The sequence below is a fragment of the Lepisma saccharinum genome, chromosome 3 (genome assembly GCF_977018435.1).
Source record: "Lepisma saccharinum chromosome 3, izLepSacc3.1, whole genome shotgun sequence".
NCBI classification, from domain to species: domain Eukaryota; kingdom Metazoa; phylum Arthropoda; class Insecta; order Zygentoma; family Lepismatidae; genus Lepisma; species Lepisma saccharinum.
The window spans coordinates 107,260,946-107,333,034 of NC_139231.1; the positions used below are offsets into that span (position 1 = coordinate 107,260,946).

A 72,089-nucleotide genomic window follows, 5' to 3' on the forward strand; every position below is an offset into this window, starting at 1 on the left:
TTGGACCTTTCTAACCCTCAGAGACGAGAAACGCCCACGGCTACGAGGACGAACCCAGGTATTTCGACCACCAGCAATAACGAGGACCCTTTGCCTGAATTGAAAAGTTATCAATGAGCTAGCGGTAAATGAGAGTTTCCCCGGTTTACCCACTCGACTAGCGACCACCAGCAGCGAAGGTCATTATTCGGCATCCACAATTGCGAGAACAGCTATTTTTCCTCTTGAATATAAAACCCATTTCAAAAGATTCAACGGGGCTGATCGGGTTTTACCGTCTGCATTTTTGGAGGGATTTGAAACTACCTCAGAGGAGCTGTCCTTAGGGGATAATGAAAGGATCCTGGTTTTGCGAGGCTTAATGGAAGACCGAGGGCCACAGTTCATCAGCAGTGTCTGGAAAGATACTCTTGAAGCTTACGGTGTGAAACCCGGGTGGCCAGATCCGGATCCTGGCGGATCCGAAATCCGGATCCGGTTGGTTCCGGATCCTTAGGACCCGGATCCTAAAATTTTTCGGATCCGGATCTGCGGATCCGGAATTTTCAGATCCGGATCCAGAACTTTCGGATCCGGATTCAGAACTTTCGGATCCGGATCCAGAATTTTCGGATCCGGATCCAAAACTTTCGGATCCGGTACTTTCAGATCCGGATCAGGTACTTTCGGATCCGGATCCGGTACTTTTGGATCCGGATCCGGAATTTTCGGATCCGGATCCGTTTTGCCATCCCACATGCGCTTCTTTGGAAAGTAAGAATGTGCTTATAACATATTGTTACCTGCTAATATACATATATATATAATATACATACACACACATATATATATATATATATAGTGTGTGTGCTCGCGTGCGCGATTTGTAATTAATTAATACACTTACTTACTAGGGAGGTCTAAGTCTCACCCTCCGATTTCCATGAAACTTGGCAGGTGTATAGAGCCCCCCCCTCAAATGTCAAGATGAGGAGAAATTGAAGTGGGGATCTGTCCCCGAAACCACGTAAATATGGCATAGGAAGAAACAGGGGGCATACGGCCTCTCTATACACCTGTCAAATTTCATGGGAATCGGAGGGGGACACAGGGGTCAGATGATTCCCACGGCAATTTGTCCTAATCTTGACATTTGAGGCGGGTTTTGCCCCCTAAAACAGTATTTTAGCCGAAACAAAAAAACACGTATTTCTTCCTTTGGGCCCCTCTATACACCTGCGAAGTTTCATGAAAATCGGAGGGGAACACAGGGGTCAGATCCTTACTTCAATTTGTCCTCATCTTGACATTTGAGGGGATTTTGCCCCCTGAAACAGTTTTTAGCTCAAACAAAAAAACACGTAATTCTTCCTTCGGGCCCCTCTATACACCTGCCACGTTTCGTGGAAATCGGAGGGGAACTCAGGGGTCAGATCCCCACTTCAATTTGTCCTCATCTTGACATTTGAGAGGAGGTTGCCCCCTAGAACAATTTTTTTTCCGAAACAAAAAAACACATATTTCTTCATTTGGGCCCGTTTATACACACACTTGCCAAGTTTCATGGAAATCTGAGGGGGACACAGGGGTCAGATCCCCACTTCAATTTGTCCTCATCTTGACAATTCAGTGGGTTTCGCCCTGTAAAACCGTTTTTTAGCTGAAAAAAAAAAAACAACAACATGTATTTCTTCCTTTGGGCCCCACTATACACCTGCCAAGTTTCATGGAAATCGGAGGGGGACACACAAATCAAATGCCCACTTAAATTTGTCCTCATATTGACATTTGAGTGGGGGTTGCCCCCTAAAATCGTTTTTTAGCCGAAACAAAAAAAACACGTATTTCTTCCATTGGGCCCCACTATACACCTGCCAAGTTTCATGGAAATCGGAAAGACACAGGGGTCAGATCCTCACTTCAATTTGTCCTCATCTTGACATTTGAGGGGGTTTTGCCCCCTAAAACCGTTTTTTAGCTGAAACAAAAAAAAACACGTATTTCTTCATTTGGGCCCGTTTGTACACACACCTGCCAAGTATCATGGAAATCGGAGGGGGACACAGGGTCAGATCCCCACTTCAATTTGTCCTCATCTTGACATTTGAGGGGGTTTTGCCCCCTAAAACCGTTTTTTATCTGAAACAAAAAAACACGTATTTCTTCCATTGGGCCCCACGATACTGCCAAGTTTCATGGAAATCGGAGGGGGACCTTTAGATAACCTCCCTTGTTAGTCTTACACTTTGTAATTATTTAACACTGCATATATTATAATGTTTTATTTTAATTTGTAAAACTGTAACTGTAGAACAATTGTATAATTTTTGTATAACATTTCTATCTTGTTATATGTGTTAAAGGTTTCATCCTGGAATGGAATGTCTCACATTTATGTGTGTTTTCATTTCCAATACATTCGAATGAATACATATTCGTTTCAATGGCATTTACAAAATCACTTCGGACATTTGTGCACGAGTGTGTTAGCCGATGCGTAGCAAAGTATTTTAGGAACAACACTTGAAAAAAATTCTTGTAGGACTAGGTGTGGTAATATTATAATGGGATTGAGATACGAAATTCTCGGATCCGGATCCGGATTTTCGGATCCGGATCCAGATCCGAAACTTTCAGACCCGGATCCGGATCCGCGGATCCGGAACTCTCGGATCCGGATCCAGATCCGAAACTTTCAGATCCGGATCCGGAATTTTCGGATCCGGATCCAGATCCGTAACTTTTGGATCCGGATCCGGATCCGAATGGATCCGGATTTTTCGGATCCGGATCCGTTTGGCCATCCCTACTCTGGACACCGTCTTACAGGCCGCAGGCGAACCAGGTAGAGCAGATGCACTGCGAGATGAACCGACTGCTGCGAGTGTTCTGCCACGGTAACCACCAGGAATGGAGCAAGCATGTCACTTCTGTTGTACTTTTACTCAACACCACGGAGTCCGACAGGTTAGGATTTACACCCGCGAAGCTTCACTTCGGAAGTGTCCAACGAAGAGATGTGATACGTCACTTCGGGTTACAGGAGGATGACCGCGACCCGAAGGTCAGTGACAAAATCATGATGGCCGTAGAGCGTGCCAAGAGCGCCAGGAGAAAGGCGAATGAAAAGGCGACGCGAGCCGGCGCCGAGATCAAGCAAGGAGATCTCGTGCTTGTAAAGAACCACGGCCTGAGCTCGCAGGTCGAAGGAAAAATAAAGAAATTATTTTTCATGTACGATGGACCATATTTCTGTAAGGGCAAACCTGCAACGAACATCTTGGATCTTGATGATTGCGTAACAGGAAAACAACTCGCGCCGCAGCACGTGGAGAATTGCAAACGATGGAACTGCTCTGAAGAGAAACGGGAAGTTTGGATGAAAAGGAATCGCGAAATCTGCAATTTGCCATTGGGCACTTAAGAGACATTGTGAAGGAAAGGTACAATTTGATTTGTTTTGTGTTTTTATTTATATGTCACTTATTTCTATATTATTAACATCATTGCTATTTTTCATTATGTATTTTTGTATTATGTATTATTGAGCCCTGTTTACTTGTGTATTATTATTGTGAATAATAAAAAAAAATGTGTGAAATTTTATATACAGGGTGCTCACATAAAAAGTATTCATATACAGGGTGTTTCAAAAAAGTATTCATATACAGGGTGTTTTGAAAAAATATGTAACCTTCAAAAATCTCCCCAGCCGAGAACGATTTTCAAGCCTACATTTTTTTTGAAGTTAGGGGGGGGCGAGATATGACAATCAGTTTTGTCACCTACTTTTTTATCCTAAGTTTTCGTTATTTTATATGTTTCTGTAACTTCGTATCCGCTTGAAGCTTCGGTAGAAAAACCACGTTTCTGAACCTTTTGTGTTTTTCTGCTTTTGTCGACTTTTCCCCCTTTCGGTCGTAGGAGCTCGGAACCAACAATGTGCTGTGATAAATCTTTCACTGTTTTTGAGCGACTTTTGTGCATTTGGCGACGGAAAGTCAACTTGGGAGGCCAATTACTGAAGGAACATGTTACGTACCGGATGAGGGTAGAACTATTCTTTTCACCCCATTCTAACGCAACACGTGTGCCCCAAGAAGCTGGACCAGGCAAAAAATGGACGCTTGACCACCAACGTCGTAACTTCGGATTCCCGCGCATAAAAGTCAGTCCGTTGTATTCGAAGTTTCAAGCTGTCTTTATATAGTGGCAGAACGAACAAACAAGTACAGTCTACCGCCAGTTTTCGAACCGACAACACCTCCGCGACAGTCGGAGTAAAGATTCGGGACTTTGTCTTTTTTCTACCGCGCCGTGTATTTTATCCTGCGTGAGTGAGTGACAGTGACTAGTTGTACGAATACGCAGTGTTAATTAGTGACCTGTGCACTGGATTCGCATTATTCGTTTTGTGACGAGGAACATTAATACCACTATGGCGGGCTAATCACGAGAGAAGGAGGGCCTTGGGTCTTCCTAGCCTGCATGAAGCCGACAACGCAGCAGATCATCGCTCAGCGTCGCGACGCCACACCACTAAAACGCCGCCACGAAAGCCACAAATGACGCCCACAGCCCGATTAGAAGCCATGAAATGATACCGCCGAAAGCCGCCAGTCGAGACGCCGACGCCCGACGAGAATTCTACGGAGAGAGAAAGAGAGAGAGAGAGAGAGAAATTGGAAGATGAAGCGACACCAGCCCACACTTAGATCTACCGTCTAGAAGAGAAGATTGAGATAATGAAGCGACACCTACTGCGTCTTGAGACGACGCCGACGTCCCGCGTGAGATTAGCAGCGAGAATCCACGAGTACCCCCGGTAAGGAAACTCCGCCCGTTTTTTCGCCGTCCCCCCAGAAAGAGAGAGAGAGACGATGCGAAGCAATTAATCGCTCCATTACGAGGCCTACAAGATGATCGCCGTGATGTTGAAGCGTGAAGGAAGGTGTGTCCAAGAAGATTGCGAAGTGCCGCTACAAAGAAGTAGCGTGGGGAAGTGTTAGTGTCGCAAAGAGGACCGCGGGTTAACGTCACGCCACCGTTTAGAGGACTATAAACGTCGCTGAAACGTCTAGAACGCCGAGATGGTATAGTATACTACTGTTAATTTTCTATATGTGTGAGTGATCATCTACCCAAGCCTCCAAAGATCGGCCGTTGGACGAAAAGATACCTGTATTTAAAGTTAAAAGTCGCAAAGGTATTGATTAAATTATTTCTTGCCAACATCATCTAAATTTCACGACAATTGCTAATTCGGAAGATATATTCACAGCATACTGTTGTTTTTCCACGCTCTGCGCCGAACTGTTGAGTAATAATGTTTATTTATGTCACCTTATATGCTTTACTCAGTAAATATTTGTTTAAAACGGCATAAATCGTGTATCTCTTGCAGAGATCACCTCTCAAGTTTGCTAAGGGAGGAAGTAAGTTAACTTCGTGCTATTTTTAATATATATTCATACATAAGTGTCTTCACTTTCCAGTCTGTAAACATGTGTGTCTTGCAGTTGATATCTAAGCCTAATGTTATTGAAGTTCCAAGGCGCATTAGTGATAATTCTACAACAATTATTTAAATGTCTAAATAAATTGCAAGAATAAAAAGTTTACGTGTCATGCCCGTTGGCAGAATGTAATGAGCACGCGCAGATGAAAGTTTAGTATCTTTAATTCTAAGCACATTAACGTCTTCGGGCGCAGTTTAATATTCCTAAGAAAAACTAAATATTGCATGGTGTCTAAAAAAGGGCCAATGTATTTATCTTAATGTAATTTTTCCCCTGCGGTATGAGAGAGTGTGTGAATGCTTGAATGATAGTGAGGGGTTGTGTAATGTGTCTATTTTTGTGTGTTATATAATATACATTATTGTTATATATGATTTGACTATGATTTGTGTTTAAACATATAGTATACTTATCCTCATAACTGGTGGTATTTATATTTTAGTTCAACGTTAAGTCAGCAAAGCATTTCTGCTGGCTAACATCAATTATTATTATTCAACGTCACTTTATGCACGAGTCGGCTATTCGTCGGGGGTAAAAACCGATCCGGTCACACGTACCCTGGAATCAAAACCGTTAGCTGGGCCCGACACCTAGGAAGGGGACTTCGGTCTCCGGACTAAGTGTCCAAACATAGGTCATGTACAAAAGGTCCGGTGAGAATGTTTTGCACATCTGTTAAACTTACCTTATCATGTAAGACTGACAAGAAACATTACGTGTGGATCAGGCTTCAAAATGTCTCATCAGGCCAACATCTACTGGCGGAGTCGATGTGTTCAATGAGTGCGCGTCAAATCTCCTGCATATGACCTTGAACGGCTGCGGCGTTGCTAATTTCAGAACCTGTTTCACCTCTGTACTAAATCGTGTACCTGGCGCTCGGACATGGCACCGCTGCAGTGCGCTGCTATTGGCTATCGCCATATGCAGGAGATTTGACGCGCACTCTAGAACTATTCCATTCTCTTTTGCAAACAGAATAGCGTCAAGAGTGCAATGGCTGTCATGGTTATTCATTAGCAAAGAAATTCTGCACATTTTGCTACATCTAGTATGTTTCTTAACATGCTCAAGAAATTTAAACGAAGCTCGTGTCATTCATGAACTACATGGACTGTTCGCGATTTAAAATCACTTGAAATGCTTTAGTTAATATTTTATGATGAACACATTTTGAATTTTGATCACGATTCAAATTTGCCCTAAGAGTGCTGTTCAAATGTGTCCCGTAGAACTATGGCGGAAAAAGCCGCGCTTCATAGGGACAAGCTAATAGATACATGCGTATATTACGTTTCACAATAAGAGTGCACAGACCTATTGAAGGTTGCACTACGTGGAAGTTAGGTTGACATTTGTGTGTCACTTCCCAGTGGTGCAAGAGTTTCCCTTTATAGCAAATTGGGTAAAATGTATAGTCAGACCCCCATTATTGAGCGAATTACAAAAAAAAAACCTTACGATTTTTATTGTATTCATCAATGGGTAGGTAAAAATATAACACTATTATTATTTCATACATTCAATTTTTCTTGAATTTAAATTGTTTTGAATTCTCTTTTGATTTCTTTTTAGTGTTGTCCACGGGACGAGACGGGACAGGCTTTTAAAAATTCGAGACGAGACGAGATTGACCATGTGTCATGAGACAAACTAATATTTTCGAGACGAGACAGCATTTCCACGAGACGAGACAGGCCAAAGTCTCGTCTCGTGGGCAACACTATTTCCTTTAGCGTAAAATTCAAACGTACTGGGGAAACTTCAGGGAAAAGTTATGAAAATCGATTTATAGGAGCCTCCCTTAATGTATTCACTTCTGCAGCGGGAAGAGTATAAATCCGATATCGCTACCACTGTTTTTATGTTAATATTTTCGACCTGTAGTCAATACGTCTCTGATTCGATTTTCAAGGCTAATCCTTTTCTCTGTATATGCAAAAGGTTTTTATTGAAGGATGCTGCTCTTTGTTGTTCAGATTTTTCTGTTGGGATCTAACGATATAATTACATATTGCACCCCCCCCCCAACCCACCACGTAAAATCCGCCAATGGCAGCAGATGAAGGCTCTGGTTTAGAGTAAATGATTTGTTTCGCACCACAGTCACGAGGGAACCTTAATGTAAAGAGGATAAAAATTTCACTTTAAGAATTTTGATTAAGGAATCGTTCTTTTTTTTAAGGAATTCCTATATATTTGTCGAGTATCAACAAATGTTTTGATCAATATAATAATACACTTATAACCATGCTCACAGTATTTTGCAAAATGTATCTGTAGTGGTGCGATTGATGTTTTTATTTTACATCGCGTTTTTTTCAGTTTTGGCTAATCACAAAAACACATGGACAGCACACAACTCAAGTCCCATAAAGGATTATACTGTTAATGGATCCAGACGCCACAACCTCGTTAGTCTGATAAATGCAGTCCACCTGCCTGGGCACTTGCTTGATTATTCTTGTCGTTTTCATCTATTTCATCTGAAAATCATTCATCCTTATCGTTGGGAGTGACTTGAAATAAGGGAAATATCCCCTCCATAAAATTCGTATTTTTTGACAACCAGCAAATAAGATCACTTTACATCCAAATCACGTCTTCAAACCGACAAGTGTCCCCCCTCAGTTATTTGTTATTCATATTTATTTTTGATGTGTCAGTTGTATTTGAATATTTCGCAGTTGCAGGGGGCGGGGGGTGCTACATACGTACAGTCGGGAACAAGCGCTCGGTTTTTCTGGAATTTTTGGGGGTTGAAGAACGAAACAAACACAAATTTTAGGTTATTTTTTTTTTACAGCGCTGGTACACATCTGAAGTTCTCAATTTGTGCTACACAGTGCTAATTTCAGTTGGCAACGGTAATAAACCTTTTAAAAATATTGCTTATTTAGGTGAGAGCAAAATTCCATATACATATTCAACTAAGAAAATTCCTTTAATTTTTCGAACTGACGTATTTAGAGCAGCTTCGTAGATATACAAGAACTGGTTTGGTATTTGGTATCAGCACATCTCTGCAAATTTCGCTTCAAAATTTCCAGATAATGTACCTTGTTCATCATCGTGTTTACTACAAAGTCAGGTTCCCTTAAACTGTTGCTATGCATCACCAAATCGTCACATTGTCACCACCCTTACACACATCTTTTAGTTGTTTATACACACAGAAACACACATATTGTGTGTGTGTGTGTGTGTGTAAATCTCCTATACTGATATTCTCAAATTCCTGCCATGTGTTGCCTATGGCAATGAGCAACTTTTTAATGGGGAGTTGTGCAGATTGCAGGGAAGCGGGTGTAGCCCACTTTTATTGCAGATGTCTGTACACATACTATTCCACCACTTTGACATGAGCATACATGTTGTTAAAATAATAATAATAACGATAATAATAATAATAATAATTTTGAAATATCGTGAAGAAATTCAGAAAATGTGTCGTGTGGAACTCTCTCTGTGTGTCAACGGACCAGCTAGATCCCTCCTCGAGACGCCAATTCAATTATCAGAGTACTTTCTGTGAAGATGTTGCATCATTAGCAAGGTACGAATTTCCCGTAGGGTACATTTGCTGCACGGTCTAAATGTGATCTGCATATATCTATAAAATTTGCAGGAATTTCCGAAACTATTAGCAAATTTCAGAAAGAGGACGACACATATGTGAATAGAATCATTCGCTGCCCTGCTCTGTGCGATCAACAGACCGGGGCGACACGACGCACGCTGTTGAGAAAACGGCCCAGTCCGAATGGCAGTCAATCGATGGCATTTACTCCTGCAGAATCGTTTCAAAGTGACACTTGTCGCAGTGAAGTACAACAAATCGAAATAAATATATACAGTACGTGCACAAGACGCTAAGACTGGGATCTCTGGTTTGAATCCGGCCTGGGAATGGGTGTTTTTTGCGAGTGTCCTTTATTCTCTTCATATCACCACTCATTCACATCGTCGCGATTAACCAGATGTGAATAACAATTCACATCAAGACGCACTCACATTAATTAAATAGTTGGAAACACCTCTTACTGGCTCTCTGGTGAGTAAAGGTTGGTGAAATTCTCGTGATTTATGATGTTTTATACCATTATTGAAAATAACATTTACGTTATGCGTACAGTGACAACGTTGTTTCTATTTTCAGATTTTCCGGCTGACCGGGGATTCTTCAACCAACAACCCCTTACCTTGGATGCAAGAGATTTGCAGGATGTATGGTCATCGCTAATGTGTTCTGCTTGTAGCAAAAAATTAAACGACCGTAAAACGTCTGATTATAGTCTATTTACCAACAATGGTTACATATACGAATGTCATTCTCACCATCTGATTTGCGGAAACTGCTACTAAGACTTGCGTCAGTGTCCGAAGTGCCACGAGGATTTGCGCCAGTGTCCAACATGCAGCGAGAAGAAGTCTGACTTTCAACCAGGTATGAGAAATGAAGCATTGGAGGACATTGTTCGTAAACTCCCTTTCCCATGCCCGAACATGCCATTTGGATGCAGAACGTTCGAATCTCAAGCCAATGAACATCGTCACGTGTGCCAACATTCTCCCGTGATGTGCCCTTATGTAAATGATATGACGTGCCCTGCGAATACTCCTCTGAGGAAATCTCACTTGGAGAGACACATTCTAGAAATCCACCCCATTCACGTCAAGACAGGAAGTCTCAATTTTGAGACCAACGTTTGGAAAATTGAATGGTCTGATTGGAAGGAAGATCCAGTTTTCTTCTTCGTTGAAGAATGGGGATTGTTTGGTTTATATTCTTCAAATACATGGCCCAGTTCTCGTGCTGAAATTGATTATGAAATGTATCATCTTGGTACAGCCACGGGGAATACTAAATATAAATATCGCTGTGTCTTCGGTCACATGTGGAAATATACTTCTTCGGTACGTTCCTTGAGTAACATTGTAAATTGTACTAATACAAGCAAGGTTGGAATCGGGAGTGAACTACAAAGATCATATGGAAAAGAGATTATCATTGAAATATTAATTGACGAGGAGGTTCAACATTACAAACGCAGGGCAACCTAACAAGTGCACGATCTTCAAATATATTATCCAAGGATTAATATTATATCCATTACAGGCCATAATTTGCATATTATGATGTTTCCTGTAATGTTTACCGTACTTCGGTATGTTATGTTCATTTATGTTTAAACAGTTTTGTTAGCAGAAGGTAATGTATGGGTAAAAAAATATTTGTTTAAGTTGCATACTTGTGAAGAAAACAAATGTGTTCAATATTTGTTATTGAAATTAACAAAGATGCTTTTCTTATTCAGTAGTTGTAGCATTAGTTACTATAAATTTAAGAAAATAACACTTCACCAAACATTTATTTTATCTTACAAAATTGTGTTCGCACATTGAATTTTGATGAAACTTGTTGCAGCACACATCTTTACACACGAGAAAGGCTTTCTAGAATATTGATATAATGTAAATTTTGAAATAAAATCTTGCTGGAGTAGTAGAATTGTTTGCATGATTCTGTTATTTATATTGACACTAATACTATAGTTGTAATTTTGTAAACTTTAGAACATGTTACGAAATATTGTTGTAGGAACTGAACGAGTTAAGGTATAACTTGCATGTCACTTTAAAATCATTATTTGAATAGTATACACTACACATGCCTATGCATTACCAGTGGACTTAAAACATACCTATGTATTATCAGTGGCATATTTACGATTTCAATGTGTGCACCCTTGTATGTCGAGTGACCAAACTCCGTTACTGCTGTGCCTTAGGGCCTTCATTAGCAGTTGGTTGAATGTAACACAATTTTTTTAATCAATAACTGATGGTAACCCAATATTTTTGGTTCAGGAACATTTCATGGGACTCAAGCCCTGAAGTCCCCCTCCCTAAAGTTTAAGCCCACTCAGATAGGCTAATCGGGACTGGATTTACAGTTTTAAGTCGGATACGAACCACTATCAAATTTGCCTACATTGGACACTGAACCTGGGTCAGAGACCGACATCACTACCACACTATCATGAGAAATCCACTCTCTTTTACCTTTAGTTACTCGTTATATATCTTAACATCAGTGGCGGCTGGTAGCTAGTATGATGGGTAGTGCCAACGTGATCAAGAAATCGACAAATTTTCACTAGCATGTGTCAGAAATCTAACGAAAGAGGTAATTTTAATGGAACTTTGTTTACTAAAATTGCAGACAAAAATTCAGAGTACCTATGATTGGTTCATTTTACTTCGGATTTGTACTACTTTGGCTAATCGCGAAGATAAGGATGAGTGAACACTCCCAAAGAACACCGATGCCCTGGCCGGGATTCGAACCCGTGATTCCTTGCGTCGTAGCATGCTGTGCACGGAGGTCGGCCAGAGTTTCTATTAAAATTTCGACACCTGTTACTTTTTCCATTATTTATTTTTTTAAAAATAGAATTTGTTTAAATATGGCGTGGGACGGCCAAGTTGTTTAATTTTAAATTTAATCGTATAGTACCTTGGAAAACGGTGTACGTAATAACGCTCTAATCTGACTCATCTTCACTCGGGCTTTGTTGTTTGTGAATGTCCATTCATCAATTTCATCATTTCATCACTCATCCCCATCTTCGCAAATTAGCCAAGAGGCACAAAACGCGAAGTAAAATAAACTAAATCCATCAATCAATCAATCCAACGAGTATTACAAATCGGTCAGGATTAGTCACTTCTCTCTGAAGTTTGCAACTATGTCAACACAATGCGAAAGCTCTCGCGTCGTGCCAGCCGAAAATGGGGTAGAGCCATGGCACGGCGGCTCGCGCGGATCACTATTCTGATTAGAGCTGAGCTGATACCAGTGGTATCACAGATAAGGGTATAAGGGTGTATCGGTATGATCGGCTGAAATTTTCCCACAGATATAGTTGTTTTAGAGTCGTTAGAACCAAGGCCAAGAGCAACATTTGTCCTTTTCAAAAGTTCGTTCACCCTTTCTTGTGCCAGATTGGAAGAAGTTCCGCATGTAGTTTTTCGGAGAATTACTGAACAAACCCCCATCCTCCTGGGAAGCAGATGATTGACAAGATCAAAGACATGGGTAAAGGGAAAGTGACGTCCAAACTTCTGGAAGGTATGTAACTACCAGGTCAAGGCTGCATGGAAATAAAACAAGTGATTCATTTCCAATTCCTGCTCGTGGGGTATGAAAAGTGACATCTATTTGACATTAATTTCATGTCCCTTGTTTTTATGTAAATTATTCCGATTTTAACTACAGGTAAGCTACGTAATGAATATGCGCGTTATATCTCTATTATTATACAGTATTTTTACCTATTCGTGTAGCCTAATAAAAATATAATATTAATTTATGTATTGTAATTATTATTAATTTCATTTAATATAATTATTTTAATTTAAGCATTATTATTATTCCGGAGACACTTGGTTCGGACCCTCCCCCTAAAAAACCTATTTCTAGATACGTTCGGATTTGGTTATGCTACGGAAATAGGACGGGTTCTATCCTTGAGAAATGTCATGAAATATGCCATAACGTCTGAAAAGCCATAAGATTTTTCACTTTACACGGTAGCATGTTGGTCATGGCACAAATGTTAAGAAAAATGCTTTCGTCTAAAGCGGAAGTAACGTTAGCAGAATTGACTCGATTTGAGTCTCGATTGTCTTTTATCGTTGAGTAAGGCTAAATCGAAATTTTCTGATTTTAAGAAAAAAAATTAATGAATCATTAAATAAGAGGTAAATAAGTTTATAAACACTGCTTCAATAAAATGATTGTTTCAATTGCAGGATAAAGTATGAAAGAGTATACATAACGAAAATATTATGATCATTTTCTAATATCCAGAACAAATCCTATTTATGTCCTTTGTTGGTTATCCAGTTATGGATATAGAGTTCTATTTGACCACTCCACCACGGAGGCCGGCATATTGACAACTAGGAAGAGATCTCCATTGTGGTTGCATGTTTTTCGCTAATAAATAATTCTGTTATTTCAACACTTACAGAAATACATCGTTGATTCGGATCAACGAACCTTCTTGCAAATTTTTATCTTTGCTGCTTAGATTACCGACATATGTAGTGCCATACAATTTAAAAGGTTTTGAAGATTGTGCCAAATTGATTGATCAATCACTGATTACACTGCAATATCATTACAGTTTATACATAAAAGTGCACTAACGATTCACAAAGTATTAACACTATTTTGATGAAAATTCATATTTGCGGGGAATAGTCAGTTAAAGTAATTCTCACACAAAGAGCTTGTGCTAACGATTGTGCCAAATTGAACAAATGCCCCAGTTGTATGTCCAATTGTTCACAAGTGATGAAAAAACAATTTGCATCCTTTTAACAAAAAACAATTAAGGATGTTCCAATTAAAATTTCTCTGAAGAAATGAACTTGTGTTACTTATTGTGCTGATTGCGCACAAATGTTTCACAAACAATTAACAATAGTTTAAATCAAATCCTCATTTCCAGGAAGGCTAGGATAACACAACTGGTTAATTTAAATCTTTTGCATTGTTATTTTCATTTTGATGAGTATCTGAGCTGTTAATCTGTGTACGGCATTGTATTTTAGAATAATTAACATCCTTTGACTTAGTGTAATTTTCTGTATGCAACGCAGGGCCAATAAACTAAGTTCTTCACATTATTTAACATTATTGTATTCAGAACTGCGGTAATGTAAGATGACGGCTCATCACAATGTGCATTGTTCACCATTTATCCCTGTTTCCGAATAACGCAAGAGGTAGGAAAACATTTTCAAGGGAGCCGGAAATTACGTCAGCAGTTGAGAGTTTTGGCCACGTACGTACATGTGGGAAAAAATATTTATTTGTGACGTAATTTAACACAAGCTTGACAGAAAATTACTTTTCTATTAGTGGGGTCGAACTTTATGGCGGAGTGGTTAGCATAGTATGGCTACGACACCAGAATCCCGGCTTGGGCATGCGTGTTCTCTGTGAGTATTCCTTTATAATTTTCATCATATCATCACTCAACGCAATCTCATCGTCGAAATTAGCCAAAATTGGAATAAAAGCTACGATAAATAACAAAAATCAAATGTTCCGTCAGTGATAAAACAAGCTTCTGCAGCAATCCATTTTTTAACTAATACACTTCTGGCCTCCTTGTGCTTTGAAATTTTTAACACATGAACAAGATATCTCCACAGATAACTCTACTTCCTTTCACACACACAACAAAGCAAATGAGTACTCGTTGATTCCTACAAAAATAAGGGATGGGTTGCTTTAGTTTTGTCCAAGTATGAGGTACCAACAGGTTGTCCAGTTTGCTTACCCTGATTAAGCTACATTTGGTATTTCCAAAGATCTGACATCTCTTGCGACCCTCAAATATGGCGAGTATCAGATTTCAGTCATTTCAACATCAACAAAGGCTTACCTTCTTCAATGTAGGTAAAGCCGAAGGCGCATAAAAAAGGTTGAAGCAAGCAAAAATTGCAGAATAGACATTTCAGGCACGATTAAGCAAAATAGACATTTATAGGCACTATAAAAATGCGTTTCTGAACTAGAAACACCATGAAACGAATTAAAACATTAAAGCCTATATAAATATTATTACAAAGGAATAAAAAGGCAAATGGGCAAAACCCAGGACCCTAATTATTATACGCTTATTTCAATGCACTTTCTATAGGGTCGTTACAACCCAGAAGTGTCTGTGACTGTACTATTGATTACTTCCGAATCCGATCTTTATTGCTATGGAAACAGCTTACAAGGTCAAACTTGTCTGACACTACATGTTTGGTCAATACACCGACGCGCCAGATGGACGAAAGTGACCACTCTTCGAACTTACTTGCATGTACATACATATTTTGATCTTTTGGTTTATTATAGTGATATCCTACAACATTTATAACTGCGAATGTCAGCAATGCGTACGCGTGTTTTTGGAATCCATATGATGTAGTCAGTATTTGAATTCTGTGGGGGGGGGGGGGACGATTCTTCTTTCTGAACTCTCTTCCCCATGGACCCTCTATGAACGTAGCGTGCAGCAGCTAAAAAAAAGTCCAGCCCGAGATAGAATGTCATTAATCCGCCATTACCTCACTTCCGTTTCGGCGGGAATCTTCATCTGATAGAAAAACTGTATTATCATAATCATTTCTCTATTACTCATGAATTGTTTCCAAATTAAGTTAATTTTATGGTGGAAAAGTGGTAATGGTACTCTTACAGGCATATCACGCACCCAGAAATTTTAACTCAATTCAATTCAATTCTTACAGGCATATCAGATCTTTTGCTAAAAGAACGGTTATCTGGGTAGTTATTGCCAGGGCCAGATCGGGTTGGCAGAACAACCGCGAAAGTGAAATTTTCGCTATTAATCCGTTTCGCGGTTGTACCTCTCGCGCTCAATATTTTTCGCTCTTCTTCCGTTCACGTTTAGTCCGTTTCACTCTAATTCCTTTGGCGCTTATTTCGGTGTTCAATTTTGGTTTCGCGGTTAATCCCTCTCGGGGTTTTTGCTTAATTCGTCTCGCTGTAATTCCTCTCCCACTTTTTCCTTTTCGCTCTTGTTCCTTTCGCGTTTAATCTTCTGTGTTATGTTTCGCGGTTGTGCCCTTTTGGGCGGTTATTCCTACACCTCGCCAGATATAGATCTAGGGATGCATGATTTAGGGTGACAATATTGCCCAATCCTGGCGCTTTCCTTATATTATTTCCGCGTCATGTTATTTCCGCGAATAGTTGGGGTAGTGGTGAGGTAGTAATCTGCTGCATATGTGCCGACTTAAGGGAGGGTGAGGCAGTCTCTGGGCTCCAAAATTCCTCAAGGAATATATACATTATACATTAAAAAAAAGTTATTGTTGTCAACTTTGCCCTCCCAATATTTATGTGAAGTTGGTGCCTCTGATCTGTTGACAACAACGCAGACGCAGTAGATATCCAGAATCGATTCCAGCCGAAGTCCGGAATCTGAACGATTCGTTCACTTGCTGGATTCGTTCCGGAACAACGCATCACTAATCTTCCGTTCTTCTTGTAACAGTTGTACTGTCACTGTGGTAGAGGTAGCCGAAAAGAAAGAATTTAATATGGCCGGGGGTGAGTTGTTTAAACTTAATTTACTGTTAATAATACTTTGCTTATGCTTACGAACAGTGGCGCAGGAGAGTTTCTCATCTGGTGTGGGTACAAAATTCGAGCTTCACACACTTCTCTCTTTCCTCATAGTGGGGGGTATGTATGTATTTTTGGGGGCAAGGCTTGAGAAATTATATTTTAGAGCAGCAGAACACTTGGATATCCGGCTTATTAATGTACAATTCGCATAAATAATAATTTCTTCAGAATTTTATATTTTAGTTATTTGAATTTTTTTAACAGGCTTCAAAAACATATTTTCGAATGGATCTATAAACCTTAATCTGGACTTATTTGAAATTTAGTGAAACAAGAAAACAGAAATTTGTAAATGAGAATTGCAAGCAAAGGTCATCTATTCATTGTAATGTCTAGGAATCGTCTCTGCTCCATTTCAATCAGGAATGGGTCGAGATGAGGATTACGGCCCGTTTCGCCTTATTGCGTTTTCACCTCCCCCAAAACAATTTCGCGTGATTTATGTGACACTAACTTCCTAATCCCATTTCGCCTTACACACAAAAAAATCCCAACAGGGAATATTATCGACATGAAGGGTCATTGATATTATTATTAATGTATTATTAACCTAACCTTACCGAACCGAACCGAACCTAACCTAACCTAACCAACAGGATAATGGGAGCCAAGGTAGGCAAAAATAACAAGCTCTGCGCTCCCATTATAAATTACCCTTGAAGTCGATAATATTCCCAGGTTGGGAAATTTTTTGTGTGCAAGTCGAAACAGGGTAAGGCGAAATGGGATGTCCCGTTTCGCCTTAGAAAGTTCGTGTCACATAAATCATTTGAAATTCTATTAGGGGAGGTGAAAACGCAATAAGGCGAAATGGGAGGACACGGAGATGAGGCCCTTTCCGTTCTTGTCTCGAATTGTAAATGTCTGTTCTCGTTCGCTCAAATAAGCTAATCGGGACTAGATCTCAGTTTAAAGTTGAATCCGAACCACTGTACCAATGTGCCTCTACCCGGGATCGATCTCAGAACCCCTCAAAGAGCGATAAGGCCCATTTCTCCTCTCGAGACATGAAATATATGGTATTAAATTATACATTGTGTCACCGTACAAAGTCTCACAACGCATAGAGGGCATTATGGCTCGATTAGAGCTTTTTCCTACTGCAGCGAAGCAGTTTTCGAAATGTACTTACTTTCCATTCGAAAATCTCCAATCTGGAAATTTACAATTGCTCATAATTCCTTGTAGATCATTCACATGAATCTTTGTGTGATTTGCTTTAGCTGTTTTCTAGATATTCTCAATTGTCTAATAGCCTTACATAGCCACGAAACTATTGTGAATATTTAGGAAACAGAGTAAGAAAAACATACAAAGAATCACGTGAATGTTCTAGAAGGAACTCTAAGCCTATGTAATTTTTCACAATTGGAAATACATAGCAGTTTTTGGAAAGGAGGGGAAAATTCTAAAACGTCTTCGCTGGCGTAGGATCAAGGCCCAGACAAACGTTTTTCTGCTTCACGTCTCGTTTCGACGCTGCGAACCCTTGAAATGCAGAACTTTATCCTGAATTCTTGACACCAGGTAGCAGAGAATGACAATTAACACTAATTTAGTAACTTTGCAATTACGATAAACAAATTATATTACTTACCAATCAAAAATCATATAGATAGCCGCCTCATATATCTGAATAAGTCAAATAGTTATGTAAATTTGTTGTACATCAAATCAACGCAAAAAACTAAGACCTTGACACCCACCAACTCCGATTTCGATGAAATATGGTATACACCCTTCCTTTATGGTTGAAAAGAAACCCCCTAATTTTTTTTCACTCTATCTCAAACGGTTTTCATTTTACAGCACTTTGAAATGTCACCACCTCAGTGATGTCTGTCACTCTTGAGACACTCGACACAAGATACCCTTGCTTACATTTTATTTCTTTTCTCCTTAACCAATCATCACATCTCTTTGAAATTTTACGCAAAGTTCAATGAAATTTTGAGGATTTCAGAAAAAAGTAGATCAGCACTCAAAAAAGTTTACAAATGACTATAAAAAGACTAATAATGGATTTGTAGCCTAATTTTTGTGGTGAGAAAACTAGGTTACGAAAATCTGAATTTTCATCATGTGGGTGTGATGGAACCAAAAACTTTTGATGTTGAAAATCATTGCAAAGACATGCTCTTTCTCTACAAAAAATAAAATTTTTCGTTTTTGTATTCCTTCTAATGAAAATTTTACATTTTTTGGAAATTGCCTGAAGTTTCAGGGTCAATCCGTACTAAATGGCCCAGCACTGGTTGCTCGACCATTTTTAAAATTTTTCATTTGTTTGTCGTTGTAACCCCTGTACAAGGGTAGTTCAAAACAGGCATTATTTTTCTAAAACAAGACTTCGTTTGAAAATGGCGGCCATTTTTGTTTCATGACTTGCAACATTTTTGGCCTATGCAGACAGTTGCGATAATTATGATAACTCAGCTAAGAAAAATTATAGAAACAATTATAGAAATTTAGGGTCAAAACTGACTGATATTCAATTTTGAAGGGAAATCAATGTATAGAATATATCTTTTTTAGTAGGTAAGCAATGAAATATCAGAGCTATAATTTTTTTTTTGAGGAAACATGTACATCCAAAATTTCAACAGAAAATATTTGAGTTCTGTTACTGGTCTCCGCACTGAGTTAAAGCTCTTTGAAAATACTCATTTTCCTCAAAATTTGGGCTCCAAGTATATGTCTGGTTGGAAAGGTCTTCCCGATGGCATAGTCGTTAGAACGACGTATTGTAACCAAGGGCTCCCGGGTTCGATACCCTTGGAGCCACATACTGGTTTGGATCCCACTTTAATAAACTGTAGGTCCAGTCTTGATTAACCTTCCGTGAATATAGTTGACATAAAACTGAAATCAAACCAATATCTGGTTGGGAACCTAATAAAATTTGATATTTACTGCATAAATATGTACTTGTAAAAAATTTCGAGATTGATATTACATGATAACAAAGTTACAACACGGGGAAGTTTGGCAAAAACAGACAAATTTACGTTATTAGTTACAATTATAATTATTTACTTTTAATGAACTATCATGCAATTACAATTATTGTACGTATTAATTAATTGCAACATACGAATGGCATAGTAAGCCCGTTAGTAGCTATTATCAAAGAAAAGGTGTGTACGGTTGTGTGTCAAATATTTTCTGCTGAAACTTTGGATGTACATGTTTTCTCCAAAAATAAATATAGCTCTGATATTTCATTGCTACTAACTACTATTGCTACCTACTAAAAATAATATATCCTATACATTGATTTCCCTTCAAAATTGAATATCAGTCAGTTTTGACCCTAAATTTCAACCATTTGCATTAGATGTGGTGACAAAAGATACGGAACATAAAATGTAGCCTGAAATGTACTGAAAACAATGTTTTTTTACCCCAGATTTCTATAATTTTTCTTAGCTGAGTTATCATAATTATCACAACTGTCTGCATAGGCCAAAAATGTTCCAAGTCATGAAACAAAAATGGCCGCCAATTTCAAACGAAGTCTTGTTTTAGAAAAATAATGCCTGTTTTGAACTACCCTTGTACAGGGGTTACAACGACAAACAAATGAAAAATTTTAAAAATGGTCGAGCAACCAGTGCTGGGCCATTTGGTACGGATTGACCCTGAAATTTTAGGCAATTTCCAAAAAATGTAAAATTTTCGTTAGAAGGAATACAAAAACAAAAAAATTTATTTTTTGTAGAGAAAGAGCATGTCTCTGCAATGATTTTCAACATCAAAAGTTTTTGGTTCCATCACACCCACATGATGAAAATTCAGATTTTCGTAACCTAGTTTTCTCACCACAAAAATTAGGCTACAAATCCATTATTAGTCTTTTTATAGTCATTTGTAAACTTTTTTGAGTGCTGATCTACTTTTTTCTGAAATCCTCATAATTTCATTGAACTTTGTGTAAAATTTCAAAGAGATGTGATGATTGGTTAAGGAGAAAAGAAATAAAATGTAAGCAAGGGTATCTTGTGTCGAGTGTCTCAAGAGTGACAGACAACACTGAGGTGGTGACATTTCAAAGTGCTGTAAAATGAAAACCGTTTGAGATAGAGTGAAAAAAAATTAGAGAGCTTCTTTCAACCATAAAGGAAGGGTGTATACCATATTTCATCGAAATCGGAGTTGGTGGGTGTCATGACCTCATTGAAATTATATGGAATGACCCGTAGGCAAATTCTTCAAATATCAGGCGAAAGTTTCGAACGAGATAGAGTGTCTCGGGCAAAAAGTATTTCGTTTTAATTTTACAGTGTTTTTGCCTAGGTCTGATCTCGAGTTTTAAGAGACCATAACTTGTATCGGCACCATCCATGGACGTCTGGATGAAGGTCCACCTTAAAAGTATATTTCACACATAATTTCATTTGAGTCACAGTGATTTATGTTATATATTTTATAAGGGTGTTGAAGGGACATGATAATTTCGGACTAAAGCAGTGTTTTTTGAGGGGGCATGACTATTTTGGGTGGAAATTTGCCTCCATTGCCCCCCCCTTGGAAAAAAATACCTTGCTTGCCACTCCCTGGGAAAAATCCTGCCGACGTCCATGGCACCATCCCTATTTTCAACAAAATCTACATTTAAAAGATTAAATATATCTTAGCGAACACCCTCCGAAAAAGTTATATGATGAGCTCTCTCTTAGTAAGAAGGTGGGTTATATAATAATTCCAAGTACAAAATAGATTCATTGATTGATTTGGTTTATTTCAGTTGGAATTTCTGCCACTTTTGGCTAATTGTGAAGATGAAGATGAGTGACGATGTGATTAAATTGATGATGGAACGAACACCCAAAGATCACCCATTCTAAGGCCGCGACTCCTGACGTCGTAACGCGGTGTGCTAACCACTCCGCCACGGAGGCCGCCAGTTTAAAACAGAGTATTTCTGTAGGATCAAATATTTAGCTATTAATACAATTTATCTATTGAAATTACATGATATTGCTGGGCCACAGTGTAAAGTGGAATAAAGTCCCTCTACTGGGTAACGAAAGCCGGAAATCCTTGATTACAAGGTGATGACGTTAGCACTACGCTATTTGGGAGGCACAACAATTTGAAGGGTAAGGAGCACAGATCACCTATAGCAGAGTGTCCGGAAGAATAATTGAATATAAGTAAATCCTATTGTGTTTCGTGCCTTTTGAGTTCTGTGAAGGAAGAGTTCCGAATGCATATAATCTATTATATTTTATATCCGGGGATATTTTCCAGGGGAACATTTACGAAGGGGAACGTTCTACACGGTCACACCGGTTTGGTGGCCGAACTTGTTTAATGGTCAACTTCTGACTCGCCACCGAAGTTCCAGAGTTCAAATCTCGGCCTGGGTAAGGCAGGCACGGATCCACGCGGAGGGCGATAGGGGAGATCGCCCCTCCCAACTGCCAGGCTTTTGGATGAATTATTATGCCTAATATTTTTGTAGACTCAAATCTTGTCTTTTATCTTCAAGTTTAACAGGCTAGAGAATGTTATTTTTAAAGTTCAATTTAAGTCCAATTTATGTTCAAGGTAAGCAAATCGGAACTAGACCCACAGTTTAAATTTAGATCCGAACCACTCTACAATATGCTTAAAAAAAGGGATCGAACTCGAGACCCCTTGGAGATAATAGTTTTTTTTCTTTCTTTATTCACTCTACCCCTCATATCTGATCATTGAATTTACCGTCGAAATGGGAGGAATTATAACGATATGCAATATGCAATAATAACCATCTATTCAGTCCTAGACTCCTGTTTTTATAAACAATACTCCAATTTCTAGAAAATCAGATTGGTTCCCGTTTGCAAGATGATATTGTTGATATAAAACAGTGAAAGCACAGACAAGCACTTGTCTGTAGTGAAAGTATGTTGGAATTGATTCTCAGTGAGGTGAGGTACCCGAATGAAATTCGCCCCTCTCAAATGTAACTTCTAGATCCGCTACCGGTGTAAGGCTGCTATTTTTAAGTGTAACTTCATAGGTTTCATCTAATCATCAATGATCCTCATCGTCGCAATTAGCTATAAGTAGAAGAAAAGCTAGGCTAAATAACAAAATTGCAAATACAAATACAGAGAAGATTATTTTTATTTTCAGATATTGCAGCTGGAAATGAAATCTTGGACCAACAATCCCTTACTTTGGATGCAAGAGATTTGCATGATATATGGTCATCGCTACGATGTTCTGGTTGTAGTAAAACATTACTGGGCAAACATGCCCATAGAATATTCGAATGCTGTAATAACCATCTGATTTGTCGAAACTGCCGTAAAGACTTGCGTCAGTGTCCGAAATGCCATCAGGATTTGAGCAAGTGCCCAACATGTAGACAGATGAATCCTGGCGTTCGACCAGATATTAGAAATGAAGCGTTGGAGAATATTGTTTGTAAACTCCCCTTCCCATGCCCGAACATGCCATTTGGATGCAGAACGATCGTCACACGCGCCACGAGCCACGACTGTCAACATTCTCCCGTGATGTGCCCTTACGTAACTGATTTGGTGTGCCCTGCAAATACTCCTATGAGGAAGTCTCACTTGGGAAGACACATTCTAGAAACCCACCCCATTCACGTAAAGACCGGAAGTTTCAATGCTGAGACCAACGTTTGGAGAATTCAATGTTCTGATTGGAAGGAAAACCCTGTGTTCTTCTTCGTTGACGAATGGGGATTGTTTCACTGTTCAAAAAAATCGTATGAATCTGATCCTAAAATTCCTTATGAAATGTATCATTTTGGTAGAGCCACAGGTAATACTAAATATAATTACCGCTTTGTCGTGGGTGACAAATGCAAGTATACTTCTCCGGTTGCCTCCTTGAGTAACGTTGGAAATTGCACTGATACAAGCGAGAATGGGATAGGGAAAGAGCTCCAAATATCAAATGGAGAAGAGGAAATCATTGAAATATTCGTTGAAGAGGAGGTTCAAGATTAAAAACACCAGCAAGCTAACAAGTGCATGAGTTATCCAAGTAAAACATTATATCCATTATTATCCATAATTTACATATTACGATGTTTCCTGCAATGTTTGCCTTACTTTGGTATGTTCAGTATGTTTAAACAGTTTTTTTAAACAATGGTAACGAATGGATAAAGTAATGTTATTAATTATTGAAGTTACACACGTAATTATGAAGGAAAATCACGTATTCTACATTTGTTGTTGAAATTAAGAAGTAGGCTATTATGTATTCATGCTTTTCTTATTTAGCAATGGTTGTAGCTTCGTGTCTTTGAATTTAAGAAAAAAGCACTTCATGAAAAATGTACTCAATCTTAATAAAATTGTGTCGCACCTTGAATTATCATGGGTCCTGTTGAAGCACACATGCTTACATACGAAGAGGCTTTCTGGAACACTAAAATAATGTAAATTTTAAAATAAAATATATTTGAAGTAGTGGACTTATTGTATGAATCTGATTGTTTACATAGTCATGCACAGACCTGATTTGGGGGAAGCAAAATCCATGATGAAAGTTCAGTCGTGGAAACAAAACCTCACTCCATCTCACTGTTTTATTGAGTTAAGTTCGAAAGAGGGGTACATATATTCGATAGTTTAGGAATCGTAGGAAACAAGGACATAAATGTCCGTTTTGAATTAAATCTTAAGTAAAATTGCAGAATAACGGCTTTCATATTGTTAGGTTATCTTTTAACTGTAAAGGAATCTAATTTCAATTAAATACGATACTACTTTTTATGTTCCTCAAAATTTTTAACATAGGTTAGGCAAAAGACGTAACGAGCATCTTATATATACTTTCCCTCAACAGAGATAAGACGCGTAACTCCCTCCTTCATTCATTGACCTTTTCAGTGGGGATTTCAGATGCTTTGGGTGTTCTTGTTTTCGAATTAATTTTCATTTTAAAGAATACTGTCTTTCTGGTCTGGACAGTATGAGCAGGGATTAGGCCCCAGGACAACCAGACAACAGCGGTGCCGTCGAGAATTACGACGCGGCAGGAGGAAGAACTACGTGCACCTCGTTCTACAGGATTCTGAGTTTCTTATCGTGCTGGATTGGTCGCTTCCCCGCTCCCCACTTCCCTTGTCAGCATTAGGATCGGCCGCCGTAAGAGTAGAAAATACCTTTAGTTAGCATACGACGCCAAGGGGCCCGGGTTTGATTCCCGGCATGGTGTTCTTTGTGAGTCTCCGTTCATCAATTTCAACCTATCATCACTTATTCTCATCTTCGCGATTAGTCAAAATGGCAGAAAAGCTACGCTAAATAGCAAAAATTAAAAAAAAAATCTGTGAAAAGGACCAGATCCTTATAGCATGTCTAGTATCCACAGATCCTGCAACAACGCACATTATGGTCAATAACGAACTGTCACAAAATTGGATAGTCAATAGATGAATTAATAGGGTAAAATTAAAATTGCTTTTGACCAAATTATGGATTTGCATTACGGGGAAGACAGACAAAAGACCCTTACTCTTTCCTTCTTTATTTATCTCATTTAACTTCGCTTGTGTGGCTAATCGCCAAGACGAGCATGAGATGCAGAGTTTTCTACATAACTGCCAGGTGCGACTTAAGGCCGGGCAACTCCCTTGATTAGCGCCAAAACATTTCTGATAACTTAAGCGTGATTACGTGTCTATTTATATGAGTTTATTTTTAAGTCTACTTTATGCACAGAAAGACTATTCGAGACTGGATCTATAATTTAAAGAGGGATCCGAACCTCCGAGTTGCCGGATGCCTCCACCAGGTGCGTGGCTATTTTTTTTATTTCTCTAAAGAGTTGGATTTATTGTTGGCAAGAAATAATTGAAGTTACTGCTGCATAACATAATAAGTATATTTAATTGGAAAAATCACATAACAATTTAAGCTAAGATATTATACTGATGTAATTTGGTAGGCATTAAATAAACACACACCTACAATAAATCTATTCTTCAACAATAACATTTAGAGTGTTTTTAAAATAAGCCTGCTATTTTTCGTCATTAGAACCGTAAATATACAATATGATCATATTTTTTTTATTGAAGGAATGTGAAAAGTAGAAGGACCATGATTGGACGATGGGGGGGGGGGGGGTTTGGAAAGTAGTGGGGCGCCAAAAATCCACCTCACCCAGGTGAAATTTTTTTCTTAGCCGTCCCTGATGCTTTGAGAAATCATTAAAATTATCATTTTTTTAATTCCTCATGTCCCAGGAGGTTAACAGAATTACCTATGACTTCCGAATGTTAATAAACTTGAAGCTTCGGGGGAGCAAGTGCCCCTCCTTGCCCCCGCTAAGTTACGCCTATGACTGAGACATTCTAATGAATAGGTTTGCCAAAAATTGGAATGCAAATATCAGCATTTGAACCGTAAAATAATAATTCTTAAGTGACGAATAATATCGTGGTGAATGTCGGTGGGGATTGTAGATGCTTTGGCGGTTCTCTTTCACGAATTCATTTTCTACTTAATGAATGTTGTCTTTCTGGTCTGGACAGAATGTTTCTGTAAAGTCCGAAATCAGTTAAGTATGTATAGATTAACTTTACTAGTTTTGTTAATTTATGCCACTATTCTGCCCCTCTCTTAATAGCGATGAAGGGGTGAGGATACAAGATGAGATGCCATAGATGGGGGGAGTGGAATAAATACAATGACACATCCATATTTTCCATCTCGGGTTTTAACCCTAGATATGTGACTTCGAAGCACATTACGTTAGCCAATCTCCCATGGGCCTTGGCCTTTTTGTAATTGTTCATCTAATTAATTTGTCATCCAACCTTATCGTTGTGAATATTCTCAAGATGTAGCAAGGGGAGGTGAAATAACGCAAACAGAAATAATTTAATATCCACTTAATATATTATCGTCAACTAGCAATCTCGCCAACCTCCGTGGCGCACTAGTTAGCATACGACGGTAAGGGTCCCGGGTTTGATTCTCGGCATGGCCATAGGTGTTCTTTGTGAGTCTCCCTTCATCAATTTTAACCTAGCATCACTTATCGTCATCTTCGCGATTAGTCAAAAGTGGCACAAAGGCGACGCTAAATAAAAGAAAAAACACAAATCCACACACAAACCTCCTTTGGCATTTGTTTTGCAGAATGGCCTTGGGGACTAAAGGAAAGGATCGCTTACTTCCTGGTTCAACTCGAGGCAATTCAGGTGCCTTATCAAAGCTACCATTGAGCATGCAAAGTTTCTAACCCATTTCGCCGTAGATCTGTTGTCGTTCCTAGTGATATATTTGCGTATACATAATCAAACTATTAGTAACATCTTGAAATTTTGAAGTGAAAAACATCTGGCAAAAATCCTTGCACTTGGTGAGCTTAACTGATCTTATCACCCAAGCGATGTCTCAACTCTCAAGGACGATTCCGGAAAACTTCGGAGGTATTAGTCATCGTAGGTTTTGTCTGTCTCGAGACCACAGTGTTGTGATAGAACTTCCACTACTTGAACATGTAGTGAAATTAGCAAAAGATTGAAAACATATCCGGTTTTGCAAATTGCACCTTGCAACACTGGGTAGTATCAGGAAAGAGTGGTCTCCAAACCATCGATAACAGACAACCTAGAGAGGGTGCGTTATTTGTCCAGTCCAGTCCAGATATTCGAAGGCCTTGTCTTCTTGAGCAGCACGTTCATTCGGTTAAACTCTCTCTGGGATATCATTCAGCACGGTAAGTTCTATTTTTTATTTTTACTTTTACACACAGAAGGATCGATTTTGGATTGTAATCAGTGCTCGAAGTGTAAATTCCTAAGTAGGGGGATGCTTGGGGCGAGTGTGAGGATAAGTAGGGAGACATTTATATGTGCATAAAATTCTGTGTGGTGGGAGTGTATGGATCAACATGGGCATTGAAGCCTGTGTGTATGTGTGTGTGTCTGAAGGAGTACATATGCAATATTATCCTAGCTTAATGAAAATTTTCTTAACTGGGGGGATAGCATTCCACGCCCCTCCTCCCACTTCGAGCACAGAGTCACGTTGAAAAATTAATTTACAGTGCTGTTTTGAGGGAAAAGTGTAATATTTCATCACATTTGTTCATTTACAGCAATTCTATTTACAACGAAAAATTCTGTCTTTCAAGCCTCAGGCACTGGTTTTTAATTGGTTTATTTTACTTCGCTCTCTGCTACTTTTTACTAATCGCGACGATGTTAAAACTGTGTAATATTTGATTGAAGTAGGCTATTTTACGTAGCTTTTCTTCCACTTTCGGCTAATCACGACGATGAGGAAGAGTGATGTGATTAAATCGATGAAGGGACACTCGCGAAGAACACCCATGCACAGGTTAGGTCAGGGGCGTGATGCTGATTACATCACCCCCACTCACGACCGGATCAAGAAAGTGTGGGGCGTTACCCCCTCACCCCTATACGCCTTCATGGCGTGGTGCTAAGCACAGGGGAGCACTTTACCTTTTTACAGGTTAGGTTTCGAACCCGGGACCTCTGGTGTTGTGGCACGCTGTGTTAATTTTGTTAATTCAAATAAATCCCTTTTTCTGTGATGTTGCTCGATTTTATCTAAAAAGAGGCTTTATTTAAAGGGAGGAGGGTAGGTCAAGCTCCCCAACTTTTGGTATGTTGGATTAAAGCAAGTTCAGAAAGAGAAATCGACAACTAATTTTCAAATAGTTATTCATGGCTTTACAAAAATGCAAGGAAGATACTGTTGCGAGAGCATTTTCTTGAGACAATGAAGACAGAATTTTCAAACGTTTGGAATTCCTGAAACTTGTGCGAAACAGGTTTTATTCTTGAATCGCAGCCCACCAGTGAATGCCCGCCCCATTTTGACTCCTAGCAAACCTCTCTCCAGTGTTGTTCTTGGTTGAGACTAAAAAATCTCTTATGATTGGCCCGAAATTTCTTTCAGACCTTTTAATTACCCGTGTTGTTGATGCGCGCAACTTCAGGGACCTGGGTTCGAATCCCGACATGGGCATGGGTGTTCTTTGGGAAGTCCCTTATGTCAATTTCATGTAATCGTCACCCATTTTCACGATTAGCCAAAAGTGGCAGAAAAAACGGTGTCCCGTAAAAATGGAAAAGGAAAAAATGGCAAAAGCAAAAATGACAAACGGAAAAAATGGCCAAAGTGAAAATAGCAAATGTAAAAATGACGAAAGTAGTAATCACAAACAGAAAGAAAAAGCAAATGATAAATAATTGATATAAATAATTCATATGAAAATTGTAAGGAAGAAAAATAATGATGCTGTGTTCAACAAAATCAATATTTATTCGCCTTTGATTTCGTCACTTTACAATACTGTATTTAATCAGGACAATATTTATTCACCTTTGATATCGTCACTTTACATGCATTGTAACCTTAGGTTATGTGCTACTCCTCGTAAGAAATCCTGCATTGTTCTTTTGTTAGCACTGTCTGTATAAATTATCCTAGTTTTCTTCTTTGGCAGTTGTCAAGTATATTGTATGAAATGTTCTCTTATACCGTCCAAAATCAAATCTTCTAGTGTTGTAGGTTCACTCGGATTGCACGGATGTTGATTTCGAATCTTCATATCATTAGGACACTTGGCTACAAGCACGTATCCAAGGGGAGCTTAGGGGGTTCGAACCCGCTCCCGAAAGTTTTCGGTTTACACTAGATAAAATGAGGTTTTTTGTTTCTTGTTGTGTGAAACAAAATAATGTGACGATAATTTAAGAAGAGAAATAATTGTCGAGGCAAGACGGAGAATATTTAAGCCTAGTGGGTTCGACACACACTCAAACACTTAACTACCATAAAGAGACAGCCAAAAATTTTATGAATGTTGAGAAGAGAAAGCAGGAAGATGTTGCATATGTAGACATTTTAGAGAAAATTGCAGGCTCTACCAACTAGGACACCGAGCACCCTTGACTTCGACTGATTTTTCGTTAAAATGTCAACATAGTACATGTCCTGTGTATATCAAATCGTAAATATGTTGCCTGTAAAGTGAACAAGCACAGAAAATAAAGGAGAAAGAAGAAAACTGAAGGGCATCCCCACCGGTTAAGGAGATTTTTTTCTTCTAAGGTCAACAAGAGCTACCACTAGGAGGTGACGATGACAGTGCCCTACCAAGTGTCGCCTGAGGATTTCACAAGTCGAAAGTAGGTTTATGCGGCCTTTGTGTCGCTACGGTTGAAACGTTGCTGTTGATTGGCTCATTCCAAACGACATGTATCGCGTGTCCCTTCGGCCTGAAATCTTCCTGAGTCTTGAAGATCCAAGTCACAAGGATGGAAAATTAGGGCTTTGTTATGGTTAGGTGCGAAAGCAGGCGATAGCACTCTAAAGGATAATATCCAAACCTGCAGGAAGAATGCATCTAATACGAAATGATGAAAACTTCTGGTGAGTTGATTTTTAAAAATATGTCCGAGATAAAGAGTGGCGTTCACAGGATTTTCGGGGGGAGAGGGGTTACGCATACTATTTTTCGTGGTCAATCCTTATTTTGCCATATTTCCTGTCTTTGGCAATCTTTTTTTTTTTTTTTTTTTAAGGAATACTGAGCCAAATGGGGTTATGACCCCACCAACCTCTCTTGGGCACGCCACTGATTGCTACCCCAAGTGTCGACGTCACCGAAGGTCACTGGTAACAGCTTCGTAAAAGCACTTCTGATACATAGCTCTTTTGATGCCTGATGAGAAGAATGGACAAACACACATACTGAGATGATTCCGGCACAATGTTGATGAATGGAAAGAGAGGAGTCGAGTGGTAAAATATGTTCCGATTTCACGTTCTGATTAAAATGACAGCATTAAACATTGACGACGATTTAGGGAATAGTTTCTCCCCATTGTTTTGCCTCCATACTATAGCCTCTTAATGCTAAGCCTTGCCTACCAAGAGAAAGTAAACTTTCCGTGCATCGCTGCTTCCCCGTTTTGAAACCCAATTGCCACCACTGGCCTTAAACATACGATTGTGAGGTTCTATCTATACCCCTTAAAAATGGTGTTCAGCCCCCGCCCCCCGAAAGAATTGCTGGATACGTGCCTGCTTGGCTATCATTACAGCATCGTAATCAGGTGGATGATTATGGTCTTTGGTCTTTGGAACACACATGATTTTGTTTCAATAAATTTGTTTTTAGAATTGAATTCCAAGATTTAACAATTTTCATTTTGCAAAAGTAAACACGTTGGTCTCTCTGAGAAATCAGTGACACAAATTGGTGCGGGGGGGGGGGGGTAAATAAGGGCTGGCTTCAAGTCCCGCTAGTAACAAACAGTGTGATTGGTCATCAGGTGTGCACAAGGCGCAAAGTTGTTTTCAGTCAAGATGAAAACCTATGCTATGCTCACCCTCCTTAAGTTTCATGAATCACACATGCTTCAAATTATTTACAAAGGTTACCTTTTATTAACATGTGATACTATAGCGACAGTAACTTCTGCCAGAAGAAATAAAGAAATAAACGGCAATATAAATATTTTTGGAAACATCAAATAAAATGTATCCATTCAAAGACAAGTTAGTGTTAAAATACACCAAAATTATATTAACTTTTAATTTCAAACTGCGAAATGCAAGACCTATAATTTCTCAATTTTCATGTAAAATCATAATATATTGTATTTGCCATTTTTATTCTCGCCATTTCTACCGTTGCCATTTCTTTCCTTTTACCATTTTTTCCCTTTGCCATATTTTCCGCTTGCCATTTTTACCTAAATTCGAAAAAAACAGTTGTGTAACGGCCGCCCCTGTAACCACCGTAATGCGGGGGCCCTCCGAGGCGTGGGAGCTTCGCAATATGTGTCTGTGTTCCTGAAATTGTATACAGTATAATGTCAGAAATTGAACACACAGTGTGTGTGTGTATGTATACACACACACACACACACACACACACACACACACACACACACACACACACACATATATACATTAGGGCTACCATATTTTGAAATGCTAAAAAGAGGACATTTTCTTCGAAAGCCACACACACCATCAATTTATTCACAAACACGAAAACATTACATAAATCACACAATTTATCACCATTAAATAAAATTACTTTATTTTATCTTCATGTTCACTGCCAGGTTTTGTGAAAAACTGAGTCAGTTTTGTAGATGAAGCTTCACCTCTGACGGCTCTTTTGTGCTTTTCGCACTCCACGTGTGCTTGCAAGTCTAGCCCTCTTTTGTTTGCCACAGACACATATGTACCGGGTTTACAAACCATACACTCGCCTTCAAAATCGTCTCTACCACGTCTAAAACAGGAATACTTTTCTTGTAACTCATTAGTAAACTTGAACTTTCTTTTAGGCATAGTAGCTTACACCGTGTTCGCAAAGTCTAACTTCCACTTCGAAACACGAACAAACGAATGACGCGGAAATCACATCGACCGGAACTTGAAACTGTAACAACAAACGACTAACGCTTAGCTCATCGTCCAGTACTGCCAACATCAGACGTTTAATGATTCGAAAAGTTGTAACTTCGTGATCTCTGACCTATATGATGATTGGATAAAAGTAAAAACCCGGACATTTTAACAGAAAGTAAAAACCCGCCCGGACGCAAATTTCAGGGTCCGAAAAGAGGACATGTCCGGGAAAACCAGGACGTATGGTAGCCCTAACATACATACACGTATATATATATATATAGTGTGCGTGTACCTTTGTGGCTGTTAGAGGAGGGGGTTTGCAGGGGAGGATATCTCGACAATTTAAATGGTAAATTTTTAATGGTAGTACCTCTCCACACTTCGTTTTATGTCACTCAACTTTTAAAAAAGCTTTGAACAAAACATATTTTTAATAATTGCTGAAAAATTAAAGATTTAAAATTTGTATCTTGACAAAAAGAATAGGCCAAATTCATTTTATGATCAAAACAGCTAATCGAGACTGGGCCTACAGTTTTTAAAGTGAGATTTTGACACCCACCCCCAGAAATGTAGTCTGGGACATAATTTTTGGTGATCTGAATCAAACATTGGCATAACTTTGGAGGCGGGGTGGCAAAATCAAAATGTTTTATACCCCATAAAAATAGCGTCCAAGACTACTTTACTAAATTGCGGTTATATTGGCAGAATCATAAAAAATAGGCATCTCTGGTCCCAGGAGATTAACCCAAGTTCAATTACAGGCTTGTTCATTCTGAAAATTTGTTAGGTAAGCAAGTGTCCCCGTCAAATTATGCCTAATTAGTCTGGGACTCCTTGAATATAGGACAATGCCGATTAATATCTAACGCCCATCATTGTGTACACAATATCATGCTAATTATTGTTACGGAACTGATCAAGAGAATGAATTCAATATCGATTCTCCTCTTCTGTATTTTTAGTCACGATATTTTATAAATGTGTTTAGCTTGCTAGAAAATTACAAACAACCAACTTGACAAGACATGCTGAAATCGAAAAATATTCCAACGCAATGTACCATCTTCTAACTCATCCATGTGTTTTAATTCAGTGTTATAACACCTTTAAGCCTTGTTTCCATGATTATGAGAGCCCAGCCCAGCATTGGCTGAATTTGTTATGAATGAATGGGAAAAGAAAGTGATAGAAAAAGGAGGTGACAAAATAATTCTGTTTTGCAGATATGTGGATGATTGTTTTGGCATATGGAAGGGAACGAAGAGGCAGCTCGACATTTTTGCCAAAGAAATACAAGATGAAGAAAGAGGGATATTATTGGAACTTGAAATAGAAGAAGGCAAGTTAAGCTACCTTGATATATTGATGAAAAGAAAGAGAGGAGAAGAAATTGAAACCGCTTGGCATCAGAAGAAGTGTGCAGCAGGGGTATTCTGCCACAAAAGAAGTGATGTAAGTGAGGTGACAAAAAGAAATTTCATAAAGAATATGGAGGACAGAATAAAGAAAATATGCACGAAGGAATGTGAAAAAGAAGGCAAAATAAATAGCCTATGGAAACAGCTGGAAAAGAATGGCTATGAGAAGCAGGATAGACTGGACATAAACAGAAGAAGGAAGAAAAGAGGAAGGGGAGAATTGGAAGAGAAAGAAAAAGAGAGAAGGTTTGGAATAAGGAGTATGGGGAAGACCAGAGAAAAGATATGCAAAGTGCTTAGGAATGGAGGCATTAAAACTTACAGGAAGGGAGGGAGAAGCATCGTAGGAATAGCGAAGAATGCAAACAAGAAAAAGGAAAACAGAGAAGAGGAGGAGAAACGAAAAAGAGACTGAAAGATAGGTTGAAACAACATAGGGATGATGAACGACTTGAGAGAGAGAGAGAGAGAGAGATAAACACACGAGAGAAACAGGACATGACATAGAGTGGGATGAGGCTAAGCAGATAGGAAGGGAGAAGAGAATGCTAGTGAGAAAATGGAAGGAATCCAAGGAAATAGAGAAGAAAGGTGAAGAAGACACAATAAACTGGAATGGGGGACTGAAGTTAAACAAAGAATGGAAGAAGGTGTTAGAAAGAGTAAAAAGGACAAGAGAGAAAGAGGAGAGGAGAAGGAAGAAAATGAAGGAAAAAGAGCGTGAGATATAAAGCCCAACCACATTCTATATGGAAATAAATATGTTTAGCCTTTTAGGTGAAAGTACAGTTAAGTTCCAGAACAACTTTCTAATAGTCTGGAGGGAGTAATGTTTTGTGTATATATAATGCCCTGTTTTTGTATCTTGTTACTTTTGTACTTGATACAGAGTCTGAAGAAGACCTTGCTAGAAGGTTGAAACGTTACGTTAAGTTTATGTTTTTAATAAAATTAATTACTGCCTTGGTCAGCATATTTATTTTTTCTTAATTCAGTGATGTTGAAAGATAATGTATGTGTAACTTCATCACTAGACACATCAAGCCATGGCCGTGTAATTTTTCATTTGTTAAATTTTTTGCAAGTGCATCTACTCTTGCCTTCTTTTGTAAATGCACTTGCAAATTTTCAGAACCGATCCTTTGATCAACGCAGCCTTCACCGCCACTAGTTTATCAGATTTCGTTCATTTTGAAGGCAGATTCCTGATATTGCAGAGTCTGGAACTCGTAATGCTCAAATTTATCACTAACATTCTAGCTTCACAAAGAAATCTAGTACATTATTCTAAAAAAAAGCACTGGTCTTTTAAAAAAATACTATGGCGGTCGCGTCAAAAATTTCATGCTATCTTCGTGCACTACTTATTGTTCTACTCATACAAATACATACGTTCTGCAGTGACAAGTTCGAGTAACGTAACAACTCATTTGTAACTTTCACATGCATTGGGGTGTCATTTTCTTGTCAAATTCCATGGACAAAGAAAAGAGAAGCGCAACTCTGGCTACTTGTTTGACAGTTCCAGGAATAGAGCAGAGCTTGAGGCCACGTCTGTGTTCGCCAAATGGAGATTCCAGTTGTCGGACAGAAAATGTTGCAATTGAATGGCGAAGTGTGAAAAGTAACTAAATTGCCAATAATTTGTTCCCCTCCCCCCACAAATATCATTCCTCTCCAGGGATAAAATTTATCAAGCAGAGAGGAGGGACAAGTATCCAGAGGAGGGAATTTACCCATCCCCATTCAAATACCACACAGATTGTATACATTTTTAAAAATATGTGGCAGGTGGTAGAATGGGTTCCAAGTAACATATATCATGAGACAAGGTCTTGGATAACAAGCACAGCTGTCCTGGCTTAGCCAGAGAGGCCCCTGCAACTTGACATATGGGTACTCTCTGCAATGTCCTATTAACTTACCTGATCGAAGATGGTCATCAATAGGGGAAAAAATCCCTCATGTCGTACCTTTATACCTACATCGTTTGTCGTAAACTTACAGAGTGTACATTTTCTGCAGTTATGAATCCTGTAGGAAGATCAGTTTATCGATGTCTTATTGCTGCTTGACAATTCAACTTTTACCATCAAATATTTTCAAGAGGTCACCAAGCCTTTACGTAATCAAATAAGAGCTGGGATTAAATTTCTCACATAGCCCACATCTGATACGTATTACAGGTTATTTTCGATTTTCAGCTATACTTTGACAAGGATTTTCTTTTATATTTATTAAATACTTCAAAGGGGCTAAAAACTCAGTAGGAGGTGAGGTCCAGGGAGCAATTATCCCTTTGCAACCCCCTTTCTGTTGCAAAGGGTATACAGTGTATGATTTAAATGTCTCCATTATTTTGAAAGATTTTGTGAAGTTAATTTTAATGTAAAAAGATAATCTTCTGTGTTGCAATTTTGGGTACATTTCTCTCAATCAAGTTTCTTGTCAGCGTCGAGTTTGGAGATAGCATCCAACGTTCCGCCAACACATATTTAGAGCATTGGTGAGTTATTAATAAAACAGGTCTTGTTTCATCAAAAAGTATATCGGTCGAATATTGAAAATAAATGGCATTAATAAGTAAATCGTGTTCCATCGCAACTTTGTTACCTATCTCTCAAGACTGGAATCCACGGCTATTTCTACCTAGTACATGCTATTGACCGTATGATGCCAATACCGAAAATCCAGTGGTCCAGTTCAACCCCCAAAAATGAAATAATAATAATAGGGTATCTATTGGAAACAATCTCATGACCATTTCTTTCATATAATATAGAACACATTTTTTTTTTGCTTGAGTATTAATTATTAGTACAGTAATAGTAGACGAATGTAAGCGATTTTACGTTGAATCTCTGACTGGAACAGCCAAGTAGATTTGGTTTTGGGGTTGAAGTCCACCTATCTCAAAATGCAAAAGGGAAGTGTTTACTATCCTTTAAACAATTCTCTAAACATTATTTTTTCATTATCTGTGTATGTACGTATGTAACGTATTTTTTTCAAAAATAAACTTTTATCAAGCAAAAAAGTACGAAAGATCATGTACAGTGTAAAACTTTAGTAAGGCCTCACTGAGACCTAACCTTTTACAAACAAAACAAACAAAAACTGACATTGAATTGGAAACACTGCATCGTCAATGCCGAAACTCTATGCAAGATAAGGAAGAGCTGTACAGCTGTCAGTCGTGAACACCACACAGGAGAGCAATGTTAACCATGAGTCATCAAGGAATAAGCACAGCGTTTCTTTCTGTGGTCATTCGGCCTCAGAAGAAATATTTGTTGTCCATTTTGAGCTCTCAAGAAATCAGGATCTGAGCTGGCGATTTATTTCCTTCATGAATGAAAATAAGTTTTTCATTTTTTCGTTTATTTTCTCTCTTTTGTCATTAGCTCTAAAACAAATATAAAAAGAAAACGAGCAAAGAAGGTAGTTTCTTTCGGCACGTAACGTGCTATTTTTACGACCATATTATATCCCTCTTGTTTACTTTCAACGATAAGGACGAATGTTGGAGTGACCAGAAAAAATGAACGAACACAATAATCTCTTAAATATTACCAAACCTTCGAAAATAGATGCCGGCCCCTGTGGCAGAGTGGTTACACATCGCGCTACGACGCCAGGGGTCCCGCCTTCGAATCCTGGCCTGGGCATGGATTTGTGAGTGTCCATTCATCAATTTCATCATGTCGTCACTCATCCCCATATTTGATTAAGTTTGTGTTTGAAGTACACTTTATGCACAGTAGGGCTAATCGGGACTGGATCTACAGTTTGAAGTGGGAACCGGGTATTGAACCCGGGAACCCTTGATCACAAGGCGACGATGTTACCACTGCTCCATCGGGGAGGCTTCCCTCATATTTGCAAATTAGCCAAAAGTGGCACAAGAAGCGAAGTAAAATAAAGCAAATCAATCAATCAATCAATCAATAAAACATAGGGTCTCCGGTTTCATAGAGCAGTATGCAAAGCACTCTGTTATGAAGACCCTCAAAATTGTAATAATAAGTGGAACAAAAAACCTAATATTAGAGTATTTTAAGAGTGTAGGCAGATTAACAATTCACGTCAACCTACAATAATTTCACCTGTATTGTGTGATATATGGTTCTGCCCTAATACGAGGGGAATGCCAAAAGTTTTTTAGCTCTGCCCACAATAAACATCCAACTGAAACCAGACATTTACACTTTTTCAAAGTACTCTCCATGGACACGAATACACTTTTGCATCCTTTGAAACCACTTAGAAAATTTTTAATTCCACACACTTTCGGCAATGTTGTTCACAGCCTCCAAATAAGCAGCAATGGCATCATCATAAGATGAAAAGCGACATCCACGCAACTGTTCCTTCACTTTGGGGAACACAAACAAATCGCACAAGGCCAGGTCCAGCAAATAGGGTGGATGTGGCAACACAGACTCCTTCGCGGCTCAAAAAGTCTACGGTTCTTGCAGCACTGTGGGAACTTGTATTGTCATGATGCAGCAGCAGATGACTAAGTTTTGATCTTGGGTGTTGGGCCTTTCATTTTGTGAACACATTGGGAAGGCAAACTGTTGAGTACCACTCAGAATTAACTGTACGCCGATTTTCAAGTGCAACTGTCGCAACATGTCTCTTCCGTGAGAAAAAAGATGCCACCATTTTCTTTCCAACACTTCGAGCTCTCTTCACTTTTGTTGGGGGTTCTTCATTCTCGAAGCACCACACTTGCGACTGCTGTGTTGTAAGTGGATCGTAATGGTAAATCCACGTTTCGTGACCCATGACGATGTTGTAAACATCACGACTTGCACCTTGGTTGAATTTTTCCAACATAAATTCACACAACTCCACCCTCCCCTCTTTTTCCATTTCTGTGAGTGAATGTGGGACACAGCGAGAACACCTTTTCCTGAGACCCAAGTGTTCATGCACAATTGTCTGTGCTGCTGTTGACCCAATGTTGAGAGTCGTTTCTATCTCCAAAAAATATATATGTTGATCATCTTTCACCATTTGCCTCACAGCTTCGATGGTTTCGGGTGTCACCGCAGTGTTAGGCCGTCCGGCAGGAAGTTCATTTTCAAGTGACACACGACCCCTTTTAAATTCTCGAAACCAATTTCCAACACTGGGTCGTGAAGGGGCAGATTTCCCTAAAGTATTCACTAAACTTTCAACGCACTGCTCTGCGGTTAAGCCTTTTTTTTTAATCGTACAAAATCATGGCACGAAAGTCACGTCTTGACAGCTCCATGACTAACAGCAACAATGGACGACTCGCGCTGCCTTATCGCTCTTACCTCTCACCCCACTATCGCTGACTCACTCTAGCCATTGTTTGCTCAAGGTCATTAAACATCAGGCTGCCAAATGCAACACATGCACAGTTGCTGCGATGTTACATTATTGCGCTGCTAAAAACTTTCGGCATGCTCCTCGTATAATTGAACGTGCTCTTGCGATAATAGTTACACATTTCCGTCTTGCAACACACAACCTCGGCTCGGCACGATATGTGCATTTCCTTGTCCCTTTTCTGTATTTTTTTCTATTTAGGATATATTACGTTGCCTTTTTGCCTCTTGGTTAATGAATGACCAATTGATAACATGAATGTGATGGGGCAAACATGCCTTAATTATGGTTCGAACTTAAAGACCTCTGTCTTCAAAGCACGTTACAATCTGCCACGTGTGTCTTTTCATCTCCAGTCACCATTAATTTCAAAAGGTAGAAAATGACGTTACTCAAACAAATTGTATAAATAATTTTCATGACCATAAACATTTGTTGCACTTGTTGAGAGAAATCCATACCCTCGTAACGTTATAAGTAAACGTCGACCTAGTTGATGTCCCAGGAACCCTTCCTTGCACGAAAATTACACTGTGTCCACAGGATTTACGACTGAACGCTTACTAAAGTAATAGAAATGTGCATCCCCATTTCCATTAATCGTTCACTCTTCGTATATTTTGAGGTCAGCTAATTCGAACATACGACCCTAAGACAGCTACACACTGCCAAAAAAACTGCAGTGTCAACAAAGTAATTACTGTATTATATTTATATATATATATAATTTTTGGTAATGGAATATTTTTCCCTTCAGCTTCTTATTTATGTTTGATTTGGTTTATTTTACTTCGCTTTTCTGCTACTTCTGGCTAAACGCGACGATGAGGATGAGCGATGAAATGATGAAGGGACACTCACAATGAACACCGAATGAACACAATGCCAAGACTGTGTTTGAGCAAGCTGTGTTAACCACTCTACCGCGGAGGCCGGAATCCTGTTTAGTTAGAAGAAATCGTTCCTTCACAGTGAACTAAGAACAGTTAATGTGTGTCATGTCAGAGTTATAATATTTTAAATTTTTAACAATCAATTGGGATTTACTCTTAACCATTTTTTTGCCTACATAAAAAACTTCCACACAGTTAAGATCGTTTACACTAAGGACAACAGCGTTAAAGTCTATGCTTTAAGGAATAATTAAGAACACTATGATGGCGGAAAATAATAATTCACATGACTATAGTGATGCATTACATCGGTGAAACATTAATTTTCGATCAGGAAGAAATATTGAAAAACGCAGGGACAGAATGACCAATTGATTTATTTATTTTACTTCGCTTTTCTTCAACTTGTGAGTAATCACATAGATAAGGATGAAAGGTGTGTTAAGATGAAATTTGTGAAAGGCAATCACAAACGTAGGGCACAGCGCAAACTCCTCAGACCATTATATTGGCCTTGTGCCTAGACGCCAGATCCATGTTAGTCTGCAAAATACACTCCATTGTCACAATGACGTAAGCATTCGTAGAATAAATTTGTATATCATTCTCCCCCCTCCTCCCAAGAAACGTGAGCTAAACTAGTGCGCATTCTGTGATATGTTCATTACTTCTCAGGAACCACTCGCGGCCTTCAACTAGTTTATCCTGAAAAGAACTGCTGGTTAGGATGTCAACAGATACTTCAGGGACAATATCCAAAGAATACTGTCACATACGCAGAATGTAAAACATTTCTATTTTCTCATTTCTACTACAACCCTGGCGAAAAAAAGGCGGCTGGAGCGTGGTGCTGATCGTATCACCTCCAAAATGGCCGAGCTCGAGAATATGCGGTGCCCTACTACCACATCCCTTAAATGTGCCTTCATGACACGTTGCTATACGCACGAGGATCTTTACCTATCCTTTACTACTACTAACTACTCATGCCAGGAATTTTGTAATGTTTTATACTTTTTTATTTGCCCATTGCTAACCTGGATTATTCCCAGCCATAACAGCAATTAGTCGATGCAATAAAAATACGCCAAACTTAAAAAGAAACGGGTGTCGGCGCGCCCGCGACACACACACACACACACATACACAGAGGGGGGGGGGGGGGGTAGGAACACAAAATTCTTCCACAAACTGCCCAGATCATGCCTGACACGACTCCAACAGAAATCTTTGAGGAAACAAGTTTACGTGCGCATAGGGTAGTGATGGCCTTGTCTGCAACTGCCTTCCCCCACTTTGTTATCCAATACGGAGCCATGAAGTGTTTCCAACTACCTTCCAATCTAACTAAGAGGAGGGAGATCTTTTTTTTTAAAGTTTGCCAGTGTACCACATAGTTAAGCTTCTAGGGCAATTTACAAACCTCTAATGAGAGATAAATTTCTGAAATTAAATGAAATAACTCCTAAAACTAATTAACAACGTGTATCAAATAGATATTTTGTAAAATTGCTTGTAACTAAAAAAAAATATATACAAAACCATTAAGGTGGCCTCAAGGTGGCCTATGACTTAAAGTTGCTTAGAAAATACATTTATTCATGTTTCTAAAATTTATTAGAGAAAATTGTTAGTCTCAAACTTTTGTTGTTGGCATGCATTATATACAGTAACGACGAATAGCCGACCTCCGTGAAAGAGTGGCTAGCACAGCCCCTACAACGCCAGGGTGACTCGGGCTCGAATCTCGGATTGGGTTTGGGTGTTATTTTTGAGTGTCCCTTCATCAATTTCATCATATCATCACTCATTCTCATCTTCGCGATTAGCCAAAAGTGGCAGAAAAGCGATGTTAAATAAACCAAATCAGCCATAGCCACCTTAGGAACTCGCTTCTGGACCACAATTAGATATCGTTGCTTTGACAAAAAAAAATGTAACTACATGATCGAAAAGATAATTAAATGAGTTTTCAAAATATGTATAATGTGTGAACATTCCTTAATTTCAAGGATGTACAAACACTCATTTCCTACTTACCTGAAAATAACAACGCCAATATTCTGCTCGCTCCCCATCACAATAACTTAAAGAAAATGGTTACTGGCAGCCCCAGACAGTTGGTTTTAATAGCAGATAACAGACATTCATTTTCATTTAAGAAAGTGTTGATTGTTCAATTTTATTGTCAAAATCCACTGCAATTTGTGTTTTCATTAACAATACGGGATAAAATTATTTTTTGTAATTTGATATTAAATCAAACATTCTTGAGTTCTGTAGTAATCAGTTTTTCTTACAAGGAATTACAGAAACTTAAGACATTTTGCACTGTCATCCATTAAATTGCTCGCTAAAGTAAACAATAGGAAAAATAATCTTTATAAAATTAAGGTAATTTTTGAGAGTTTTGGATATTTTTTTCATATTGTTAGAAGTTAGATCATAAAATATACATAGTTTATTTTAGCATTTTAGGTCATTAAATGGCTTGCCCTATTAATTATATATTAGCGAAATTGCTTGAAAAGTGAATTATTTATTGTGTTTTGATTACAAGTCGTAATTATCTCTTGCTTTTTTCAGGTACGCGATGTCCAAGATGCAACGTTCTGTGGAAGAGAGGCAGCTGCGTGTCATGTGGGCTGCAGTGAGATGTGTGGAGTGTTCCGAAACCTTGTTGGCTGAAATATACGAATGTCGAAATGGTCATCTGGTCTGCATGGAATGCCTTCAAAAATTGCGCGTGTGCTCAAAATGTAATTCAACTTTGCCAGGTTTTGCAGAAGCTAAGAGCAACAAGTCGTTGGAGAATATAGTTTCCAAAATGATCCTCCTTTGCTCCAATTCGAAGTTTGGTTGCTCAGTGCTACTTGCAGGCCAGGTCCTTCCACAGCATATCATAAACTGCGATTTCACCCACTACAAGTGCCCTTACGATGACGATCCTATGTGCGAGAAGAACACCCGCTTAGATAAAGCAAACATGGAGAGTCACCTTCTGGAAATACACTCCGAGCATGTGAAGTCGCCAAGTTTCAATTCTCCGAATAACAGGTGGGAAATTAAAGTAGTCGACTGGAATATCAACCCTGTTTGTTTCCACATTCAAGATTGGGGAATATTTGTCTTGTATGTCTTCAGAGAAAATAACAAACTTATACACATTCTGTATTATCTTGGAACAGAAAATGAAGCAAAAAAATATTGTGATGGAATCTATGGCTACCAGGCAATATCTGTGTTGTCGATGAAAACTTCACCTGCTGCACTCAAGCTCGATGCTGGAAAGGAAGTAATCAAGAAATGTACCACCTACATAATAAAGGGTAAATAATAGTATTTTCTCTCTAAAATACAATGGAATGAAACACAAATTTAAAAAAAAAACTGTGTAGACTTTCAGTGAAACACACGTTTGTAGCAACACCAATGAAAACATTGAGTGCATTGAACATATGTACATAATTGGAGAAACCTTCCCATATCTTAGATTTTTAGATTTAGAAGAAAAAATATTTCTGTATTATAGTGAGATTTCACAACTTGTGCGAATAATTTGAACTTATTACAATGCATATTATTTTTTTTACATATAGGATGATTATGATCTCGAGAACATGAAATTTTGGATTAAAAGTGTTGTGTGATTCGTCACAATTTATTATAATTGATGTGAATTGTCCTCAAATTTCAAAGCCTCACTGCCAAGGTGGTTGTAATTCTGTACTTTGTAGTCTGAATTAGAAACCACTTTTGTTTCATAAACTAATTGAAATTAGGGTGATAATGAATTAATTATAAAAGCTAAATAAAAGCAAAATATATATTTTTTAATTTCAGCTATACATTTTAGTGATAAATAGCAATGCTATTTAAACTACCATAGATTTTTGTGGGACACATTAAAGAGCTTTTCCTCGGTACTTTCTTTTTAAGTTTACTTTATGCACAATACGGCTAATCGGGACTGAATCTACAGTATAAAGTGGGATCTAAACGACTTGCGCCTCCAACATCGGAAATGATTGGCTGGTGCGCGTTAGTATATTCGCATATCAATACCTAAGGGACATCCCTCTAAAAGAAGTCCATTTCCCAAACCGTAGCCTCTCCTTAGATGAAACCAACAGAAATTCGCAGTTTGTGACTTCTGTGCCTTTTCCTGAAAAACCCTGGATATTGTTTTCAGTTTACAATTTTAGTTCATCAAACTAACCTGTGTTTCTCTCTTATTTATTTGTAGTAATAACTAAATTCCCATTAGAGAATAAAAATTCGTTTAACTGTTCATAAATCATGCATTGTTGTCTGCAGTTTTCACTGCAACAATCAAACTTTATAATCGTTTATCTTACGCTTCTCATCAGGGTACGATCCACTTAATTTAATATCATTTTTATAAGTTTGTTTAAGCGAAATTTTCAGATTTTTTTTTTCAATCTATGCTATCGATATCACATTGCAAAAAATTATTAATGCTTTTGCCGGAATGTCATTTGCCGGAAAAATAAGTTTCATATTGTTTTGGATTCGAACATGCAAACGCAAGTATCAAATTGCCGACCCCCGTGGCGGAGTGGTTAGAAAATCGCGCTACAACGCCATGGATCCCGGGTTCGAATCCCGACCTGGGCATGAATGTTTGTGAGTGTCTATTCATCAACTTCATCATATTTTCACTCATCCTCATCTTTGCAATTAGCCAAAAGTGTCAGAAAAGCAAAGTAAAATAAAGCAAATCAATCAAGCAAGCAAGTATCAAATTATTTCCTGATCTTGAAACGTGAAAAGATAAGCGGGAATATTAGTGTATGTCGAATGTCGATAGAATATAGCTACTGTCATTCTCAACAAAAATGATGCCGTTTTCGCTTTAACGTTATTACTGACAACCTGATTGATTGATTGATTTGCTTTATTTTACTTCGCTTTTCAGCCACTTTTGACTAATTTGCGAAGATGTGGATGAGTGATGATGACATAACGAAAGTGTTGAATGGACACTCACAAACATCCATACCCAGGCCAGGATTCGAACCCAGGACCCCTGGCGTCGTAGCGCGATATACTGACCACTTCGCCACGGAGGCCGGCACATTGATAACTAGGAAGAGATCTCAACTGTGGTTGCATGTTTTTCGCTAATAAATAATTCTTTGTTTCAACACTTACAGAAATACACCGTTGATTCGGAGCAACAAACCTTCTTGCAAAATTTTATTTTTGCTGCTTAGATTACCGACATATGTAGTGCCATACAATTTAAAAGGTTTTGAAAGAGACCTCAGTTTTATATATCAGGTGGGATGGAATTAGAACCAAAAAAAATACCTTCCGCTGCACAGTGATCCAATGCCAGGAAAATTGGCAAAAATCGAAATATTTACTTTTCGGGAAGGAAATAAACATTAACAGGTCTCTATAAACAACTAAATGGGACATAAAACTGCAGAGAAATTTCTCTCTAAATCGATAATTTGTTCTTGCTTTCGGGCCGCAAAATGGCGGCTCGTGAAAATTGAATTTTCGTCCTATATTTTGTACTTATTTTAAAGACTTGTTGTAGCAATAATTTCTTCGCCGTACAATATAATTGTGGTAGGTAGACTTCGCACTAATGCACATAAAGAGAATATACATTTGATTAAAATGAAATGTTTTTTGACTTGAAAATATGAAAGTTTTCTTGAGTTAAAATAGGTTTCGCCGCTATTTCCCGTGACGAAGCAAGGTATACTTTAAGGTATTGTGAAACTGACACGGGACAAAGGTTTTGCTACTGTTGGCTAATTTAGAATCTTTGTGAAACCGTGCTCCGCCGTTAGCGAGTCATCTGGCAACCTTGTACGAAACATGAACACGTGTGTGGGCTTTGTGAAATGAGATTCCTCCGATATCGCTATCATCTGATGCTAAATACACATAGCAGTTGTGCGGTATAACATTTATTTATCAATACACCCCTAGCCACCCCCAAAAATTTCATCAACAACCCTTCATAAAGTTTTTCACAAAATCCAAATTTATGGTCATTTTAGCTCCAAATGGACCCTTGCACTCTCCTAAATACGAACTTTACCTCCCCCCCTCCCAGTGTAATGCGACTGAATTTTTGGCGGTATGAGTAATTATCCCGGTAGAACTCTCACCCTCCGCTAGGACACAAGAAACCGTGCTGTGTAAGTATCACCCAGAAGCAAAATTACTTCGTAAGACCGAATTATAATTGTCATGAAGCATTTGAATAACAATACCTTCACCGATTAAACTAATTGTATTAAATTTGAATATTTTTATTGTATTACACAATTGATAAAAATTAGAAAAAAAGAACATGCTGATATACTAAAATGAAATTTATGAGAACACGTTGGGTGAAATTTGCCCAGGTAGTGTGGGTGGAACTTACGAGTACAAAGTCGCACAGCTGATTCAACGTCGCGATAGACGGAGCCTCAGCCACTTATTGGAAATGACTAAAATATATAGTATTTCAAAATCGTGTGGGTAATTTTTACCCATACGTGACTCCTACGGGTTAACGGTGATGCGTTATGGAAATACAGAAAACGTCCTTCGTGAAAATTCTGGGAAGATAGGAATGATCGAATAATAATTCGTTTCATTCTTATTAGATTCTATAAATATTGATAATGTTAGATTGTGTTAAAAGAATAGTGCTGCGGTTCTGCAGCAAACTTATTTTAAAGATATGAAAATGATCGCCAAATTGAAGATACGTTTCTTTCAAAATAATTTCAATTGGCTTGAAACGAGTGAGGTGTGCGAGGTATGTTTCTCTTTCTTACTATTTCTGTGTGTTTTCGTCAGATTTATGGCATTTAGTGACTTGATTTGAACAAAGTAAATAAATCAGTGAGGTGGACGGGAGTGGAGAATTGTAGCTACGGATCCATTGAGAAGATATCATAATCTTCGATAGAGAACCTCTATATCCTATGAGAAGAATGAAAGGACAGATTAAAAGATAAAATTTGATGGGTATCCTTTCGTCAAAATACCTGCAATTCAATATTACATTTTTGTTCTCTGATAGAAAAGAAGAAAAATCTTTGCTCTTGCTCGGGTCTCTATGATGAAAGCTCTGTACGCTAACCAAGACACTACCAACAACACTACATTGTATTTTATTCCACTCAGTCTGTTTCCTTCCTCAACACCTGAAGAAGAGAATGCATCTTAATTTCTCTCACAATTGTTTCATTGTCTATTGACAGAAACCAGGTATGTTAAAAATAGACGCATTCTTGTGAAAAATTCTGTTTTACATAACTTCCTTCTCCATTTAATGTTATTTGGACATTCACTTGGAAGTTAAAACTTAGCTTTGTTTGTTTGTTTTCACGTGCGCGTGTGAGAAAAGTGTGCACATGTGTTGGATGTTTCTCTAAGTATTATTGACGTCCAATACGTTAATATAATTGTAAACTATAGAGTTTTCAGTAATGCAAGGAGTGAAAATATAAAGCAAGTCCGTCAGGTACGTTCCCAAACAGTAATAAATAAATATACATAACATTCGAGGGCTTACTTCAATGTACTTTGAATAGGCTCTTTTCTTTCCAACCCAGAAGTGCCCGTGACTGTACTATTGAGTTCTTCCAAATCCGATCTTCATTGCTATGGAAACAGCTTACAAGGTCAAACATATGACACTACATGTTTGGTCAATACACCGACGGCGCCAGATGGACGTGTAAAGGGTTTGACAATTCGTCCGGGAGACCGAAGTCCCCAGTTCGAGGTGCCAAACAACTCTACCGCTGGTCCGTTGGTTCAGGGTTCCACGGCCGCCCGATTGGACGGTCGTCGGTCCTTGGTTCGCGTCTCCGGTTAAGGAAACACGAATCCTACCACCAGCTAACGGATTTATTCCAGGTTCGTGTCACCGGGTCGGTTATTTACACCTCCGGCGGTAAGCCACGTCGTGCATAAAGTGGTGCTGTTATTCATTTATAGCAATAATAATAATAATAATAATTGTTGTAATAATAGAAAACTATAACCCTTCTGGTCAATGCAGACAAGCTATACAGCTTCAAACTCAGGACTAAAACCAAAAATATCGACCATACGAGGATATACATCTATACCTATATATAAATGAATCAAGAACACCTGTAGGATAACGAATATATACGTGTATTCGGTAAAAATAAACACAACAATGATAATATAACACATTACATATCCCCTCGCTCTAATTCAATCATGCACTCATACACTCACGCTGCAGGGGTGAACACAAGATACAATTACATGATAAAATATCTAATCGCCTCTTTGGTTTATCTCCCGTGTACCTTCGAACATTTGAGATTTCTATTAGCCCCTTAGGCTTGCTTTCAATGTAAATACGCGCGGCCAGCGCTCTGTCACATACGAGACGCGATAGGCTAGGCATCATAGTTTCCAAAAGTAAATAATAATTGACATTACACTTGTTGAGGCACTACTACGCAAAAAGAATAAGCATACATTAATGAATGACAAGAGGAAATTAACTTGATTACAAGTACACGATTGCTGATAATAAAAACGACTGTAATATAAACTAGGATATATTAAAAATGAATAAGTCGGCTATACTATTTAGTACCTAGTTTTCTAATACCTATATATATCAAAGAGCACGGTAAAAGTTAAAACAAACTTATAATTAATCATATAAATACTCGGCGCGAGGATAGGAAAAACAATAACAAATCGTAGGTCTTTTACATTTATACAATTTGGAAGTGTGAGCGAAATAGGTTCTTAATTTTGAAGATTTATAGTACTTTTGATTTGATTGGCCAAAATAATTAGTAATTGCAGGCAACATTGTTCGATTTCATCTCGCTTTGTCTTATGACGAACAGTGGCGACGTAGGTGGACAACTGTTCACTCTCACACATAAAGAGATAACTGGCGAATACTATACCGACTCAATGGCGGCGTGGTCCTCGCTGACGTCAACGGTCCTCGTTGCGTCGTCCCGACGACACTCGTGGTACTGTGGCTATGCCAGTCTGCCCTCCTGGCGGGCGAAAACTGTCCTTTGGCGTACTTCGACGTAACATTCATATTTCTTCCTTTTCCATCGCAGCGACGAAGATGGGCGGAAAAAGCACTTCGCTTCCATCTGTCTGCTCGGGGCGTTGCCTCCGATCGTGGCTTCAATGGCCGTTCGGCGATACGCAGGGCGTCGGGTCGTCTAAGGGCTGACGTCGTTTCATCTATCTCTTTCTCTCTATCTCTTCTCCTTTTCTCGGCGTAGCATCCGTCTCACCGGTGTCGACTTTGTCGTACTGTCGTCTCTCATCTGGGTTGGCAATGCGAATTGTCGTTGCGGCGTGGCTTTCATCTCAGACGCCTTTATGCAAGCGTCGTGGTGCGGTTCTCTTTACTTAAGGCGTCGCATAGTTAAGCAGGCATCGTGGCTTCTTCTCTTGGCTTCATGGCAGCAGTAATCGGAAACCCGAGGGTTCCCTCCCTTTCGTAGTTTTTAACCGCCCATGTTTATTCACTGTCCCTCCTTACAAAAAAGGAAAAACACAACTGGAGCACGTGAAACACGTAATTAACACGGCCTCAATTCCTGGCACTGTCACTGTGATCACACACTCACGACAATTAACATTACGCGGTCGAAAAGTTAAAACAAAGCAAAGTTCCGTATCTCGCGCAAAGTGACGCGGAGATGGTGTTCGGTCTGGTTATGGCGCTAAACTGTGTCGGTCCTCTGGAGTGCAAGCAGGGTTGTGCCGTAGACTATAAGTTTACGTCTACATGCGTTGTCTACGCGTAATCTACACGAAGATTACATCAGCTATAGTTTACATAGTCTACTGTAGACAATAGATTTTATGTAAACAACAGGAAAGAATGATTTTAGTGCTATTAAACGAGAGAAAGTATTATTTTCTCCTTCAAACAAGTCGATAATCTGTGCATATAACCAACATATGACGTAGTCTGTGCTTATGACTATCCGAGGATTATTCAAGAAAAGATAGAAAAGGGGACTACCGAAAAAAAAATACGAAGTTAGGTGAACACTGATATAACTTTTTTCAACGAACGGAAGTCTAAAAAATATATTTTTTCACCGTGTTACTGGTTAGGAATATGCATTAGTCTTTTAATCAGATCTTTCCAAGCTTGTGTGAAATGGTGAAACTAGAAGTAAGCAAAGTTTGACCATTATACGGACAGCGCGTTTTTTATAACTGTAATCTTACTATTGATACCACTGCAAATTAAGTGATGGTGTTCATTTACCAGGCGAATCCCAAACTTTTATTAAATGCATTAAAATTTGTATTTGGATTATTACCTGTGCAATAAAATTGAATTTGAACTGAAATAATACTACTTGATTTGGGGTATCCTTGACCCTAGAATATTGGATATATACGTACATGTACTGCAGAGTAGTTTTATTTACCTTCAGAATGATTACATTCATGGTTGTCATTGTATAAGATTTCACGACATGGCACATAGATATGCAGTTTTATCCCAAATGGTGTAATCTTTTTATTTGTCATTGCACTTCTTTAACGTTCAAGTACTTACACAAAAATTCCGCTGTAGTAACAAGATGTTGGTACTATTATAGCCTGCGTAGAATGCATTTCGCGACTTTTACACAAGAAACTACTTAACTGAATTCGGCTTGCGAAAGATTCTTTAACGTGGGAATCACGTTTAATCACGAAAAAATCCATTTTATAGCCCCCCACACCATTCATGCATAGCCTCAAAAACCATTCACAATAGCCCCGAGGTATGCCTACAATGTTAGATTAGGTTCCATTAGCATAAAAAAAAAAATCCCAATTTTCGTGTTAATGACAATACACTCTACAGGAATAACACCAATAAACATCACACATTTAACAGATATGTGTTCAGGTAAGTTGTTTCTTGTGTAAAAGTGGTGAAATGTGTTCTACGCAGGCGATAATTTTACCCGGTACTAGTTTACTATCCTTCGGACAGATTTCTTCATTTCTACAGAAGAAACTACTTACCGTAATAAGTTCCTGTAGTATTGTCTAACATCTGGAAGGTGTTTTGTGTGATGTGGGAATGTTTCAGAGCAGAAATTCAACCATTGATGCATAGCCCCACGAACCATTCATACATAGCCCCACGAACCATTTCCGGTAAGGTTAGGTAAGGTAAGGTTACAATAGTTAAAAAATGGTTTCAAAAAAATATGCGTAGCCCCACACACCATTCTCGCATAGCCCCACGAACCATTGACACATAGCCCCACAAACCATTTGCGGAAACGTACGTTCTTCAGTTACAAAAACACTTTAAAAAAAATGATCAAAAAAACGTTAAAAAATGATCCACGAAGCAGATAGATAAGTAGAAATGTCAAAAATTGACGAAACTCAGAAGTTTAGGTGTCCGAAGGATAGTAAACATTTACCTTTTACCCACTATGTTATTACATTTGTAACAACATAAATATTGTCACAAATGTTGCAAGCTGCTCTCATAAGAGTACCAAAGGAAATATTTTTCACCATGCTAACTTAATTTTATTTATTTGTAGTTTATGCTTTTGGAGATAGGGTAACAGTACCTTCGAGGAACAACATATTTCTTCAATTTTACAGTAAAAATTACTTACGTGAACAAGCTTCTGTATCATTTGTGATGTTTGTTGGTGTTATTCCTATTGAGTGTACTGCGGAAAAGTGTCATAAACACAAAAAAAGGCATATTTTTTTGTTTTTTATGCTAATGGAACCTAACCTAACATCGTAGGCATACTTCGTGCCCATGAATGGTTTGTGGGACTACAAAATTGAAATTTTTTCATGATTAAACGTAAATGTAAATGCCATGTCAAACAACCTTTTGCAATGCAGAATAGGCAAGTTCAGACATAAAAAGTGATGAAATAACCGAGTAAAAAATGTGTTGGCCCTCGAGGGTACCGGTAATGAAGATAGAATTCTACGACATGGCTATTTGCATCAAATTTGTTTTCTGACCAGTGTAATACAGTTTTTAAATGCTGTGTTTGTCTGATAAAAAGCCAGCTTTTTTAAAGCAGCAGGTAATGGAAATTTTGCCCTCTTTTACCTTCCATTGCACCTCATCCATTTCTCTAGCAGTTTCAGTTGCGAGTTTAGAAGTTCGTATAATATCATATTTGAAACTGGCTAAATAATTTTACAGGGTGTAACAGCCAAGAACCTACAAATTTGTTTTGCCCTAGATACGTGTGTGTATGTAGACCTACCCAATGGCATGGTGTCTTTTAACCTATGTATCTACAGTGTTCGATCTCTGGTGCAGATGTAGTGGTTTACAATCTATTTCAGATAAATAAAGTGGGCTGTAAACATTGTGGAATTGCCTGTTGTCAGTCCTACTACAATGAAATTTGTTGTTAGCACCAGGGGCAATTCCTCCATGTAGGAGGAGTGAGGAACTTCCTACAGTGAATTTATAGTTATTTTCAGTTCTCTGCTTTTTTAAAGTTTAATGACGATCATAAAATTATGAGTGCAATATAAGTTCGCTACTTATCTGTCAGGAGTCAATCTGCTATCACTGGCTTGCTCCAGATCTGCTGTCCTGCCTGCCACAGAGTCAAACCTTTTTTGTAACTGCTGCTTGTATGAATTGTGTGCCAAAAGTTGTATTATAAATTTAGAACAGTGAGGCACTTTACATGGGCAGCCAATTTTCTGTAAAGTTGTCTTGCATAGATTCCTGCTGGATTTTCATGTGAGGCTTGAAGTTTTATATGCTTGGGACTAGACATATATCAAGAGCTGTTGGAAACAATGAGGTAGGAGAGATGATGAAAGACAGTTTAATGTTGAAAATCCTAAACTGAATATTTAGGTCTTTAGGGGCATGAAGCCTTTTCACTTTACATCATGTGACATGGTAGCAGCAGGAATCCACATCAAAGACGAGAGTAAACAAGTGGCTGCTCACAAAGAGAAGCTTAAGGAGAGAGAGTAGTTAAGACATAGGTGAGTTACTATATTTTTCACAAACGTTCACTATTCTCAACAAGTAAACAAGTGGATGGTAGCAGAGGCCAATAAAATTAAAACAACCTCTGCAAGTAAGTTTCGTGGAAAAAGAAAGTAACTCACTCACATCTAAGTATTATCAAACACATATTTCATTTCTGTAACATAAACACACAGTAAATAATCAACCAAGCCGATGAAGAACGTATTTATTAACTCATGTTAAAAAATCATTGGTACCATGGTTAGTTTTTAATTAAATAATCAGAACTTTGACCTAGATTTTTATTGTCTGGGCCACTTTTGGCTGACTGAGCAACTAAGCATGGAATAGCTTCCGAATGCAAAATTTTGTTTGGATTATTCTGCACATGTATTTTCAAAGTGATTTTATTTTTGATACATATCTTGAAAGATCAATCAAAATGCTTTACCAACTGCTTTTTGCATATTTTTTACAGAACAACATTTCCTTACATGCCCCTATACGCTATTACAAGGTTAGACAAGTTATATTTAGTGCTCTTTTGATTATAATTCAAAATTTGCAGTTTTCGTAAAATCTATCTAACATTCTAACCGAACTAGACGACGATTCTACAGACTTATAAATTTACCAAGTTCCTAGAATCCATGCTATTCGGTTTTGACATAGCAAATGTACACATTTCAAAAAATACATTTTTAGATTTAACAAGTTAGACCAGAAATCAGAGAATTGGGTTCATACATGTTTTCTTGCAGTGTTACTTTTTTTTACACCTCTTTTGTTTGGTATTTTAGCATCCCCACACTTCTTTTCCTCTACTGCATGCACCTTTTGTGGTGAAAGAAATAAACATGTTTGTAATTAAATACTGATTTATTGACATAAGAAAATAACATTTGTTTTGAAAAACAACTCCAGCATCATTAATACTACAAAATAACATTTTAGACAATCCTCATTTTTCAAATAATTGACAAATGATTACATAGAGGCTAAGTTGCAATTCTGTTGAACTATTAAAATTTTCATGTCTACTTATAATCCTTATCTCAAAAATACAAAACTTTTACAATGCATGTTCTAGTTGGAAATAGTTAAAAAACAAACACATAATGTTGCTGTTGCTATTTCAGCTTTTTTTTTATCATGCTGAATGAGGCTATTTGCCTGGAGAGAGCTTAGTGTAATTAAAGGCTGAAATATTGCCAACAAAATAAGAGCTTTTGCGTGTTTTCAAAATAATTCCCACAAAATAGGGCGTAACAATAATTTCAAAGAGAGCAAAAAACTAGAATGAAGTTCCACACATCAGCGTTGCTATTTTTTGTGATAGATCAAATTAATTTCAAAGGCCACTGGCTTCATTAACAATGAGTAGTATGCTTGATTTTGAAACTCAAAGAATTTGGCGGTGTTTTATTCTATTTAGAGGAACCTATTCCATGATCGCTATTCTATCCTTTTTTTGACGTATTTTAAATTGTTCAGGTTGTATACCACCGTAATTTGAGGGTTTAAATATATACTTTCTTTTTTCTAAATGTTACGGGATCCAAGACTGAGATGGTAACACATCACTACTTTGTTTAGTCCTGGTTGTCATCCTATCCCTTTGTACTACTTGACACTAAACTTTGTTAATGAAGGTAGTTGACCCTTGAAATTAATCGGACCCATCCAAAACCAGCAACACACATATACGAAAACTACTTGCACAGTCATAAATAAAAAATAATGGTCTCTTTCCTTATGATCACACACAAAAGTACCTAGTACTCATCTGACTTGTTTGAATCGATTATCTTGTATGTGTAATACACATGCAGTAGCTTTTTCGAACGCTCGAAATCAAGACGGTTTCTTGTTGAAGAATGCACATACGACCAATTTGAAAAAATCCTCTCAATTTGAGCTGAGGATGCTGGAATTTTCACAAGTTTCAGCGCAAAAGAGGCCAAGTTATTGTGGTGTATCTTGGCCATGTTCCAGAACACAATTGCATCCTCTATGTTTTTCTCAAACAAAGTTTCGAATATCCCCCTTTTTTGTCGAAATGAATGGAGTCCATTTATGCCTTCAGTATCAAGGCTTTCCAGCAAAAATGTCTGAACCATTTCTAAGGTTTTATGTGGTAAGCTCTTTGCCTCATCAGCATATCGAGGATGAAGGCAGTATGCTGCTAGCGAATAAATGGTGAGTGCCATGTCCTTCCTGTGCTGCACTCTGTCTTCACAGTGAACATAATGTTGTGGTAGCTGGAGTTTACACCACAAATGTGCTGAATCGGCGATGGATGAATCTGTTCTCTGTGAAACATTTATAAGTTCACAAATGGGATCCAAAAGTTTAATGTTGCCTCTAACTTCCTCAATAAAATCATCATCAAAAACCAGTTGCCTTGCTTCTGCCTTGACCCTTTTACATCTTTTATCATTCACAATTAACACCTTCATAAAATGGATGTTATTTACCAAGCACACATAGGAGTCACGATACGAACACCATCTTGTGTCACATGGCAGCTTGATTCTACATCCCCCATTCTGGACCAGAGCATATTCAAGATCAGGCTGCTTGAACTCTTTTAGTATCAGCTGGACCTTTTTGGTTATGCTTTCACTTATAATATCCTTGGCTAATAAATTTCCTATGTGACTATTGCAATTACTGTGCCAAATAGGAACTGTTCTTCCCATCTTCAGCATAGTTGAAGCATTGTCAGAAACAACAGCATAAACTGTTGTATTATACAAAACCTTTGCTTCTGCTATGGACTGGGTGACAATTTCGGCTAGCTTGTCTCCTGTTTCTGCCTCTCCTGTAAGATCCCAGGCATTGAGGAATACCTGGGATCCTTTAGCATTTTGCAACATTGTCACAACCGTTTTACTGTTGCTGGAAGTATTTCTCCAACCATCTATAAGCAGAACAGATTCTTCATCCACAAGAGTTCTGCTCATGTTAACACATTTTTCATTTTCCTTATCAAGCAAAGTTGTAGACAAAGCTTTCCGTTTAGGTAGATGTGATATATACCCAGGCCGTAAAACTTTTACCACGTCCCTAAAATGGTCCGAATCTATAGTGCTAAATGGTATATTACATCCGAAGAAAAATGCAGCTACCTTCGAGTCTATTTCCTGTATTTCATCACTGTTGACTCTGTCTATATACCTGTGTAGAGAATCCTGATGTCTTCTTCGTTTTGGTGTTCGTGCAGGAGTATCCTTGTTACTTACAGGAGTGACGGAACTTGAAGATGGTGTGATGGTTTGGTAAAATACATCAAAATACCTGTTTGAAGCATCAGAATCAGACTGAAGAGATGGCACATCTGCAGTTGCTTCATTTTGTTCTCCAATCCTGCCTGAATTATCATCCTAGAAAAAACAATTGAAATATTACAGATAACTTTTAATAAAACCTTGATATGATTTTTGTAATTATGGTCAGGGTATTTTCCTCTGTTAACTCTTTGGTATCTAGGCATTTACATGCTGCTACTACACTGGCATGACATTTAAACTCAAAAAGCCAGAAAATGCATGGATATGCATATTTACTTGATAATTGCAAGAACAACTGAAAATGTATAATCACTGGAGGAATATCATGATCAAGTTATTTTAAATATTCCCTAGTGTGGAAATGCCCTCCCCTCTCCACTCAAAACTGTGCAGTAACAGAACATGTGATTGCAAAATATTGACTCTGTGTCCGGGAATACACCTGCTTGACCTTGAGGCTATGCTCTCGTCAGCTGGTAGAGAGACTGGGGAAGAATGACCCAAGTTTTTCCCTGTTTGCTTGAATCTACTACAAGCAAGAAACAAAGACAGAAATGTTTGGATTTCTCTTACCTTGATGGTAACCTGTCAGCAGGCTAACAATGAAAGAAGACCAAATTCCTTCACTCCACTTGCTGACACAACATTTGTCTCAAGGTCAAGCAGAGGATTTCCCTCAGACGAGGTCATGAGATAACAATTGCACATTGAGTCTATACAGTAAGGACAGCGAATAATGAACTAGTTTATTTTGTGTCACTTTCTGCCATTTTTGGTTAATTTGCTATGATGGAGATGAATGGTGACGAAGGGACAATCACACATACATTGTGACAACCAGTGGTGACGATTGGGTTCTAAAACTGGGGGCAAGGTGCCCAAACTGGGAAGGGGGGCAAGGACAGTTTACTTTCCTTTGGTAGATAAGATTTAGCATAGTGCAAGGGCAAAAGTGGCAAACCTCACCCCCGCTCTCGTTGCTGCCACTGGTAACACTAGACACAGACGATTATACAGACTCTAAGATCAAATAAGTGAAAAACATGAGTACAATAGAACAATTTTACTAGGCATTTTCAATGTTTTTAATATCTTAGTTCAAAGACACAAACTAAGCAAATAACAAAAAATTCAGCAAGAAGCATTTGAAAGGTAAATTTCCATACCAGCATCAGCAATAATAATAATGAAGGTACTAGTTCTGAATGTGTAATTATTATTGCATAAATTTAAACATCGGAGAACGTGAGTAGTACACATAAAATTTTAAAAAGTATTATATTCTGTGGAAATTATGATGTGAAAAGTACCTAACACAAGTCTGAACTAGGGGTGGCCAGATCCGGATCCTGGCGGATCCGAAATCCGGATCCGGTTGGTTCCGGATCCTTAGGATCCGGATCCTAAAATTTTTCGGATCCGGATCCGCGGATCCGGAATTTTCAGATCCGGATCCGGATCCGGAATTTTCAGATCCGGATCCGGATCCGCGGATCCGGAATTTTCAGATCCGGATCCGGATCCAGAACTTTCGGATCCGGATCCGCGGATCCGGAATTTTCAGATTCGGATCCGGATCCAGAACTTTCGGATCCGGATTCAGAACTTTCGGATCCGGATCCAGAATTTTCGGATCCGGATCCAAAACTTTCGGATCCGGTACTTTCAGATCCGGATCAGGTACTTTCGGATCCGGATCCGGTACTTTTGGATCCGGATCCGGAATTTTCGGATCCGGATCCGTTTTGCCATCCCACATGCGCTTCTTTGGAAAGTAAGAATGTGCTTATAACATATTGTTACCTGCTAATATACATATATATATAATATACATACACACACATATATATATATATAGTGTGTGTGCTCGCGTGCGCGGTTTGTAATTAATTAATACACTTACTTACTAGGGAGGTCTAAGTCTCCCCCTCCGATTTCCATGAAACTTGGCAGGTGTATAGAGCCCCCCCCTCAAATGTCAAGATGAGGAGAAATTGAAGTCCCCGAAACCACGTAAATATGGCATAGGAAGAAACAGGGGGCATACGGCCTCTCTATACACCTGTCAAATTTCATGGGAATCGGAGGGGGACGCAGGGGTCAGATGATTCCCACGGCAATTTGTCCTAATCTTGACATTTGAGGCGGGTTTTGCCCCCTAAAACAGTATTTTAGCCGAAACAAAAAAACACGTATTTCTTCCTTTGGGCCCCTCTATACACCTGCGAAGTTTCATGAAAATCGGAGGGGAACACAGGGGTCAGATCCTTACTTCAATTTGTCCTCATCTTGACATTTGAGGGGATTTTGCCCCCTGAAACAGTTTTTAGCTCAAACAAAAAAACACGTAATTCTTCCTTCGGGCCCCTCTATACACCTGCCACGTTTCATGGAAATCGGAGGGGAACTCAGGAGTCAGATCCCCACTTCAATTTGTCCTCATCTTGACATTTGAGAGGAGGTTGCCCTCTAGAACAATTTTTTTTCCGAAACAAAAAAACACGTATTTCTTCTGCCAAGTTTCATGGAAATCTGAGGGGGACACAGGGGTCAGATCCCCACTTCAATTTGTCCTCATCTTGACAATTCAGTGGGTTTCGCCCTGTAAAACCGTTTTTTAGCTGAAACAAAAAAAAACAACATGTATTTCTTCCTTTGGGCCCCACTATACACCTGCCAAGTTTCATGGAAATCGGAGGGGGACACACAAATCAAATGCCCACTTAAATTTGTCCTCATATTGACATTTGAGGGGGGTTGCCCCCTAAAATCGTTTTTTAGCCGAAACAAAAAAAACACGTATTTCTTCATTTGGGCCCGTTTATACACACACCTACCAAGTATCATGGAAATCGGAGGGGGACACAGGGGTCCGATCCTCACTTCAATTTGTCCTCATCTTGACATTTGAGGGGGTTGTGCCCCCTAAAACCGTTTTTTAGCTGAAACAAAAAAAGCACTTATTTCTTCCATTGGGCCCCACTATACACCTGCCAAGTTTTATGGAAATGGGAGGGACACAGGGGTCAGATCCTCACTTCAATTTGTCCTCATCTTGACATTTGAGGGGGTTTTGCCCCCTAAAACCGTTTTTTAGCTGAAACAAAAAAAAACACGTATTTCTTAATTTGGGCCCGTTTATACACACACCTGCCAAGTATCATGGAAATCGGAGGGGGACACAGGGTCAGATCCTCACTTCAATTTTTCCTCATCTTGACATTTGAGGGGGTTTTGCCCCCTAAAACAGTTTTTTAGCTGAAACAAAAAAACACGTATTTCTTCCATTGGGCCCCACTATACAGTATACACCTGCCAAGTTTCATGGAAATCGGAAAGACACAGGGGTCCGATCCTCACTTCAATTTGTCCTCATCTTGACATTTGAGGGGGTTTTGCCCCCTAAAACCGTTTTTTAGCTGAAACAAAAAAAAACACGTATTTCTTCATTTGGGCCCGTTTATACACACACCTGCCAAGTATCATGGAAATCGGAGGGGGACACAGGGTCAGATCCTCACTTCAATTTTTCCTCATCTTGACATTTGAGGGGGTTTTGCCCCCTAAAACCGTTTTTTTATCTGAAACAAAAAAACACGTATTTCTTCCATTGGGCCCCACTATACACTTTCGGATCCGGATCCAGATCCGGAATTTTCGGATCCGGATCCGAATTTCTCGGATCCGGATCCGGGATTTTCGGATCCGGATCCAAGTAGATCCGGATTTCTCGGATCCGGATCCAAGCAGATCCGGATCCGGATTTTTCGGATCCGGATCCGTTTGGCCATCCCTAGTCTGAACCTGACCTGCCTAGCCAAACACTTAAAGACTCTACAGGAAAAAAAAACAATAAACAATCACCTTGCTAAAAAGATACATGTTAGGAGAGAGAGAAATCTTATCATGTAAAAATCATGCATATTATTATAATTTAAGAATTACATACACAGAACTAGGCCCATAATGAAGTTCACGAGCACAAAACCATTGTCTTAACCTTCATTAAAACTGAAGTCAGCATTAAATTTGATGTTTGTGCCAGTAAGTTGTAATCAGCGATATTATCTCAAATAAAAAAATCTTAATTTGCATTGCTAGCTATATGAACAGTACTTGGTGTTTCACAGAGAACAATTTGATTTAAAAATAATTTCAAAATGAATTGAAAATTGAGTTCCACATCTTGCATAAGGTAAAATTAAAAATATGACGAAAACTTGGAAAGAAAACTTCTACATTCAAATTTACCACAGGACACAATTAAACTTTCATTTCTATTGAACTACTGCCTTGCACAGTGTGAAAAAATCTACAAATTATACCATGTGACTAATTCTTCCTAATTATGTAATACACATGTCTGTGTATCTCATGTGTCCATAACTGAAATAATTTCTCACTTTCCATCATTGCAAGCAAAACATCAGATATGAAAAATAATGTTAATCAAAGTTAGTCATGATTTTGCTAGCTTAAGTATAAACGAAGATAATTAGGTAAAACTTAACATGAGCCTGAACGAATTTCTTCATTTTTACAGGAGAATTTACTTATGTGAACCAGTTTCTGTAGCATTTGTAAGGTTTGTTGTTGTTATTCCTATATAGTAGAATTAGGAAAACCGTGGAAACACGAAGGTAAAATAAACGACCTACAATTGGCATATCTTTCCTCCTGAACCGAATGATGAGTACGTGCAATGACGTAGTGTTTCTAATGGTGCACTTTTTTCACCAGAAAGATGAGGTATGTGTTTTTTTTTTTGCGTAAACATTAATTTGTTAATGAGAATTTTTATTGTATTTATGCTAATGGAACCAAACCTAACCGACCTAACCTCGTAGGCATACCTCAACAGAGGGGCTACCTAGTGTGTTAATTTTTTTTTGCGTAAATATTACTTTGTTAATGAGAATTTTTTTTAGATATAATTTAACAATACAAGCAGAAGTTGTTATTTTTCACTTTGTTTGCTTGCGTCACAATACGGAAATAATGAGAGGCACGCGCGCGCGTAGCACATCGTTCCGAGAGAGGTTTACAAAGGTCACGATATATAAACATTTGACCGGGACTTGGAAAAAAATTACGATAAGATGCATTCATCCTTCAAGGATTATTTACTCATCACGCTGTGTCAGCGCAACGAATGAATGCGCGGAACGTGGAGAGAAAGTGAGGTTTTGAGGTTTTGGTGAACCTCAATTAATAAAAGTGAGTTTTTTGAGGTTTTGGTGAACCTCAAATGAGTAAAGTGAGTTTTTGATGTTTTGGTGCTGTTTTCTTCGCTGCGAAACATCGTCAGCGCAATAAATGAGGCGCGGAACGTGGAGAGAAAGTGAGTTTTTGAGGTATTTTTGAACCTCAAATGATGACGTTCAACCGGGGCACCTGCACTACTATAGAGGCTCTCGTGTAGTTTAGCACGTAATAAAAAAAAGGATAGGTTAAGTTATATCACGTAAGATCGTGATATACCTACAAGTGTGAGGTGGGAAAAAAAGGGAAATTTTACTAAAACATCGCTAAACGCTAAAACATCGACAAAAAATTGTCAAAATATGTCAAAAACTGATATTCAATTGATCAAAAAGAGGATACAAATGCACTCGTACCAAGTGTGAGGTGGGAAAAAAGGGAAATTTTACTAAAACATCGCTAAACGCTAAAACATCGACAAAAAATTGTCAAAATATGTCAAAAAGTGATATTCAATTGATAAAAAAAGAGGCTACAAATGCACTCGTACCAAGTGTTATTTTGAAACAATACACTTACACTACTAGGAAGGGCCGATTGAGCGATTTTTGAATTTTCTCGGCCTTTTGGGACGGTTTCATGGGGGGTCGTAATCGGTCATTTTTCGCCTCCGGGGCTTCCTTCATGGAGAACATTTATGTCAGTGAGTCAGTCAGTGGTGGGATTGGGACTTTATATACAGGGTGACATTTTAATGGCGCCCACGGACCACAGATTCGTGTAGAGGACATCAAAACAAACAACTTTTCTCAGTAACATTTTTCTCGTTGGTGCGTCAATTCGACGATACGGCCGTTTAAAAAAGACCGTTTTGCCGCCTGGATGCTGGCAACCCAACACAACATTTGATCGTATCTGTGACGTCATTTCCTGCGGCGAAACAGCGCACGGTAGGGTTGCAAGGAATACACAAATTTTGTGAAAAATTACAAACTACCAACCACATTATTAGCTGTAAAACGAAGCGAGAAATGCGTCCAGTAAACCGAACATGATAGCCTATCAGCCAGAAGATCAGCAATCATCTCAGGGGAAGGGGGAAGTGAACCAACGATATGAGAAATGGTAAAAAAACGTATTCAAAATGAAGTGTCATTATCGGATTTTAACTCAGCCTACATGTAAAATATCAACAACAATAAATTTTATTGTACTTACAACTTACATTTGGCTGTTTACGCCCAGCTACGTGTCAATTATATTTGCTTATCTCGTTGCAAGGTTGTGTCCAGATGCCTTGTGGTACTTTTGTGGTGATAACGAAGTATCTGAGGTTCACGTTCTTACATTACGACTAAAACACGTACAACCACAGTAACAATCTAATGATGAATCAGTAGCGAATATACTGCCCTGTTCAGAGTTGCAAACTATTACATGTGTATCCGGTGCGTAGATAAACACAGTCGTCGGAGAGTTTGTTTTACTACTATTTATAACCAATTTTTATCACTTGCCTCCTAATGCCCTGAATATACATTATGTTATGTGTTGCTTACCTTTGGAATTGAGTTCTTTCATTTATATTTTGTCATCTGTTCAGTGTGTCACAGACAACTAGTATCAGAAGGACGAAGTGGATAGACTAAATTGTAGATACCAACTTGGTAACTAGATTTGCAAATATTTGATATGTAAACTAAGTCAAAATTCGATATGACTACTTCCACTTGAATTCCATTTTCTTTCTACCATTTTTCGTATCGTTTGTTAACTTCCTGTTAGGTTACAGAACGTGTTTTCTCGTTTTGTTTTACGGTACATAATGTGTACACAATATGTGTGTTCCTGGCAACCCTGGAACGCATCGCTTCACGACGGGATATGACGTCACAAATGCAATCAAATGTTGTGTGTGGTTGCCAGCATTCAGGCGGCAAAACGTTTTTTTGTTTTTTTTTGAACGACTGTAGCGCCGAAACGATGCACCAACGAGAAAAATGTTACTGAGAAAAGTTGTTTGTTTTGATGTCCTCTATACGTTTCCGTGATCCGTGGGCGCCATTAAAATGACACCCTGTATATTGGATATACTACAAAACATCATGTAACAGGTGCTTGCTTGAGTTCCGCGCTTGCAAAACGGGGCGGAAAAATAACCTAAACTTTCTCGCTCATCTAGCACCCAAACGAAGCATCCTAGAAGAAAAATGCACAGAACATTTTTTGTAGAGAATTTTATGTAGATTATTTTTCATCAAAACCTCTTTTGTTGTAAAGTGCTTTCCAAGCGAGATATTTGCAAAAAACTGATTTTAGGCGCCATTTTTCAAAGATGGCGGCCAAATCCGGGGTGGTACAGGGGTGCAAAATTACTATGTTGTTAAGAACCCTAGTAGTAGAGGACCCAGCCAAGGACTGTTGCTATTTAATATTCGCAATTAATTTGCACGTACTTATAACTAATTTGCACGGGTTTTAATTAATTTGCATGTACTTAGAACTTATTTGCACGTAGTTAGAAATTTAACATGTTCTTATTAATTTATTTTTAATAAAAATGAATTTTTATAAATGAAAGAATTAAACTTTCTCCAATGGTATCAAACCCCATAGTGCAGGGTGATAGGGTCGATTGCCCCTCCGAATTTCCAGGCTTTTGGATTAATAATTATGCCTAATATTTTTGTAGCTTCAAATGTTGTATTTTATCACCAATTTTAACAGGCTCGAGAATATTTTTTTAAAGTTCGATTTAAGTCCACCTTATGTTCAAGGTAAGCAAATCGGAACTAGACCAACAGTTTAAATTTAGATCCGAACCACTCTACAATATGCTTCAAGAAGGGGATCGAACATCTATTCAGTTCTAGACTCCTATTTTTTAAAAACAATACTCTAAACTCTGGACGATCTAATCTCTAGAAAATCAGATTGGTTCCCTTTCGCAAGATGATATTGTTGATATAAAACAGTAAAAGCACAGACAAGCACTTGTCTGTAGTGAAAGTATGTTAGAATTGATTCTCGGTCGGTGAGGTACCCGAATGAAATTCGTCCCTTCTAACTGTAACTTCTGGATCCGTTACTGGGGTAAGGCTGGTATTTTTAAGTGTAACTTCATCGGTTTCATCTAATCATCAATGATTCTCATCGTCGCGATTAGCTATAAGTAGAAGAAAAGGTATGCTAAATAACAAAATTGCAAATACAAATACAGAGAAAATTGTTTTTATTTTCAGATATTGCAGCTGGAAATGAAATCTTGGACCAACAATCCCTTATTGTGGATGCAAGAGATTTGCATGATATATGGTCATCGCTACGATGTTCTGGTTGTAGTAAAACATTACTGGGCACACAAAATACATATTACAAAGGCATATTCGAATGCTATTCTAACCATCTGATTTGCGAAAAATGCCAGCAAGTCTTGGCTCAGTGTCCGGAATGCCATCAGGATTTGCGCAAGTGCCCAAGATGTCACGACAGGAAGCCTGACTTTCGACAAGGTATGAGAAATGAAGCGTTGGAGAAGATTGTCAGTAAACTCCCCTTCCCATGCCCGAACATGCCATATGGATGCAGAACGATCGTCACACGCGCCACGAGCCACGACTGTCAACATTCTCCTGTTATGTGCCCTTACGTAACTGATTTGGTGTGCCCTGCAAATGCTCCTATGACGAAGTCTCACTTGGAGAGACACATTCTTGAAATCCATCCCTTTCACGTAAAGACCGGAAGTTTCAATTCTGAGACCAACATTTGGAGAATTCAATGTTCTGATTGGAAAGAAAACCCGGTGTTCTTCTTCATTGAAGAATGGGGATTGTTTGGCTTTCACTGTCGAAAAAAATCGTATGAATCTGATCCTAAAATTCCTTATGAAATGTATCATTTTGGTAGAGCCACAGGTAATACTAAATATAATTACCGCTTTGTCGTGGATGACAAATGTAAGTATACTTCTCCGGTTGCCTCCTTGAGTAACGTTGGAAATTGCACTGATACAAGCGAGAATGGGATCGGGAAAGAACTCCAAATATCATATGGAGAAGAGGTAAACATTGAAATATTCGTTGAAGAGGAGGTTCGAGATTAAAAACACCAGCAAGCTAATAAGTGCACGATCTTGAAATGTATCTTATCCAAGTAATTACATTATATCCATTATTGGCCATAATTTACATATTACGATGTTTCCTGCAATGTTTGCCTTACTTTGGTATGTTCAGTATGTTTAAACAGTTTTTTTTAACATTGGTAACGAATGGGTAAAGTCATGTTATTAATTATTGAAGTTACATACGTAATTATGAAGGACAATCACTTGTTCTACATTTGTTGTTGAAATTAAGAAGTATCATGTATTCATGCTTTTCTTATTTAGCAATGGTTGTAGCTTGGTGCCTTTGAATTTAAGAAAAAAAGCACTTCATGAAAAATGTACTCAATCTTAATAAAATTGTGTCGCACGTTGAATTTTGATGGGTCCTGTTGAAGCACACATGTTTACATACGAAGAGGCTCTCTAGAACACTGAAATAATGTAAATTATAAAATGAAATATATATTTAAATATTAGACTTATTGTATGAATCTGATTGTTTCCATAGTCATGCACAGACCTTCTCATTTTGGGGGAGGCAAGAGCCATGATGAAAGTTCAGCCGTGGAAACAAAACCTCACTCCATCTCACTGCTTTATTGAGTTGATAAGTACGAAAAAGGGGCACTTACTCGTATATTTAAATGTTCAGGAATCGTAGGAAACAAGGATATAAATGTCCGTTTTCAATGAAATCTTATGTAAAATTGCAGAATATTGTTAGGATATCTTTAACTGTAAAGGAATCTAATTTCAATGAAATATGATGCTACTTATTTATGTTCCTCAAAATTTTCAACATAGGTTAGGCAAAAGACGTAACGAGGATATTACCCGGTACATACGGTACTTTCCCTAAACAGAGATAAGACGCGTAACTCTCTACTTCTTTCACTGACCCTTTCAGTAGAGATTTCAGATGCTTTGGGTGTTCTTGTTTTCGAATTCATTTTCATTTTAAAGAATGCTGTCTTTCTGGTCTGGACAGAATGTTTCTATAAATTAAGAAGAGATAACAATACCGCCTTGATGTCTGGTAACCTTACAAAGAATGAGCCTCCATATAGACCGCCGACCTTCCCGTCTCCCCTACCTCTTTGAAGGGCGCAACGAACAAAATATTGATTGAGGAAATGTGGTGAGTATAAGCACTTCATATTGGCCAGGAAAACTTTATATTTTTACAATACAGGGCACATGACTACAAAAAACAGAAAGTGGAGAAAAAAATCAAACATGCATGTTACTACCAGTGTGAAGCCAGTGGCGTTTTTAAGGAGGAGTTAGGGCTTGAGCCCATTTGCATAAAAAAACATATTTATCTATTTACATAAAACATTCCTACAATATAGAAATTCTTCAAGTTCTTCGCATGAAATAACATTTCCAAGCCACTTACAGAGAAATATATCTATTATGTCTGCCAGAGACGACCATTCAGTGCCAAAACTAGGGAGGGCAAGGACAGTTTACTTTGTCTTGGTAGGCCAGGTTTGACATAAAGAGACCATATAGTGCGGGGCAAAATTTGGCAAACAGTGGGGAGGCCACCACTACCGCCTGCCCTTGTCAGTGACTCTCTGTCACTATTTACACAATGGATTATTTACTTCGGAATGATGCAGATCAAAATGTTTCGGATAGTTTGCGATCTACAACTAGTGGCAAAATTGTGATAGGCAAACAACATTGATATATATTATTTATACAAAGAAATGTTAAACCTTGTGGAATGAATATAAGTAAATTAGAAATTCTTATTAAGTCAGTATGTTGATGTAAAAAGTGAAGCATTGACTGGAATATTCATCTTCTTCTACCATGTTTGTGCAACGAATGTAAATTAGTTGTGCAATGCATATAAATCAGATTGTTTGATTGGGTTAGTTTCTTTTACTTCACTTTTCTGTCACTTTTGACTAATCGCGTAGTCGAGGTTGAATGGTGATGAGATGGATCATAAATGTGTGGGGACGATACAACAGAACTCCAGAGAGGATCAAACTGGCCGTCCAGACGCCAGAGCCTCGCTAGTCTGCAAAATGCAGTACAGGGTGCACTACGTGGAAGGGTGATTGTCATATGGGTGTCTTTGCCCACCTCTAAATTAAATAGAATTTCCTAAAGTCCATATGTCCATGTCAAGTCAAATAATGTAAGGAATAACAAATCCACTCAGTGAACTTTGCACAACTCTGAGAATTTACATGGTAAAAAAGGTTATAACTATATTTTTGCACACTGAGAAACATTTTAACATAACTCAGCACATGCACTTTATATTTCCTTGGCTACAGCATTACTCCAGCCGGCCCCCGAGGCAGAGAAGTTAGCACATCGCGCTACGAGCCAGGGGTCTCGGGTTCGAATACCGGCCTGGGCATTAGGGTGGAGTAAAAAAAAAAAAATATTTTTATAAGCTAGGCTATGGAAAATGTGCCATTTGTCCATAGTAAGAATCCTGTAAAATCATATTATTTTCTGTCAACTCCTTGATCGCCCTTCACTTTATTGAAATAATTGGTATTTTAACCATTTTTATGACTTTATAGCCTGATTCAATGTGATTTCAGCATGGCTTATTAAGTAGCGAATCTAAGCGAGCTACTTATTAAAAAGGTTTTGTCCATCTTAAGCTTACCTATACATTGTATGGGGATATCCTGAGGATAACATGATGTCCCCAGGATATCCCAAGGACATCCTGGGGGTAACGTGTGTTGTATAGTAGGGTGGAGTGAAAATTTTTATTTTTTAATTTTTAGAAGCTAGACTATGGAAAATGTGCCATTTGCCCTATAGCTTACCTATACAACACACGTTATCCCCAGGATGTTCTTGGGATATCCTGGGGACATCATGTTATCCTCAGGATATCCCCATCCCCAGAACTTCCATTATCAGAGAGATGGCAGTTACAAGAGACAAAGTATCGTGCGTGATATTTGGCGCTCCACGAAACCTACCGACCAATACTCTGCCGACCTACATCAATCACGTGAAGAAATATATTGAACTGCGACAAGACCTGAGGACGGACAATGGAAAATACCCATATTTTTTGGACATATCTCACAAACTGTGCTATGAAGTCGAAGAGATCTGGGAAAGTGCCTGACTTCCAACAGTAACTCACGCACAAGCGATTGAAAAACTCAGATCGTTCCACGACAAATACAACACAATCCTAAAGGTCTACAAAGGGATCAACACAACTACCAACGGAGAATATCGGACTTTCGCGACAGAGGTAACACTCTGTTTAATCTCAGCAAATGCAAGTGCTTCGACATGGTTTCCAACTGCAAATGCGCGAAATAATTCAAAGTTCCGGCAAAGGAACGCCATTTCCTTGAAGACCAGAGAGGACCAAGAAAGATGATAATCGGCGGTATAGATCAAGAGGAGACGTCAAAATTGAAGAGAAAATCTGAAAGAGAGGAAGCCAATCTCAAACGAATGAAGAAGCAGAGGTACATGCTTTTTGTGGAAAAATAAATTTACACTTTCACTTACATTTGGCAACACTGCATGAACAACACTGCACCCCGTTTGTTGTTTCTATGTTTAAAAATATCTACTTGGACAGGGCTAACATTTGGTGTATGACTTATGTATGTACAGGTTTCGGTTACAAAGTAACGCCACTCTTAATTCCCAGTTGCGCCGTTCGTGGGACACCCTGTAGAATCGTACTTAGTGTAATATTGACTGGAATCTCATTATTGCACTCTATATACTACAATTTCGACAGAATTATCTCATCTTGATATTTTGGTGAATGAAACAAATAAGAAAAAGCCAGTTATATTAAATTACAATTACAGATAAAAACAGTCGAGATGGGCAGCCTTACAGACAATTTTGTCTTCGACATGGCCGCCCTGCAGGACCTGTGGAGGACCTTGCAGTGCCCGATCTGCAGGGAGATCCTGACGCCCCCAATCTACGTTTGCGTCCGGAATTACCACATCTGCGAGAGCTGCTTGCAGGACTCTCAGAAGTGTCCGCAGTGCAAGGAGATGTTCTCGGACATCGACGAGACCGACCGCAACTTTCTGGCGGAGTAGATCATCGCCAAACTGCCTCTGCTGTGTTCGAACCGAAGCGCCGGCTGCTTTGAAATTCTCAGCGGCGCCGACAGGGAGCAGCACGAAGGCACCTGCGAGCACCGGCCGTACAAGTGCCCCGCGGCGAACTGCAGCGACGAGCTACGGAGGAGCGCCATGATGAAGCACGTGGCCACGAAGCACGCCAACTGCCTTCGACAGAACGACGCATCGGCGCACGAGGCTACGGGACGCAAGAAGTGGAGGTTCCCGCTGTCCGAACCCTTCGTCGTTCTCGAGGTCGCCTCCTGGGAAGAGGTCTTTTTCTTCTACTGCAAGGAGGGAAAGGAAGGCTCTTGGAACCTCTGGCTGCAGATGCTCGGGACCACACGCGAGGCCTCCAGGTATCACTACCAGTTCACGGTAACGGACCAGGAACGCCAGCAGAAGACTGTGTTCACTAGCCCAGTGGATTCGCTCTACGTTTCCCACAGCAGCATCGTCTTCAACAACAGCTGCCTCTCTTTGTCTTCCAACTTGATGCAAAGGTACAAGAGCAAACCCCAAAACTTTCAGTTCACGGTCAAAATCAGGAATGTTGAGGAGTAACGGCTATGGCAACACTGTTCGTCTAATTGTCACTCTTTCTGCAATAAATTCTGTTTTGAAAGTATATACACTTCGGCTGCGTCCGAAAGGCGCAAAACAGTACTTGAAGCGAACATCCTCCGAGAATGGTCTCGCAGTTCGGTCTTGAAGTCGTGGACTGGAAGTGAAAGTCTTTCTAATTGCACTTTGACTGCAGCGCCAAATACCATTAGTATATAAAACTGAGGACACGTTGTTCTTCCCGCGTTTTAAACATTTGCTTTCCACAATATAAGTCACATAGCATTTTAAAATGTTCTCATAAATACACCAACAACTTGCTGACTTTCTACCTCCGTGATTTCAAACAAATCAACAACAAGTCCACGAGTCAAGTACTCAAGCCTGCAATGATGCGTGCCCCGCACTGTGGTCTCGATTGCTCGTTTAATTCGCGCTTTCGAACTGGACTAGGTGACGTCACTTCCGACAAGACCATGCTTCCAAGTCTGCTCTTTGTACCTTTTGCACACAGCCATCATATCACAAGTTTACTTGGAAAAAGTAATACAGGGTGACTACTGTATTTCCCAGATAAAATTCAAGCATAATTACAGGTTTTCAACGCGAATTTTTCAAAAATTCAAAGCAAGAAATTATAGTTGTTAGAAATTGATACAGAATATATTGTAATAATGATGCCATTATATATTATGGATAGTCAAAATGTAACCACCTTGGCCCTCCTTCAGTGATACAAAAACGCCACGATGTAGAAAAACGCACTAAAATACTTCTAACAGAAATAGTTGGTTGGTTGATTTGGTGTTTTAAGTCCACTTTATGCACAGTAAAGCTAATCGGGACTGGATCTACAGTTTAAAGTGGGATCCGAACCACTATGTGCCTCCACCAGGTATCGAACCCGGGACTCCTTGATTACAAGACTACGGCCCCCGTGGCGGAGTGGTTATCACAAAGAGCTAAAGACGCGAAAGGTCCCGGGTTCGAATCCCGGCCTGGGCATGAGTGTCCCTTCATCAATTTCATCATTCATCCTCATCGTCGCGATTAGCCAAAATAGCAGAAAAGCGACGCTAAATAACAAAAATCAAATCAAATAATCATTTCCAGAACTAAAGCAATTTGTTTTAATTTAAAATAAACTTACATATTGAAGCAGGTAATTTTCACTAAATCTACACCGTCCAGCAGGGTCGCATCCCTTCCCTGTGCTCTTCCAGACGCTCATAGTTTGTTTAGACACAATAATTCACAGAAGGAAATGTTACCAAATAATTTTAAATTTACACATTTTCAGTTGCAAATATGTTTAAAGAAATCCTTAAATATATATAAAACTCCAAAATGTATAATCAGTAACATTATTATAATAGAAAAAGTAATTTCTTTCTCGTTTCCCTCTGCAATCTCCCCCCCCCCCGGACGCCTTACATAAAGCTAAAATGTAGGACATGTCTGAGAGTACTAAGAGTACTTCTCAGGCATGGAGCCAGCTTTGGGGAGGGGGGAAGGGGCTCATCCCCAATCAGCAGCTGCCATCCAAGGGCGAAAAAAGTGGAGCGTAGGAGCCTTGAAGCTGAATTTCTCAGTATATTACAACTTTTATGTAAAAGATGTTCAACCCTGCTAAGGAAATAACATTAATTGTCACTATACGCTATTTCCAACGATACATTTCTAAGATTTCGGGGGGGGGGGACTTCATCTCCCGGAACCCTCCCCTGCTTCTTCTCTACATATAGTAGAGTGCCACACACGTAAATTTGCCGTTGCGTAGAAACGAATTTTCGTTTCGTCTCCCTCTCTCTTAGCATCATGTGTTCTACCCTGCTCGAAAACCTTCGCTATTGTTGCCATATTGTCATTCCATTCCTGAACACACTCGCGCAAACATCATTGAAAACAATTGAATAGCACTCCAGTTCGCGGTTCCCACCGTTCGGTAGGGACGCTAATGTGGCAGTGCTTGCTTGTTTTATGCAGTGCATGTTCATTGGCTAGCTAGTAAC

General features: G+C 38.7%; 1 protein-coding gene across 1 annotated transcript; it reads left to right on the forward strand.

Moving 5' to 3' along the window:
* Nucleotides 1–27,069: 27,069 nt before the first annotated feature.
* Nucleotides 27,070–43,619, forward strand: LOC145985944 (E3 ubiquitin-protein ligase siah2-like). The gene is made up of 2 exons (XM_083120083.1): nt 27,070–27,435; nt 42,394–43,619. Exon 2 carries the CDS (start codon nt 42,401–42,403, stop codon nt 43,142–43,144), a length of 744 nt encoding a protein of 247 aa, XP_082976209.1. The 5' UTR covers nt 27,070–27,435; nt 42,394–42,400; the 3' UTR covers nt 43,145–43,619.
* Nucleotides 43,620–72,089: the final 28,470 nt, after the last annotated feature.

Coding starts and splice junctions, on each gene's coding strand:
- LOC145985944 (XM_083120083.1), top strand. CDS start 42,401: ATGTCCAAGATGCAACGTTCTGTGGAAGAGAGGCAGCTGCGTGTCATG.